Source organism: Prosopis cineraria, unplaced genomic scaffold (genome assembly GCF_029017545.1).
Source record: "Prosopis cineraria cultivar Desert tree isolate PC_DT_omini unplaced genomic scaffold, ASM2901754v1 PC8, whole genome shotgun sequence".
Lineage (NCBI taxonomy): Eukaryota > Viridiplantae > Streptophyta > Magnoliopsida > Fabales > Fabaceae > Prosopis > Prosopis cineraria.
This window is the reverse complement of record NW_026555339.1, coordinates 10,503,451-10,574,081: the sequence shown is the minus strand read 5'-3', so window position 1 is coordinate 10,574,081 and position 70,631 is coordinate 10,503,451. Positions and strand designations below refer to the sequence as shown.

General features: G+C 32.1%; 6 protein-coding genes and 1 long non-coding RNA gene across 12 annotated transcripts; 4 read left to right on the top strand and 3 right to left on the bottom strand.

Annotated features, from left to right (window-relative positions):
• Positions 1-2,633: 2,633 nt before the first annotated feature.
• Positions 2,634-7,990, top strand: LOC129317704 (uncharacterized). Of its 4 annotated transcripts, none has more exons than XR_008595028.1 (8): positions 2,634-2,946; positions 3,884-3,991; positions 4,094-4,738; positions 5,378-5,454; positions 6,235-6,690; positions 6,784-6,861; positions 6,979-7,071; positions 7,642-7,990. XR_008595028.1 is itself a non-coding variant. In XM_054962061.1 (8 exons), exons 3-8 carry the CDS (start codon positions 4,117-4,119, stop codon positions 7,727-7,729), a joined length of 1,407 nt encoding a protein of 468 aa, XP_054818036.1. In that variant the 5' UTR covers positions 2,634-2,946; positions 3,884-3,963; positions 4,094-4,116; the 3' UTR covers positions 7,730-7,990. The 4 variants fall into 4 exon arrangements, 2 of the variants coding, with proteins under 2 accessions (XP_054818036.1, XP_054818035.1); XR_008595027.1 differs by having other exon boundaries at positions 6,964-7,071; XM_054962061.1 differs by having other exon boundaries at positions 3,884-3,963; positions 6,986-7,071.
• Positions 7,991-21,901: 13,911 nt separating this feature from the next.
• LOC129318157 (PH, RCC1 and FYVE domains-containing protein 1-like) lies at positions 21,902-31,973 on the top strand. Of its 2 annotated transcripts, XM_054962771.1 has the most exons (10): positions 21,902-21,984; positions 22,190-22,698; positions 24,388-24,474; positions 25,491-25,580; positions 26,381-26,461; positions 26,599-26,793; positions 26,886-29,012; positions 29,187-29,333; positions 30,323-30,729; positions 31,524-31,973. In XM_054962771.1, the coding sequence occupies exons 2-10, from the start codon at positions 22,630-22,632 to the stop codon at positions 31,645-31,647; spliced, it is 3,327 nt and encodes a 1,108-aa protein (XP_054818746.1). In that variant the 5' UTR covers positions 21,902-21,984; positions 22,190-22,629; the 3' UTR covers positions 31,648-31,973. The 2 variants fall into 2 exon arrangements, with proteins under 2 accessions (XP_054818746.1, XP_054818745.1); XM_054962770.1 differs by lacking the exon at positions 21,902-21,984 and having other exon boundaries at positions 22,055-22,698.
• A 1,161-nt stretch (positions 31,974-33,134) lies between these two features.
• LOC129318791 (protein PATRONUS 2) lies at positions 33,135-35,757 on the bottom strand. The gene is made up of 5 exons (XM_054963744.1): positions 35,586-35,757; positions 34,887-35,006; positions 34,412-34,681; positions 33,960-33,988; positions 33,135-33,651 (listed from the first exon to the last, which is right to left on the bottom strand). Exons 2-5 carry the CDS (start codon positions 34,957-34,959, stop codon positions 33,454-33,456), a joined length of 570 nt encoding a protein of 189 aa, XP_054819719.1. The 5' UTR covers positions 34,960-35,006; positions 35,586-35,757; the 3' UTR covers positions 33,135-33,453.
• On the top strand, positions 34,740-35,689 carry LOC129318792 (uncharacterized). Its single transcript, XR_008595307.1, has 3 exons — positions 34,740-35,042; positions 35,257-35,411; positions 35,551-35,689. It is a non-coding gene; the product is annotated as an uncharacterized LOC129318792 (long non-coding RNA).
• Positions 35,758-41,641: 5,884 nt separating the features above from the next.
• LOC129317980 (uncharacterized) lies at positions 41,642-47,358 on the top strand. The gene is made up of 8 exons (XM_054962437.1): positions 41,642-41,878; positions 42,161-43,022; positions 43,149-43,338; positions 45,127-45,230; positions 45,343-45,445; positions 45,540-45,856; positions 46,252-46,557; positions 46,681-47,358. The coding sequence occupies exons 2-8, from the start codon at positions 42,252-42,254 to the stop codon at positions 47,038-47,040; spliced, it is 2,151 nt and encodes a 716-aa protein (XP_054818412.1). The 5' UTR covers positions 41,642-41,878; positions 42,161-42,251; the 3' UTR covers positions 47,041-47,358.
• A 497-nt stretch (positions 47,359-47,855) lies between these two features.
• Positions 47,856-52,471, bottom strand: LOC129317981 (probable magnesium transporter NIPA6). 2 transcript variants are annotated; one of them, XM_054962440.1, is made up of 9 exons: positions 52,126-52,471; positions 51,968-52,024; positions 51,604-51,694; positions 51,326-51,486; positions 51,118-51,128; positions 50,726-50,863; positions 49,625-49,717; positions 49,396-49,516; positions 47,856-48,497 (listed from the first exon to the last, which is right to left on the bottom strand). In XM_054962440.1, the coding sequence occupies exons 1-9, from the start codon at positions 52,253-52,255 to the stop codon at positions 48,364-48,366; spliced, it is 936 nt and encodes a 311-aa protein (XP_054818415.1). In that variant the 5' UTR covers positions 52,256-52,471; the 3' UTR covers positions 47,856-48,363. The 2 variants fall into 2 exon arrangements, with proteins under 2 accessions (XP_054818415.1, XP_054818414.1); XM_054962439.1 differs by having other exon boundaries at positions 51,118-51,245; positions 52,126-52,469.
• A 4,480-nt stretch (positions 52,472-56,951) lies between these two features.
• On the bottom strand, positions 56,952-63,108 carry LOC129318191 (serine--glyoxylate aminotransferase-like). The gene is made up of 6 exons (XM_054962822.1): positions 62,949-63,108; positions 61,313-61,589; positions 60,591-60,875; positions 59,531-59,897; positions 58,297-58,507; positions 56,952-57,399 (listed from the first exon to the last, which is right to left on the bottom strand). The coding sequence occupies exons 2-6, from the start codon at positions 61,515-61,517 to the stop codon at positions 57,262-57,264; spliced, it is 1,206 nt and encodes a 401-aa protein (XP_054818797.1). The 5' UTR covers positions 61,518-61,589; positions 62,949-63,108; the 3' UTR covers positions 56,952-57,261.
• Between the last annotated feature and the right edge of the window lie 7,523 nt (positions 63,109-70,631).

Genomic DNA, 70,631 nt, shown 5'->3' with positions numbered 1-70,631 from the left:
AGGGATTTGTCCTACCCAACCCTACCCATGCACATGGTAAAAATTATCTATCTCGAGGTGCTAATTAATAAAGGCAAATAATAAGACTTCCAATTAAGTTATTACATAAACATGAGTTGAAATATGAATTCGTAATCACTTGTTTGAGTGACAAAGAACTCATACTTTTCTCATTGATTAAGTTGAGCAAATAAGAATAGATGTTTGTTTTGTTCATATGAATTAGGTGAATTCAACATACCTTACATAAACGTTGAAAATGAATCACATGCTCAAACACTGTGAATGTTGTAATTTATGCTATACATTTCATGTTAATTAACATTGAAATTGATGACATTGATATTAATATTAATGTTTTTAATAATGATAGACTTATTGAAGATTTTTTAAGAAAAAGGGGAATTAATCAGTGTCAAATTTATTAGGATAGTTTTTAAAGAAACGATAAAAATACCACATATATTGATGCTATGTAGTATGAATACTTAAGAAAAGGTGAACGCACTTGTATTAAATAGGTACATGACGCTATATGTCATACTTAATTTTCAAGCTAGTAGAAAACTTTGTTAGTAAATATTTTTATAAGTACTTTTTAAACTGAAAGATATGTCTTAGTCTTAACTACTAGTTGGAATACAACTTGCCCAAACTTTTCATTATAAAACAAAAGAAAAAAGAAAACTTCCATACTTTTTTTATTTTGTTGGATTGTTATGGACATTTTTTAAGATTAACCCAAGTATCCAATATGATGAGAAGGAAATCAAATTCTAAAAGAACTTGAGATAGGATAAGACTGCATAATCAATGATAGAATTCACTAAATCAAAAAATATGAATGAAAGATAAGATATTGTAGATTTAACAAATATATCTTCTAATAGATTACAACCATCCTTTTGCCACACTTTTGAGAAAAAAATATGAAAAATCATTGGATGATTTTTTTCCTTTTTCAATAAAAGAGAATGAATAAATAAAAAAAACACATAGATGGAAGATGGAAGAATAGTTTATATAGAATGAAAGATGGACAAATGAATAGATGAGGATAAATGTGAAGATGGAGTGGTATAGGAGGATACAACTTGTTAGAGGAAAGTAGGCTATGCAAATAACAACACCTGACCATTCCCTGTTAGCAGTGACATTGGATTGGCATTGCAGATAATGATGTGGTTGGATGTGATGGACCAACATGAATGGTGGTAGCATTGGATCGGTATCAAATGACGTCGACAACAACAAACTAGCATCGAGTGGTGGAAGAGGGTAATCCTAATTAACAATAGTGATTCAATCCCAATCAAAGTTGGCTGTATGGTCCCAGTCAAAGCTAATCATCTTGTCTTAGTTGGCGTTGGTAGTCTGGTCTTGGGCATCGCTGGCAATCCAATTCCCATCAATGTTGACCATCAAGTCCCTATCGACAACAGTAGTCTGGTCTTGATGATGTCAGTTGGAGGTAGTGATGTTCAAGTCAAGAGTGTAGCAAAGTCAATGAACTAATGAAATGAAGGGAGAAGCTTCCATAAAAATGTGAAATAATAAAAGTTTATAAATGATTTAAAATTAGAAAAGGATTGAGTTAAGATTTGAATTTAGATTTGAGTCAAATCTAAATTCACGCATTTTTAATTACCTAAATAATAAATTTAGTTCAAATTCAAATCTATTCAAACACAACACGAGTAAATATCCAAATGATTTGGAAAAAAAATATTTGAGTGAAAATATTTTTTAACCTATTTATTGATTACCCTATACTTTAATAATATATCAAAAATAAAAATACATTAAAAATTAAATGAAATCATGTCTATGAGTCTATTTCATGAAGTATAAGCGATTATTTTATAATTTATGAGCAATGCGATTACGAATTTTTACAAGAATGGAAGACATACACACGTATATAAATATATCAATGCTAGGTAGGTTTAAATTTAAAATCTCTTCTTAACAAGAGAGGTGACAATGTCATTAGAATAATTTATCCTTTGACACTACAATGTTGGTTGTATTTTACCTCTCAAGATGCTAAAAATATTTCATTGTTCTTTGACATGGGTGGACCCTTGTATTATGTGAAATTTCAGAAACAATTTTATGATATTTATAATTTGTTTAACGGTACTAAAATTTATTTTTATATTTTACATTGATGATAAGGATATTTCAACACAGTAATCACACAAAATTAGAATTGTAACTTGAATAACCTCCTCTATATTTGCAAAGGATACCAATTTTTCTAATAAAAAAGTAAATTTAAAAGGAAAAAATAATATAAAAAACCAAATTTAATCTCCATGATAAGCCCATGAAATTTTAATTTGAAAGTTCTGAGTTCAAATGACAAGAAATAGCGTTGCAAATTATAATTTTACAATATATATATATATATATAATTAATAATTGATGATACATTGATTGTAAAATTATTAAATTTGGATCTAATCAACTGTACCTATCTAAAATTTAAATCTTTCCTTTTTAAAAGGTCCCGGAATTGAATTTCTCGTCATTATATTCTAAAAATTGATTGTAAGAATAAAAATCAAAATAGGAAAACTCGTAAAGCACAATAAATATAGAGTCAAAATCTGATTCATGTTTTTGGCCCAATCAAACGGAAAAAAAAACAAACAAACAGTGAAAGTTGACTGCTGCAAGCAAAGAGAGAACACAAGAAGCGAATTCTTTCTCCTAATGCCTTTCCACCTTCACCAGAAGTTGCTTCATCTATCTTTTTGAAGGTTTTGGGGTTGAATTGAAGCGTTTGGATCAATATATCGTTGTTTAATGTTGCATTTTGTTTCGCTTCTTGCGTAATGAGTTTCGTTTTTCTGAGAAGCAACCGATAAAATTTTCGCACGTTTGGCCCAAAATCTTGCGCAAAGGAGGTAGATTTTCCAAAATTCCTGTCGCACATGGAAGGTATAGACGTACAGTATTTTCTCCTTTTAACGTTGTTCGTATAGGAGATTTGGGTTTTTCATTTGTTGGTTGATTGTGTCAAATTGCTTCAAATTTTGAATACTGAGTGGCTTGTTTGGGTTTGAGGTAGTGGATTTTTTGCATTCCTTCAGAGTTAGTTGTAATGGTGAATATGGCATCTGGCTTTGAATTGTGGGTATTCGGTTTCTGAGAAAGTGGGTCAAAGTGAAGGAAAATCGGGGTTTATGTCTTAGTCATAATTTTGTATTGTTTTAGTGGTATCAAATTGCACCATTTAGATGATGAAAATGTATTACTTAAGATCTTCAAATCTTTTTCTCTACTACATTTAGCCAATAACTCAAATGCGGAACAAGTTTTGCTGTAAATGACCATAACACTGTTGTCTACGATTGGATCTACTCATTGAGTTGCATCACATGTGTTTTTTTCAAAGGCAAAGAGGATTACTCTCAATTTTTCACCTTTCGGGGTGAAAATTGCCGTTTTGACATTTTTCTTCATACTTCAAGGCTCATTATTTATGAATGAAGGGTGTTTTTCTGAACTTATTTAGGTCATACCTTGTTATGATTTTCTTTGTTCATACTTGCGGGGGAAAAAAACTTTTCCCTCTATTCTATGAAAGGCTGTCTGGGATTGAGCGGGTTATTCTCAGTTTTTGATGTATGAAAGATTGTTATTGAAACCCTTGTGTGTTTGAAGAGTGAATAATCATATCGAAGATAGTGTTTAGTGGATTAGAATATCTTCATCACTGTCATACAGGTTAAATTATGCTGTCATCTTTGTGATTTAATAATATTTGTGGATCAATTCTGGTGGTTTACGAGATATTAGATTTTTCTTGCTTGATGTGATTATTATATCTTTTCTAAGACATGCAACTAACTTTTGCTTTCATATTGATGTTTAGAATCAGACAAATTACAATCAGAAGAGAATAAAATCTCTATGGAGAAACATAAGAAGAGAAAACTCAAAACACCTACTCAGGTTTATGCTTTGGAGAAATTTTATATCGGTAGGACTTTGATGTAGGATTACTTCTATTGTCATATGGTTTTAATGCATCCTTCAAAGTGCTAACTCTTGAGGAACAATTTTTGTTTTTTTTGCTTTTCAGAGCACAAATATCCCACTGAGGAAATGAAATTAGAACTTGCTGAGGAGTTGGGCTTGACAGAAAAACAAGTATCTGGATGGTTTTGCCATCGAAGGCTAAAAGATAAAAGATTGTTGAAAGATGAAGCTTGTGCTAATGGGCGACAAGATATTTTAAGTGGAGTCATCCAAGATCATGTCAGTGGGCTAGGGCAAGATTCATGTGGAAGCACCAAACATGGTGATTATAGGCATCTTGATCCCAAAGAGGTTGAAAGTCATGGCCTTCATGTGGGTCATGACCTTTTAGTTTCAGATGTGGCCTATGAACGTAGAAATCATTATTCAGAAAATGTTTGTGCAGTGGATGACACAGCATCTGAGAGCAGCTCATCTTTGCAAGATCAGGATCCCTATGATGCTGAGCATTCTGGGTATCTAACACCTAAAGGAGCTCTGCCAACTAAAAGTCCCAAGTCTGCCTCAAACATGAGATATAAACCATCAGGCTATCTTAAAGTAAAAGGGGAGATAGAAAACCCTGTCATAACTGCTGTTAAGAAGCAATTAGGAAGAAATTACCAAGAAGATGGTCCGCTACTTGGTATAGACTTTGATCCGCTTCCTCCAGGTGCATTTGAAAGTAAAATCGTGGATCTATTTCATGGTAGGTTGCGCCATACACATTCTGTTGTCACAGTCACTAGACCCTTAATTTTATTGGCTTTGCAATATTAATATGGTGCTTATTTCTGGACCATTGAAGTTTTTCCTTAGGTTGAAGGAAACCACCAAAGCTATGGCTTTGTTGGAAACATATAAATACCTACTTCCACCAAAATCATGGTTTTGGCGATTTCTAATGTGAAACCAAACATGCTCAAAATGTTTCTAACAAAATTGCATCCTAGTCGTATTTCATCTCGAGGAATAAGGTCCCCAAGATAGGATGCATTGAAATTTCTTTGTTTATGCTTCCTAAATAAGAATTCATATTTTCTTCCGTAAAAAATGCCCAAAAAGGAACATTTCTTGCTGAATATGAGGGAGTTGTTGCTTTACTCTGTAATCTTGGGGAACTTATTCCTGGATCTGGATGGTGGATGCAGTGTTTTAAGGTTTCTAACATGTGGCACTGGCAATCTCATGACAATGCATGAATGCTATATGCTTTTTGTATGCTGCTTGCCAGGAAATTTGCTGTTTCTTTCTGGTTTATTTAAATTTAGATCTTATTTTAAACTGCTTCAATAATTGTAAGAATAGATTGTGAATATTATTTCTAATCTTGTGTATTTTATGGCAGAAACATACTACATGGCAAATCGTGGTCTTCACTCTCCTGAAATTTCTGCTGTGAAAAGGCAACCCAGTCTTTCTGCTGTAAGTAGAACTTTCTAATGCATTCCTTTGTTTATTGATATGCCTATGTAAACAGTCTGTTTACGTTATACAATCAAGTGGATTGGTAGATATCTAAACATGCCGTGTGGTTATTCAGAGTGTTTTCATAATCAAAATCACAAGCTTTTTTCTCTCTTCAATGAATCTACCTTAAATTGCATGATTTGGCTTCTCTTTGTTTCCAAACCTAATATCTTGTTAAGGATTCCAGTAGACTAAAATCCCTTTCTCCCTTTTGAGGTTGAGATGACCTATAGTTTCACCTATTTTGACCAACATACCCATCTAACTGTTATTTATATAATATAATACGTACTGAGTATTTTTTTTTTTATTTACCAATATAGAATAATTCAATTTTCTGCATCTTGGAAAGCTAATTCTATAATTTTGAACACAATAAGTAAAATGAATTAAATTAAAAAAGTTTACAAGTTAATTTCCTACGAGACATATTTTTAATAAAAGAAATTGATAATGTTCTTGAGGCTATTTTGGTTAAAATCTAGCTTCAGGCCTTCAGGGGATTTTGTGTGTGTGTGTGTGTGTGTGTGTGTGTGTTATGTGGCTTAGAAGCCTCGATTGTCTTCACAAGTACTTGTAGTAATTTCATACTTGAGCCTTCTTAATCCTGCTGTCTCATCATTTGATTGATGCTGGGCTCCATACAATTGATCTTGCGTTCATTATCATAATTACAGTGATAGAGCAATAATGATATCTCTTGCCTCTTCTTTACTGTTCCTTGTGTATTTGCAGAGATATGATTTGTATAATACCAATTTCAATCCCCAAGATTCACACATGGAAGGAGCAGACCTCTCTGATTTCCAGGATAAGAAATCTCGCCAGCTTTCAAAGCAAAGGCCACCTTTGTACAGTCATACCTTTCGATTTCCTAACAGAAATTCTCTGGATTTGTACGAACGCTCTGTTGGAGAAGCAACTGCATATAATAGCAAAGAGAATCATAGAGTTGGCATCAAGCTTGGCCTTGAAGGGTTGAAATCTGATTCTGCAAGTTACCATAGTGATCACTATGATGGTAAACTTGCAGCAAACCCAAAAGACTCACTGTTGCATGGCTATGATAATGTCAATTCAAAGAATGTACTCAGTGAACATGTAACACTTAAGCCTTCAAGCTTGATCAGGAATCCTTATGTTTCTATGGATACTAAGGATAGAGGAGGCCTATCCAGTAGGATGATAAAGGTATACTTTCATGCCATATGTACACTATGCATTTATTTCTTGAATGTTAGAACAGGGTTATAATTTTTTTTTTTTTAAATTATACATGAGCAGGAAAAGAAGTCTAGTGAAAAAATAAAGGCAAGAAAACAATGTGATAATCCAAATGGACTAAGGATGCTTTCGCATGAGGTTTGTGCATGTTTAAGCCATCCTTTCGTCATGTTTCAATTTTTCCATTGACATCATATGTTCCAATGTTGTTTTGCCTTGCCATTTGACCTTCGTAATTAGTTTTCTTTTATGGAGATCATAGGCTGCAAAACGTCGTGTTGATCCACCTCAACAATACAATGTTAAAGAAGAATTTGTTGCCGAGATGCAACTGCATAAAAGTCAGAGGTCGGTATTTTTTTCTCTTGTAACGCTATTGTTTATATCTGTGTTTCCTCTTTCTTGTGCGCCTTTTTGATTGATAATTTTCTTGGTATATCGGCTAGCACCTAGCAGCATTTATTTTCATGATGGAGCTTGAGCTTGTAATGTTCATGGGGGAAAGAACAAGAACTGTCCATTTGATTTAACTGTTTCCATGTCTTACAATCTGGTTATTATCAAGTTTTATCAATATTTATATGCAGACGGGTTTTTTTGAGGAGTCGATGATGTGATGCTGAGTCATTCAAAATGTTTGTGCCTGTTTGTAAATCAATCAATATCATCATCAATATGTGGATATATTAATATATAGAATTTAAAATACTGAGCAAGTCGCATTGTTTATAAGTCATAATATAGTGCAATTCATTCCTTAAATTTAGTGCAATGCATATAGGAGCCCTACCTAGTGATAACAAATACTTGAAAGAATTTCATCCAAGTTCTGTTCTCGGTTCATTTTCCCTAGAAAAGTTTCATCTGTAATGGTATCAGATGCAACACCTTTCTAACAGTAACAGCTTCACGGTGCAGATCTGCCATGGAGGTGTCATCTAGCTTCAGTGAGGATGAAACTGCCAATCTCAGCTCGTCTCTCGATGAAGCAATCGGTTGCCATTAACCGGTAGATAGGGTTTTTTGAGTGGGAGGTTTTTCTATGTCATGCCATGGATATGTACAGTGAGTGAGCTGAGAAGCACTCTTTGTAGCCAGCGAGAGCAGTCACATTGAAGTATTGTATCTGTGTGATGTTTCTGGTAAGGGCCTGTTTGCCATTGTACAAAAAGAACAAAGCCCGCCCTTATTTAAGTGATGATGTAAATCTCTTAATCTGAAGTTGATTGTGCTAGGAGGTTTTGAAATGCATCTTAGTTTGGTTCCATTTTGATCCTTGATTGAAGCAGCTAGCTCTCTCCATCTTCTGATTTCTTGGTTAAAATAATTCCCCCTCAGGTTGATATTATTCATTGTTTCATGTGAAAAATCATATTTTTAGGGGAGGGAAAAAATGTTGTTTTGGTCTTTGACAAGTAGTTTTCAAGTGACTATTTTACACATATATACCATTCCCATTAAAAATTAACTCATTAAATTTGCTGTGTTAATTAGCATTCTGTCAAATTTACCCCTTTTTTTGGTAGGGAAACAAAAAGAAAGGACAACACCCATTTTAATAATTGAGATTGAATTGAACAAGATAATTGTTGGTTAATTATTATTTGTTAGGATCTTTTAAATTGATCAACTCTATATAAAATTCCTAATTGGTAACATTATTTTAGTAGTCATGAGGACAAATGCTATTCATTATTTTGATTTCATGTGATGCGCAAGGTTCAGATGATAAAAGTGTCTAAATGCATTGATCTAGACAAAGGCTCTTCAAACCATATGAATGGTTTTTGTTCTTTTTAATATTGTACAAAGTTGTAAGTTTTATTATTGATATTCTATGAGAAGAGTGGCTCATTGTAGATTTTCATTTTTATACAACTATCTTATGCATGGCATTACCAGGTCAGATTTAAACACCATTAAATCAAGATAAAAATAACTTCCAATGCAATTTTTTTCCTAACCAAAGTTTTTTATATGACTATCTAATTATGTCATATTCAAGTATTGTTGAGCTCAATTAGGGGTATCTCTGTTAAAAATGTTTTCTGCATTTAATAAGTGCCTCACATGGCACAATGACACTCGTTCGCTTGAATTGAACAATTGTCAAAGATTTTGTTACATAATATTCAAAAACTATTTATCCCTAAATTTTTTTGGAGAGCAACACACATGATAAGTGTTTGGATTGTGATGATTGTTTTGAATTTTTGAAAGAAAATTTATTTTGATAATTTTTAAATATTGATTAAATCCTATAACTATAATTAAGACGCTCATTGAATAAGTAAACTTAGGTCACTTTTTAAATTTAAATTTCAAACTCAATCTCATTCATAAGTGGTCATAGTTTCTTTTACTAGGACCCAACGCTTGCTAGTTTTTCCTAACGAAAGGTAGTCATAGATTTTGTCGTAGAAATTGATGATTAGGGGCATTTGGGCTATAAAGATAGATCAAAATCTCATCTAACACTGTGTAAAGTTTGAGTAGAGTAGAAGGACCACTTGTTTCTGGAGAAATGAGGGAGGGGACCATAATAATACTACATGAGTCAGTGTAGGTTTTGTGGCCAACCCTAATTAGCTTTTATATAAAGTGTCATACCCTGTGGACATTGATGTTGGTCTCCATCACTCACCATCGTTGGAAAGACACACTGCCCTTGTTCAGGGCATCATGCAGCCTACCTTGTGACTTGTCATCATAATCAAAATATCAATTTTATTTTGAATTTATAATATAAACTAATTAAGGGTCAATTATTGAGGCCTTCCTTGAATTTTTATTAAAATTATTTGGACTTGCAGTTTAAATCCAATATATATATATATATATATAGAAACCTCTATTACAAATTAAAAAAATATATTTTCATGAGTTTTCCAAAACTCTATATATATTGTATTTTCAAGGCTTATATAAATATACCCTTAAAATAAAGAAAAAAATTCTATAAATTTGGTCTAAATTTTTCTAAAATTATATATGTATCCCTATATTTTTAAGAGAAATTTACATATATTTTGAAAATAGAGAAAATTAGCAAAAGCATATGTAAGTTCATGTATTGAACAAAACTTAAGAAAACCTTATATACTTTATTTTTTTCCCTAGGAAAGATTTAAATACATTTTAAAAATAGAAAGGAGTTTGTGTAATTTTAGTGGAATTTCAATCAAAAACTTGGAAGTCAAGAGATTCCATGATCAAACTCTCATGTGGTTAAGGCCAAAAAAATAAAACATAAAAAAATTTGCATGTGGGGTGTGTTGTGTGGGGTCCCGTTCTCTGTAAAGAAGGGTTAAATAGGATAGGAAAAAACTTGAAAGGTAGCAAAAATTTGGAGGTAGTATGTGTAATAAATAAATAAATAAATATGTTTGTGGGCGCAGGCACTAGGAATGGACTGCAAAAAATAAATAGGTAAGCACTTGTTTGGTTATCACTTTTGAAGTATTAAAAGTCCTTTTAAAAAGTATTTTCTTCATTTGGATAAGTTTGGTTAACATGTTTTAAAACCAAAACGCATTTGCAAAAGCAAATTTTTCTTCCTTCCCAAAATTAAGTTTTACTTTTGGCAAATTAACTTTTATAACAAAATATCCTTTTAAAAATCAAACAGGTCGTAAAACCAATTATGGTGACAACCAAAATAAGTTGAAAATAGATTTTCTTTTAATTAACAACCCTTCATGTTTAGCTTAAGGTTCTGTCAAAAATTATCTCACGTAGTTTAATCAAAATCATTTTTTATTATTCTTAAATAAACGGCTTCTCTGTTAAAACACTTTTGGTAAGTAGAGGCATTCGCGAGCAAATATTTTTATTGTTAGGCTAAAAATTTAATCCTCTAATTTTATATAAATTTTAAATTTTATATTTTACAGTTTAGTCATTTAACTCTAACATTGTTAGTTTTAACTAATTATTTTTTATGTCAATTATTATTATTTAAAAAAATTAAAATTAATATAACAACGTCTAAGAATATTTTATAAATATTTAAAAATTTAATGTAAAAATTAGTTGAGATAAAATTAATAATATTAAAATTAAATGACTAGAAAGATAATTTATAAAATTAAAAGATAAAAATAAAAATTTATATAAAATTAAAAAACTAAATATATATTTTAACTTTATTGTTAATAACATGAGTGATGTAAGCAATTGAAATAGGTCTTCGTTGGCAACGCCAACCTTTTCACCTCAAATCTGGTTAAGTGTTAAACAGTTTTTATTTCTTTTTTTTTGTGGCATTATTATTTTATTTTTATTAATATATATTTGATTTACTTTCAAAATAATAAAATAATAATAATAAAATCTCACTGAAATATATAAATAATAATTAAATTTTTTAAAATGTCATAATTTATTTAAAATATTTAGGTACTTTTTTGACGTTTATAATTTTAGGTTTAATGATTAAATTACTTTCTATTTAAAATAAAAAAAAGTAACAAGTTTATTTGAGAAGTTGTGATTTCTTATTCATTTCTTACGATTTACAGAATAAAAGTTGTGATTACTTAAACAAAAGTTATAACTAATTATTTTAACAACTTGGATTTCATTGATAAAAGAAATTTCATGTAAAAAATTATAATTTCTTGTTTAATTTTTGCAATTCATATAATAAAAATTGTGATTGATTATTTTCAGAACTTAGGCTTCAATGATAAAAAAAATTTCATGAGAAAAATTATGATTTCTTGTTCAATTTTTATAATTTATAAAATTAAGTTTTGATTACTTAAACAAAAGTGATTGTGATTAGTTATTTTTAAAACTTATTTATTAATCAAAAAATAAATTTCATATAATAAATTGTGAGTTTTTATTCAATTTTTGTGATTCACATAATAAAAATTATAATTATAAAAATAAAGTCAGATCTATTATTTTTATTTTAAATAAAAGTTAACTTAGTCTTTTAATTTAAAATTATTAATGTTAAAAAAGTATATCAAGATTTTAGAATAATTATGATATTTTGAGAAATTTGATTATAATTTACTATATTTAAGTGAGATTTTTTATTATCAATCTTCCAAAAAGAGATCGAGAGAGGTATGAATAGAATATTAGAATTCAGGGGAAAAAGTCAAAAAAGATAGAGGGGAAGGCGACATTTCAGGAGACAGCTTAGAGCGTGTGTTGGGAAATTTTTGCATGCATAAGCCTAAAAATTGATATAATATATTTATACAATTTTTTAATTTATTTATATTTAGGATTTCTATAAAGGTAAAAAATTTTTTTCATAAAAAAAAAGAAAAACGAAAAGAGAAAAAGAAAGCCTCCTTCAATTCACGTGGAAATTAAATTGAGGAGAATAATATTAAAATCTCAAAACTTGAAATTTATTACAGTTAAATTTTTGACAAATTTTTTTAAAAAGTTAGTTCTAAATATTAATTTAAATAATTATAATTCAAAATTTCTAACTATAAATAAAATATTTAAATTTTAAATAAAGCTTTTAATTTGAAATTGTTTAAATGTTATAAATTTCTGTTTGAAATTTCTATTTGCAACTTATTTTTTAGAAAATTTTATTGGGGATTCAAATGTTATAAATTTCAAAATTTGAGACTTTTTTTATCATTCTTCCATTAAATTTGGAGGTGTTAGAGTCACACAAGTAACAACGTATTGAAGCATGTAGTGGGGATGGCTACATTTTTGGGAATTGAGATTCACTTTATTAATGACATGTAGTTTTCTAATGCCATATTTGATACTATCACTTTGGTCTCTCGTACATCAATCTCATGAGATAAGGATGCATCAAAGCACTCCTTGTCACTTTCTTCTATGGAAAATAACCCTTTTGCTTCCTTCCAATTCATCTTGTTCCTGTTGCTGGCTATGATAACACAAAGATCAACATACTGGTCCTACTGATATCATCTAAGTTTAGTGGAAGGTATGTGATATCTCTTTAACAAGCTCAATATTTAAACCTATAAATAAAAAACACGACGCCAAAAGAGCTATATTGCTTTTTAATCTAATAACTAATATTGGATATAAGATAATTGTAAAAAAAATTGATATTAATCATATTTTTGTTATTAGTGTAATTTTTATTATGTATATAATTCATTTATTTTTTATTTTGTTTTGTTTTAATTTATGTCATATTTGATACAAAGAGCACTGATGTGACTTGCTAATTCTTTGAAGACTCAAGTATATAGTTTCGAGATATGTCCGGAGCTTTGCTCTTAGTTCGGTGTTATGATGTCTTGTTTGTTCGGTGTTTGTTTACCCAAAAAAAAAAGACAAATTAAAATAGTATGTCATTATCCTATTGTGAACCTGAATATTTAGTTCCTAGAAGGGGTTGTGTTTAATGTATCAAAAAAAAAAAAAAGGGGTTGTGTTTAAACATTATAGTTGATAGACCTGATAGCATGAATCAATATGTAATCGTGAGTCATAAGTTTGGCAAGGTAAGTTAATATAGCTCGCATTTTTGCCAACCCACACAACTCATAGCGAGTTGACAGGTTAGCGAGTTAACCTGCAAGTAAAAAAGTATTTTTGATAATTTTTTAAAATTTTAAAAATTATAAATTTAATTCTTATTGTTATTCTTATTTTTTTATAGTAAAAAAATCATATATTTTTTCTAAAAATTAATTATCTAAATAATGATAAAAGTCTTCCTAGTTTAGATATGCTTATATTATCACTTAAATATAAACTAATTTAATTTTGTGATCCTTTCATTCTCTAGTCTTTTATATGACTGATCAATATTATACATATATGAATTAACAGAAATGCTTTGTCTATCCCATTTTCTCTTTATCCTATTTTGGCATTTTTGCTATAAAATTGTTGCCCCCAATTTAAAATATCAATTCTAGTTTAAAAAAGAAAATAATGATAATTTAAATTTTCACTAGTAGATTACTACTCATAATATATTCAGTTCATATTACCTAAACATGCTAATATCTCTGTATCTGTTTTTTTCTTTTATATTCAAATTAAGATGATAATATAATATACAGTTGACACTTCATAAATATGTTTAATTTTTTAAATAAAAAGGGCAACTAAACTTTTTTTATTTGCTAGTTTAGGTAGCACTATTTTACAAACATGATAATATAAATAAGTTATTATATGAATGAAGTAGAGTATAATAAAATATTTTATTTAATCTTGTCTTGATTACATTCAAATTATATTTTATCATTATTTAAATATATAAGCAGCGTATTTTCATTATTCTCTACCATAATTTAAACGTTAATTAAATAAATGTAAAATTATTAAGTGCTTAAATTGCAATTCTATGCATACTTGCTTTGAATGCTTTATTTTAAATCCAATCTCATTTATTTATTTTTTATTTTTTAAATATAAGCGAGCTAACTCGCCAACCCACAAGTTCAAGTTATGTGGGGTGGGTTAAAATTGCCCCACATATAATTGAGTCCATTTTGTTAACCCAACCCACTCGCAATTTTTTTTACAAGTTGACAGGTTAAGCTAGCAAGCCCAACCTATATTACTGGCTCTAATAGTTGGGAGCAATAATTAGAAGACTTGAAAACTAATCTAAAAAAAAAAAACAAATCAATTGTGACAACCTGAATACTACCAATCTTGCTAAGAATTTGGTCACACATTTCACAGCTAGACACATAAGCGTTGGGCCTAACTTTTTTTTTTCAGAATATTTTTTTAAAAAAAATTAATTTTTTTAATCCTTCAACTTTTAATTTTTTTGTAACTTAGTTTTTCAACTATGATTCACTGTAATTCAATCCCTCAATTTTTAATTCACTTATAACTTGATCCTTATTTTTTTAAATTTTTTTAAAAAATTATCCTCATAAAATAAAAGGGATAAAAAAATCTTATATTTTACTTTAAAATACTTTCCTCTTACTTTCTGATGTGTGATTTACGTTAACTTAAAAAAAGAGAACAAACAAAAGTATAATTCTCTTCGGAAAAAATAAAACCAAATGTAAAACCAAATGTATTTTAAATTTTGAAAATTGCTTCATCAGTCAATTTTGGTCTTTTCCCCTTCACGATTCTCTATTTTCTCGTCCACCAAGTTCCAGCTGACAAGTGTCAAAGTTAAAAAAATTTAAAGAAGAATCCAAACACTTTTTTATTTTTTTTTTGAGCAAACAAACACTTTTTTATTATACAAAAATAATTTTATATAAAATTAATTCTATTTTATAAAAAATTTTATATGTAATTTTCATATAATGATGATAATTTGAATTAAATTATCATAAACATATAATTTGAATAATGTAACACACCAAAATTTTTTTTTTAAATAATTTAACTCAACCATAGTTGGGTTACAGCCACCCAACACATTTTTTTTATTCTTTTCTCTCTCTTCTTTCTTTCTTTTTTTTATTATTTTATTTTACTGTTCATGCGCGGCAGCCGAAAGTTTCCTTATTTTTCTCCTTTCTTGTTTTTACACCTTTTCTTTTGTTTTTTTTATAATAATAATAATAATTTAATAATATTTTTTATTATTATTTTTTTTATTTATTTTTTTTTAGAATTATATCCTAAGTTAGATTTAATAATCATTTTCTACTAATTTATTTACCTCTAAATATTTTTTAAAATTTCTATTAACCCAAATTAACTATTAAAATTTAAATTGAGATGTTACAATTATCCCCTCCTTTTAAAAATTTTGTCCTCAAAATTTGAAATTAGTAACTATTAACTACTTACTTAATCAAAAAGACGAGGATAATCACGTCGCATACTGTCCTCGGTCTCCCACGTAGCATCACCTGGAGTTGTGCTCTTCCAGATGACTTTAACCAATCTAATGGTTTTATTTCTTAATTGCTTGTCCTTATAATCCATAATCCTTTCTGGTTCAGCTCTGAATGTCAAATTCTCCCTGAGTTCAATTTCCTCGGGTTCAATTATATGGGAAGGATCTGGTTGATACTTTTTCAGTTGTGACACATGGAATACATTGTGTATACCAGCAATTTGGGGTGGTAATGCTACTTGGTACGCTACTGGTCCAACTCGTTTTAAGATCTCAAAAGGCCCCATAAACCTTGGTGTCAATTTCTTAGCCTTAATAGCTCTTCCAACACCAGTTACCGAAGAGATTTTCAAAAATACATGGTCACCTACTTCAAACTCAAGCGATCTTCTCCTCTTATCCGCATAACTCTTTTGTCTACTTTGAGCTGTGAGTAATTTTTGCTTGATTAAAGCAATCTTTTGGGTAGTCTCATCAACAATGTCTGGCCCCAAAACAGTTCTCTCACTTAATTCTGTCCAACACAGTGGCGATCTACATTTTCTTCCATACAATGCCTCATAAGGTGCCATCTGAATGCTAGAATGAAAACTATTATTGTAGGCAAATTCAGCTAATGGCAAGTGACTATCCCAATTACCTCTAAGCTCAATGGCACACGCTCTTAACATGTCTTCAAGAGTTTGTATGGTTCGTTCCGTTTGCCCATCGGTTTGGGGGTGGTAAGCGGTGCTAAAACTCAGACGAGTACCCATGGATTCCTGTAATGACTTCCAAAAGTTTGATGTGAACCTCGAATCACGATCAGATACAATATTTGTCGGCACTCCATGCAATCTCACCACTTCTCTTATGTAGATTTCAGTTAATTTTTCAAGAGAATATTTGATATTAGTAGCAAGAAAATGAGCTGATTTGGTGAGTCGATCTACGATTACCCATATAGTGTCATGACCAGAAGATGTTCTAGGCAATCCTGTAATGAAGTCCATAGAAATACTGTCTTATTTCCACTCTGGAATATCAAGAGACTGTAGCATCCCGGCTGGTTTCTGATGCTCAATTTTGACTTTCTGGCAAGTCAAACAACGAGTTACATGTTCAGTTACATCTCTCTTCATTCTTGGCCACCACCAACCACGTCTTAAGTCATGATACATCTTAGTTGCTCCTGGATGAATGGTATATCTACTTTGATGAGCCTCCTCAAGTAGGATATTTTTCAATCGAGTATCATTAGGCACACACACTCTACCTTTATATCTTACGACATCATCATCGGTCACATCAAAATGTTCAGCCTTTCCAATCCCAATCTCTACCCTAATCTTATTCAAATAATCATCCTTCTGTTGCGCAATTCTGATTTCTTTCCAAAAATTATTCTCAAATTCAGTAATGTGTAGAGCAGCCAAACGATTCTTGACTACTTCTACATTTACTGCATGGAAACTACTCCATAATTCATGTTCTCTGACCATCATGTGAGCAGTATGCACAAGCTTCCTGCTCAAAGCATCGGCAACTACGTTAGCTTTCCCTGGATGATACTTTAACTCAAAGTCATAATCCTTCAAAAACTCAATCCATCTACGCTGTCTCATGTTGAGCTCCTTTTGATCAAACAAGTATTTTAAACTTTTATGATCACAGAAGACCTCAAAAGAAGAACCATAAAGATAGTGCCTCCAAATCTTCAAGGCAAATACCACAGCAGCAAGCTCCAAGTCATGAGTAGGGTAATTTTCCTCATGAGGTCTCAACTGTCGAGAAGCATAAGCCACTACTCGATCCTCCTGCATCAATACACAACCTAAACCTTTCTTAGAAGCATTAGTATACAAGGTATAAGGAGCAGTTGGAACAGGTAAGGTGAGCACCAGTGTGGTGGTCAACCTCTTTTTTAGCTCCTGGAAGGCAACTTCACACTCGTTCGTCCAAATAAATGGAGCATCTTTCTCGGTCAACTTAGTCAAGGGCATTGCAATTTGTGAAAAACCCTTAATGAAACGACGATAGTAGCCTGCAAGACCCAAGAAACTCCTAATCTCTGTCACACTTCGAGGTTGCTCCCATTTCATCACTGCATCTATCTTACTAGGGTCCACCGCTACCCCTTCTTCTGAAACAACATGGCCTAAGAATTTAACTTCTTTAAGCCAAAAATCACATTTGCTCAACTTGGCATAGAGCTTGTGCTCTCTTAATATCTCCAAAACAATTTTAAGATGTTTAGCATGGTCTACCTCATCCCGAGAATAAATAAGTATGTCATCAATAAAGACTACAACAAATTCATCGAGATAAGGCCTGAAGATTCGATTCATATAATCCATGAAGACAGCTGGGGCATTTGTTAACCCAAACGGCATCACTAGAAACTCATAGTGCCCATATTAGTCCTAAAAGCAGTTTTAGGGATATCCTCTGCTCTAACCCTCAATTGATGATACCCTGATCTTAGATCAATCTTAGAAAACACTGCTGAATTGACTAATTGGTCTAACAAATCATCAATTCGAGGTAAGAGGTACTTGTTCTTGATGGTTACCTTATTCAATTGTCTATAATCAATACACAATCTAAGGCTTCCATCTTTCTTTTTCACAAACAGTACCGGTGACCCCCATGGTGATACACTCGGTCTGATAAACCCCTTCTCTAACAACTCTTCAATTTGTCTCTTCAATTCAGCTAACTCCGATGGAGACATCCTATAGGGTGCCTTAGAAATAGGCCCCGTACCAGGTACGAGCTCAATTGAGAACTCAACCTCTCGTTCTGGAGGCAAACCGATCACTTCAGTAGGAAAGACGTTAGGGAATTCTCTCACTACTGGAATCTGATCTACACCTTCTTTAATCTCTACCTTGATTGAGAAGAAAATCATAAAAGCTTGACAGCCCTTTCTTATACACTGTTCTACTTGAGCTGCAGACAACAACATACGACTTTGGGACTCTACAGGGGTTACAGTAAGAACTGAGAGTGACACACTCTTTTTCTGACAATCAAGTACAGCTCCATTTGCAGACAACCAATCCATCCCCACAATAACATCAATCCCAGACAAAGACAAACAAATGAGGTCTATGGTGGTCTTTCGACCCTCATACTCAACCTCTACATTTAGACATGCCTTAGCAGTCCTTACAGTTAAACCAGCATGAGTAGAAATCTTCACATCAAAAGGTAAGGTACACACAGGCAATTTACATCTTTTCATACATTCATCAGACACAAAAGAGTGTGTAGCACCCGAATCAAATAAAGCACAAACATTATTATTAAGGATTCGGATTATACCTCGGATAGCATTAGGGTTGTTAGCAGCCTCTGGCCTAGAGAGGGCATATACTCGTGCTGGTACTATAGGTCTTTGATCATTACCCCTATTCTGATTTTGATAGCAGAATCGGGCAATATGACCAGGCTTCTGGCAGATGTAACAAACCCAACAATCACCAGAATGAAACTTCCCACACTTACTGCATGCTTGATTACTAGCAGCACCGGAAGTAGGAGTAGAGGTTGCTGGGCTCCTGTAGGACCCCTGACTCCCACTCTGATTCCCTCTGTAGCTTTGGCCCTTATGGTAGTAGCCCTTCTTCTTTTGATTTCTAAAGCCTCCAAAGATTTGACTGCTCCTCTTCTCTACTCCACCAATGGGTCTGGTGTGGATAGGGGGTTTCCCATGAGGTTCTTTCCTCCTCTCTCTATCAGCTTCTAATCTAGCCTCTCTCTTCCTCCGAGAAACTATTCGAAGCTTATTGCACATCTCACTGAATGTCTTGATCTCAAAAGGGGCTAACTGTTCCCTTAGATCAGGCCTCGCCTTCTCTAACAATCGTTTAGCCATCCACTCCGTGTCTTCATGTTTTTGGAGGTAAGTGGAGTATTTAGATAATTCTGAGAATTGTTCAATAAATTCATCCTCATCTAGATCACCCTGACGAAATGCATGAAACTCAGCCTCCTTTTCTGCTCTCAGTGCAGTAGGAAAATAATTCTCGAACAATATGGCTTTAAAATCTTCCCAAGTAAGAGAGGAATCATCCTTCGGTCCTGATGTTTCCCACCATTTCTTAGCACTCTTCTGTAGTAGGAATATTGCCAGCTGCACCTTTTGATTAGAAGTGCACACAACCATACGAAAAATACTCTCCAATTGATCTATCCATTCTTCAACCACCGTTAGCTTAAGATTTCCATCGAAAGTAGGAGGATTAAACTTACGAAAAGTATTCCAGATCTTTGTGATCGTGGATGTCTGTTGCTCAGAGTGAAGACTCACATTCTTCGGACTAGTCTCATGGTGAGAATAGGGAGGTGAGCCTTCATCAGCAGATTGGCTCGCATTTAATACCTTGGTATGGCTTCCTTCTTGTTGGCCATTTCCCTCTTAGTTGGAATTCTCCTTATATTGTCTTAAAGCGGCCAACTCTTCTTCTTGTCTCTTCATGCGGTCACTAAGATTATATAGTAAATCCATTATTTGCCTCATAGTTGGCTCATCCTGCCTTAGTTGTGACTGTATAAGCTCGCCCTGCCCGATTTGTTGCTGTGTGGGCTCTGGTTGTGGCAGTGAAGGTATGTCATTTCCTATTGGCTCTATAGAATCACCGGCAATTTCACCACCTCTCCTAGTTTTGGACACCATCTCTCCCCTCCTAAAGGATGGAAGTCACATAATTAAGTTAATACTAATCTCAAGACAAGAAAAAATAATGGAGAAGTATTACGATTTAATAATGTATATTGCCAATAAACTAAGTTAATGTATAACAATTTCATAATTTATAAGAATTGGAACCATGAAGCTCTGATACCAAAAATTGTAACACACCAAATTTTTTTTTTAAATAATTTAACTCAACCATAGTTGGGTTACAGCCACCCAACACATTTTTTTATTCTTTTCTCTCTCTTCTTTCTTTCTTTTTTTTATTATTTTATTTTACTGTTCATGCGCGGCGGCCGAAAGTTTCCTTGTTTTTCTCCTTTCTTGTTTTTACACCTTTTCTTTTGTTTTTTTTATAATAATAATAATAATTTAATAATATTTTATTATTATTATTTTTTTTATTTATTTTTTTTAGAATTATATCCTAAGTTAGATTTAATAATCATTTTCTACTAATTTATTTACCTCTAAATATTTTTCAAAATTTCTATTAACCCAAATTAACTATTAAAATTTAAATTGAGATGTTACAAATAATAATGTTATTGTAAATATGTATTTTTTTATAAATAAGTACTATATAGTAATGATTTAATTTTATGATATATTTATTGTATTTTTAATTGGTTTAACCAATATATCAACACCTATACACACACATGATAAAGAAATCATACTGTGGCCTGTCACAGTTGCACTTGCATAAAATGTTTTAAAAATAGGATTGAATGGTGAACCCAAAAATCAATAGGTTTTTTGTGATTTAATTGATTAGACTAACAATTAAATTGATGATATAATAATTAAATAAAAATATAATATATATATATATATATATATTAAAAATATTGATAATATTATTTTCGATCTAAGTTGTTAAGACATAACTCATAACATTTTAAGTTTTAATTTTCTCATTTTTTATATACATTTTCTTTATTTACCTTGTTTGTCATTTTAAAGCAAATGGGTTTTCAGTTTTCACTACACATTCATTCATATCATGTGAACAAACAAATAATGCATTCAAAACTTTACAATAATAACTTAAAAGTAAGAAGACATTAATATTTTAAAATGAATAAAAAATTTTATTATTAAAATAAGAGTAGTTTAAAACAATCCAACTGTTTTGATTTTGGGTTAATTTTTGTCCTGTTAAAATCGCTTAATTTAAAATTGGTTAACAAGACAAACTAACCTGCAATGATCTAACTATTTGAGATGGTTCAAGTCTTAAAACATTACTCCCTTCATTTATATATATATATATATAAAAAAGGTATCACATAGTTTAAAAAAGTTGACTAAGTATAATAATTATGTTTAAAAATAAAAAAATTAAATTAAAATATTTTATATTAATTAATATGTATATATTAATTGTTTCTCGTTAATGTAAATTGTAAAAGATGATTTAAAGATTTATTGAAATAAATAATTTTATTTGTATAAAAAAATAAATAAAAAGGGATCTTACAAATGAGAACGAGCACTGTAACGTACCTAAGCCACCACCACCTGACGTATGGATCAACAGATGAGGAGGTTGATTTAGTTCAATGAGAGGCATGAGCCCAAGATCTGAAATATCGGGATTTATTTAAAAAAAAAAAGAAAAGAAATAACACTTAACCCGCTCTCGAGATCAAATTTTAAGTAAGAGCTAAGACATGACATAATAGCTGTATGATTCTGTGACTCTGACGATTCTAACAAAGACACATGTTCGTGCAGCAAACTCAATCGCTCGCTTTCTGAATGAACTACACAGGCGAAGGTATTGTTAATAATAATAATAATAACAAATTTTTTTTTATAATTGCTCTTCTAATCTTTTCTCTCTCTTCTTCACCTTCTTCGTCGTCTTCTCTCTCTACATCGCTTTCTCTCTCTCTTCTGCAACTGTTGACAGATCACAGTTTCCTAGATTTTCTCATTAACTCCCCGCACTTTGTTATCTGCAATTTCCTTCTTCGTGACAGACTGACACTGACCTCAGCCCAGTGACATCACTGGAATTTATGGAGTTTTCTCCTCGTTTCTCGATCGGCTGTACTTCATCATCCAGCACTTTGTTTTCTTCGTGCTAATCAGTGTCGAGGTTCACTTGGTTTGGACCACGCTTGGATTCCTTCTGTGCTTGGCAGCATCAAGTTCTGAAACATTGGTTTGGTGTGCTTTGTGCATAATAAAATTGTAATCCAACAAATTGGAAGCCAACGTGAACGATTATCAAGTTGGATTTGAGTGCTAGTGGTGATTTTGAGATGTCGGAATGTGGCAATTTGGGGCTTAGTAGGGGCTGGAAGCAAATTGGGCAATTGATGAATGGCACGGTTCGGTTATTATGAAAATGGTTTAGTGCAAGATTGGTAGTTCGATTTGAGAGTTGTTTCTTAGTAGTGCCTTTTGGTTTCTGGTGATGTCACGGACTGATAGAATGGCTACGGATCTCAACAGAGCTGGTCCCGTGGAAAGAGACATTGAGCAGGTATCTTCAGAAACTTACTCGAATTTTAGCCTGTATATTACGATTTATTATAGTACAGAACTGAGCGACGCAGGAGAGAAACTAAAGAAACAGAGAAATAATAGAAAACTTCTCAGACTGTGGTACTGTCAATGCTGTTTCTCTGTTGGCTGCGAACAAATAGACAAGGATGATTTGGATGTAGTGATTTGGATTATTAAAGCCATACTTTCCCACGCTTTTTTTATATCCCCTTATTTGTTTATTATCATCGTCTGAAGGTTGATCGTATTGGTACGTATGATCTTCGGAAATTTGATTAGCATGAACTTATCGTCCTTCTGATCCTGGGCATTATTTGCAACTCTGGTTATTGTCGTCTATAAAGTGACTGGGGCATAAATTTGTGGATACATGAATCACTGTCTAGTAACAGTAACTTCTCTGCCGCGATCATTAATATCTTAAACTGTCGGCTAGAATTGTTTCAGTTGAAGTTAGTTTCATTTGTCATCTTTTCTTCGACAGGGACTGGTGTTGATATTGTAATTGATCTCCCAAATGCACGGATCTTGGAGGATTCATTGCTCCTAGGTTATAAAATTCATACTCGAGCTTTGTAAAGGCTGATTAAACCTGCATTTTTTTGGAAATTTCCCGTTTAGAGAAGCTGCTTACCAGCTAATCATGATCAAAGTTCACACTTTCCACAAAATTAATGAGCCTATGATTGAAACCACTGTCTTGTACACTTCACTTTAAATTAACTGTAAATGATGTGTTATTTGTGTTCGATAACAAAAACATTGCCAGAAGAGAAAGATATAAGTGCAAGAGCAGAGTATAATAAGATATTCTCCTAATTGGAATTCAAGAGCACACTAACCAGAGCAAATTAGAAACATGTCAAGGAAAAAATGCTACTAAAATTACTGTTAGCCTGTCATCACAAAGAATCTAAGAAGATCATTTTATCCCATTATAGAGGTAATATGAAAATATTATCCTTTAAATTTCCTGTGTCCTTCTCCAACTAAAGGGATAATATAGCAGCTAACGTTGTATGCTTCCAGAGAACCATGCCATCTATAGTTCTCCGAAAACCTCTGTATTGGCATTTTAATTTTGCTCCAAACTCCCTGGACGAGTCCATCATTCACCAAAAAGATCAAAAGTCTGCACCACAAATATCTCCCATTAATTAGGAACACGGTTGTGTATAAATAAGTATGTACATTCACTTAGATTTGTATCATGACTGCTAAATTTTGCATAATCCATTAACGAATAGACACCTTCTTTAGCAGGCTTTCAGCAACTTCACAATGTGGGACATTAAATTATGTCTCAATTTTGTTGTCCAAAAACTTGATCACCCATGGGTCAATATGTTTTAGTATAATTCTCTTTTGTGAGCCATTTAGTTAAGAGAACCAACTTGCTCTCTATAGTCTCATTGTGGTGGATTATGTGATGAAGTTTATTTTTTTCTGCAAGTTATTTTGAATTCAGTTGTTATAGACTTGTAGTTTAATGTGGAAAACTGGTGTTTGGGCTGGATGCTCTCGTGCTTCTACAGTTCTACTCCAGGCATTTTTGTCTGTGAACACATTTTCTTTTCCCTATATTATCTTTGCTGTAAAGTCTAAACTGCTTTCTTCAAATTTGCTAACTTTGCTGACTCAGGTCCTTTATCTATGTTAACTACAGGCCATTACTGCATTGAAAAAGGGGGCTTGCTTGCTGAAGTACGGAAGAAGGGGGAAGCCCAAGTTTTGCCAGATTCGGCTATCCAACGTGAGTTTGGTGCCCCTTTCTTTGTAGATATAACTCCTTCTATTAGTGTATCACGATTTGTTGCTTAAAATATGAGGAAACTTTGGTGGCTATGGTTAGTCAGTTGAAAATTTTCAAGAAAAAATTGGAAATGCAAAAACTTGGTAAGTTTTTACTGCTTTAAGTGCTGTTCCAAAGTTTATATATTATATAAAAATTGAATTTAAGCAATAGATTGTACCCTTGCTTACCATGTACTTTAATGAAGAGATTATAGAATCAACTTGCTATCATTACTTTAAAGCTCTTGAGTTTGCAATTGCCATGATATTGCTTGTGGTTTATCTTGCAGTATGACAGAGTTCCGAGATAATGGGTAATCTAGGAAGATAGATATTCTGAATAAATATTATTTTCAATTTATTTTAAATTTTTTCTATTTAGTAATATTGTTTAGATATGATTTTGGTATTTAGTTATCTAGATTTTATATAGATATTTAGATATTTATTTAGATATCTATATATTTATCCAGATATTTAGTTATTTGGATTTTATTCAGATATTTATTTCTTTAGATTTTATTTAGTATTTTATATAGATATAGATTCTAGGAGATTTTATTCAATTTTCTAGTTATCTAGATTTTATTTATTATTTTAGATTGTATTTAGCATTATAAATATGTTTAGCAATTCAGAAGCATTCATATCATGAATAAAATAGACTTTGAAACTTTTGGCCCTTCAAATATTCTCTTAAGCATGGCTATTGAGAGAAGTATGTTCTATATCATTTTGATAGATTTATTTACTCTATTTACTTCTATCGGTTCTATGTTCTCTTATTAATATTATGAAATAAGATTCTGATTTCATATGTTAATAGAGATTTTTCTTCCTTATTTCTCTTTAATCATCTTGGAACCTATCACATTACCTGCAATACACCGTTTAATACACATTGCAGTATACTTATTTGTCTGTTATTGACTTACAGCCAAAAAATTAACTAATTGATTTAGCTATTGCTTTCAGGATGAATCTGCTTTGATATGGTTCTCAGGGAAAGAGGAGAAACACCTTAAACTAAGTCATATTTCTAGAATTATATCTGGACAACGTACAGTAAGTGTTTTAGAATGAGTGACAGAGGAATCATTCTAAGTTTTTCTTCTGATTTAGCTGAAGGTAGCCATGCTTCAATTAAAATAGATAGTTCTTTTATTACATGATTATTTACCTACTTGGGTGTCTGCTTTGATATAAACGGGCATGTTTTCTAATTAATTTTCCACCTAAAAGTAAGAGGCTTCTTTTCTGATTTTGATTTCCAATGTTTTGCAATATGTTTTGTTCACGGCAGTTTGCCCCCACACATGTACCTAGTTCAGCTAGTGTACTGAAAATTAACATAGTATACAAAGTGCAGAAAAAAAAAAAAAAGGGATCTGCCCTCCGCTTATACCTAGGTCTGCTAGTGATGGCAGGACAAAAAAAATAATAGGAGACTCCATTTGGTGGGATAATAAAAGTCCTTTACCAATGTTTTTTTGTATTCATGGACAATATAGACAATGTAACTCAACTTGTTTTTATTTACTAGATTTATTCTATTAAAGTAGTGATACTTATATTGTAGGATAATGCTGGTTGTGTCTTTCTTTTGAAGTCAATTACTAATGACAATGATTATTCTATATGTTTCCTGGAGATTAGTTAATGCTGATGTAATGCGCTGTCTTGGTTTTCATTTTTAGTGTATTTCATTTATGTAAGGACATTGAACTCTTGTGATTTTATGGCAATCCTGTGTGTGGGTGCGTACTACAAATAATATTCATAGATCCTTCATGCTCTGGACATCTGCAGTACATTCTTTTAAGCTGATAATGATACTGATTTCTTCTATTTAATACATTTTTCAGCCAATCTTCCAAAGATATCCACGGCCTGAGAAAGAATACCAGTCATTTTCTCTTATCTACAATGATAGGTCACTAGACTTGGTATGAATTTCTTACATTGCTATGCTTTTGGCAGCACTTGGCCTCTGGCTTTCATTCTACAGGTATCATTCATATGAAAAGCATATTTTGTCTGTAGAAGCCTAATGTGATCTGGTGCTCTGATTCTTTTCTACTAGATTTGCAAAGATAAAGATGAAGCTGAGGTTTGGTTCAGTGGTTTGAAAGCACTAATATCACGTTGCCATCATCGGAAGTGGAGAACAGAGTCAAGAAGTGATGGTTTTCCATCAGAGGCTAACAGCCCCAGAACATACACTAGAAGAAGTTCCCCATTGAATTCTCCATTTGGTAGCAACGAAAGCTTGCAAAAGGTATCAGTACATAATTTGTGCTTCATTTTCTCCTTCTTTTACTTCATTTCAATTGAAAATACATTGAGAGAATGTTAAATTGCCCTATTCAGGACAGTGGGGATCAGCTTCGCCTTCATAGTCCCTTTGAAAGCCCCCCTAAGAATGGTTTGGACAAAGCTTTGTCTGATGTGATATTGTATTCTGTTCCTCCAAAGGGTTTCTTCCCTCCAGATTCTACTAGTGGTTCAGTCCACTCAGTGTCATCAGGAGGATCAGATAGTATACATGGTCACATGAAAGCAATGGGCATGGATGCTTTTAGAGTAAGTCTATCAAGTGCTGTCAGCTCATCCAGCCAGGGTTCTGGTCATGATGATGGTGATGCCTTGGGGGATGTTTTCATTTGGGGTGAAAGCACTGGTGATGGTGTTTTGGGTGGTGGGACTCACCATCTTGGAGGAAAAATGGATTCTCTATTGCCCAAGGCCTTGGAATCTGCAGTAGTACTTGATGTACAGAATATTGCTTGTGGCGGACAACATGCTGCCTTGGTAACCAAGCAAGGAGAAATTTTCTCTTGGGGGGAGGAATTAGGAGGCAGGCTTGGGCATGGTGTTGACTCTGATGTTCTTCATCCAAAGCTTATAGAATCTTTGAGTAATACCAATATTGAACTTGTAGCTTGTGGGGAGTACCATACATGTGCTGTGACTCTGTCTGGTGATCTTTATACATGGGGTGATGGCACTTACAATTTTGGTCTTTTGGGGCATGGAAATCAAGTAAGCCACTGGGTCCCAAAAAAAGTGAATGGGCCCTTGGATGGCATACATGTTTCTTCTATCTCTTGTGGTCCATGGCACACTGCAGTTGTTACCTCTGCTGGGCAATTATTTACTTTTGGTGATGGCACATTTGGCGTTCTGGGTCACGGGGACAGAAAAGGTGTTACAATACCGAGGGAAGTAGAGTCCCTTAAGGGTCTTCGTACTGTGCGAGCTGCTTGTGGTGTTTGGCATTCTGCGGCAGTTGTAGAAGTCATGGTTGGAAATTCAAGTTCCAGCAACTGCTCTTCAGGGAAGCTGTTTACTTGGGGTGATGGTGACAAAGGTCGACTTGGCCATGGTGACAAGGAAACAAAACTTGTTCCTACCTGTGTTGCAGCTCTTGTTGAACCAAACTTTTGTCAAGTTGTGTGTGGACACAGTCTTACTGTTGCACTTACGACCTCGGGCCATGTCTATACCATGGGCAGTCCTGTCTATGGCCAACTAGGAAATCTCCATACTGACGGGAAATCGCCAAAACGTGTTGAAGGAAAGCTTTCAAAGAGTTTTGTGGAAGAGGTGTCTTGTGGTGCATTTCACGTTGCAGTTTTAACTTCAAGGACTGAAGTTTACACATGGGGCAAGGGTGCAAATGGTCGTCTAGGCCACGGGGACATAGAGGATAGAAATACTCCAACATTAGTGGAAGCTCTGAAAGACAAACAAGTCAAAAGTATTGCTTGCGGTACTAATTTCACTGCTGCTATCTGTCTTCATAAGTGGGCATCTGGTGTCGACCAATCCATGTGTTCTGGCTGCCGTCTCCCTTTTAATTTCAAAAGAAAACGTCATAATTGTTATAATTGTGGACTTGTTTTTTGTCATTCTTGCAGCAGCAAGAAGTCTCTCAAGGCTTCAATGGCACCAAATCCCAACAAACCTTATCGGGTGTGTGATAATTGTTATAATAAACTAAGGAAAACTACTGATGCTGATTCTTCGTCCCATTCTTCTGTGAGCAGAAGAGGAAGTGTCAATCAGGGGCCACTCGAATTTAACGATAACGATGATAAATTTGATTCCAGATCTCGTAATCAGCTTGCTAGGTTTTCTGTAATGCAATCCTCGAAGCAAGTGGAAAGCAGGTCTTCAAAGAAAAACAAGAAATTGGAATTCAATAGTAGTCGTGTCTCACCCATTCCAAATGGAGGTTCCCAGTGGGGGGCATCGAATATTTCTAAATCTGTCAATCCTGTTTTTGGATCATCAAAGAAGTTTTTCTCAGCCTCTGTTCCAGGATCTAGAATTGTTTCTCGAGCAACATCCCCAATATCTAGACATCCTAGTCCACCTCGATCAACAACTCCAACCCCGACACTTGGAGGACTTACCTCCCCAAAGATAGGTGTTGATGATGTTAAGAGGATAAATGATAGCCTTAACCAAGAGATTATTAAATTAAGAGCACAGGTATCTTGTTTTTCCCATTCGTTGACAATATTGCGTTTTCTAGAATATGTTTTAACCGGAAATGGGTCCCAATTTAATTCACATTCACTGATAATACTGCCATTTTTTAAAACCTCTTGGACACTTAACTTGGATGTCTATTGTAGGGGCTTATCACTTCGTTTTTTCTTTCAGGTGGAAAATATGACTCGCAAAACTCAACTTCAAGAAGTTGAGTTGGAAAGAGCAACTAAACAGCTGAAGGAAGCCATAGCATATGCTGGCGAAGAAACTGCCAAATGCAAAGCAGCAAAGGAAGTGATCAAGTCACTTACAAATCAGGTAGCATGGATAATATAATATGAAGTAGTGGGGTGGCACAATAAGAAATTTGTAGGTGCTGTATTTCTTTTCTTTGTTTGTTTGTTTGTTTTTTTTTTTTTTTGGATAACATGGGAGGCGTATGCCTAAATAGGTTTCCAAATTTAATGTACTTCAGCAAATTTATTGACTCTTCACAACCAGAAAAACTCCCTAGAACCCCCCCTCCCTTGGGATCCCTTTTTACCACCCAAGAAACTAGACTCCTGTTAAAGCCTATTTCTCTTCTGCGTTCTGGAAGCAAAAGAAGCTAAGGAATGATTTTTCTTTGTATTGTAATGTGTATACACAGATACTAGCCAATGAATGTAATATTTTCTTTTGTTCTTTTTAATTTTGTTTAAAAACCAGCCACCATCTTAAAGAGCATTCAAGCAATGCTGGTTTAAGTTTTCTTTGGTTTGACAGTAAAATTTCCGAGCACATGGAAATGAATAGACAACATTGGTCCATGAAACTTAGCTCGGACACTATTAGGTGAAAGTTAAAAGGGCATATAACCATTGCCGTCACTGATAAGCATGTTTCTAAGTGTTCACAATCAAGCCGTCCAAATTTGGCCTTTCTCCTTCAGGTTCTGATGGAAGGCAATATCTCACTGGACACATGCACTGCATGGAAAACGTTGACTTGTGTTTAATGTATAAAAGTCTGTTATTATCACCAACGGTGGTTGGTCAAGTAGGAAGAACTCGATCCCCCTCAAGTAATATTGAAGGTTCAAACCTGGTGCATAGGAAAAAAATCATGCTGGGAGAGCTATTTCTAGGGCCTAACAATACTCAAATCTAACTCCACATTACTAGATAAATATCGGATACTTGTACAAAAACAAGGTGTATCACTGTCTCAAATTTGCACCTTTTTTAGACTAGAGAACTGGAAATTTGTTGTGATCTTTACTCATGTCCACCTGATACCACACTTGTTTGTTTTTCTGTTCTGATCAGCTGAAGGACATGTCTGAGAGGCTTCCTGCAGGAGCATCTAGGAACGTGAAATTTCCTTCTGTTGCTTCCTTTGAATCAAGTCCGACTTCTAATGAAGTCATCAATTCTTCTTCTATTGATGGATTAAATATCCAAGCTGCTAGCCTAGAACCAGAGTTGGCGGAATTGAACAGCCAGTCGCTTTCAAATGGCCAGTCACTTTCGAATGGATTAAGCACCTTCAGTAATCGAAGTGCAGGTCACAACAAACACAGCCAATCAGATGCAACGATTAGAAATGGGAGCAGAACAAAGGAAGGTGAGACTCGTGGTGAGGTTGGATGGGTTGAGCAAGATGAGCCTGGAGTATATATTACCTTTATCTCCCTTCCTGGAGGTGTGATAGATCTCAAGAGAGTTCGTTTCAGGTATGAGTGCATTGCTATTACTCTTTCAAATTACAGAATTTTGTATCGTAAATCATCAATATTGTTGAGAAGTTTAAATGGGAAAGAATATCATCCAGGACAAAGATGATGAAAACCTTTTATTAATCTATTCAACAAACGACAGTGAACCCTTCTAAGGGTGATTTATAAAGAAAACAACCTAACCCTCCTTGAAGGGCGGTAAACCAACCCCAAGTTTATGCCTGCAGTCTACCGCGTTGGTAAGGGTACCATGCATGAAAAAAAGACTAATTTTTTTTTTAAAAAAACGGAGCTAATTGTTGGGGGCAGAGCTAGTTGTTTTTTGCAACGAAAAGCTATTACATTTTTGGTTTAGTTGAATGATTAGTCTTGCATGGACCAAAAAAAAAGAGAGAGATTGTACTGTACATGAAAAAACCTGGTGAATTACCATACCTGGAATGGTGAAGCTACTCTTTTCCTCTCTCAATGTCAGTTCAAACACTTGACATGTGGGAGGATCATTATCCTCAACACCAACATGACAGTCAAATATTGACTAAAGGAGGGGAGAACCTGGACGAATAGAAATGGCTGCACTTGTGTTCTGGGACTCCATTGTTTTTGTCATGTTCTTAACAGCTCTAGGAATATTGTTAATCTCCTGCTTCATATTCCTTTTTCCTTGATACAACTCCAGCCCTTAAATAATTCTTCAATGGCCATCTTTCAGAAGCACATCAAATCCTACCAGAAATTTTAGATTTTGCTAGTTTTAGTGACTTTAGTTATGTTCTGACTTGTGAATGCAGTCGAAAGCGGTTTAGTGAGAAGCAAGCAGAACAATGGTGGGCCGAGAATCGGGCAAGAGTGTACGAGCAGTACAATGTGCGAGTGTCTGACAAGTCAACCATTGATGAAACAATCTGTAAATGAGATTGTTCTTTTCTGCATTTTGGTTGGATCTTACAGCAAAATAATGCTGATCAATTACATTTTGCTTCCGTCTCATATTAAAGATTTGAGGGAAGCTATCTAGGTTTGGCTTGATAAGGAGAGAATAGGGATTTGATTGTGTTTTTGTGATTATTTTCTTCTTAGTCTGATTTTACTTTCATTTTTCCCTATATATACGCACGCACCTTGCGTTGGGGGTTGAGGGTGAGGCATGTAAATTCTAAGTAGGTTGTTTGTTGGCTCTTTGGCGGTAAGTAGCAGCAATGTAAATTTTTATAAGCAAAAACTGCAGATTTTTATTTCTCTGCCGTTTGTTGGTTGCCTCTAGCAGAGATGTTTTTATGCTACCTGATATCATGCTTAAGAGAAAACTATCATGCTTTTTTTTAAGAAAAAAAAGAAAAGAAAATGAGGTTTGTGTGACTTTTTAAGAGGGATGTTTTTTTAAAAAAAAAATTAATTGTTTGTTGAATGGCAAAAGTACTAATTTAAAATTCCTTGGTTTGATTATGGACCTTTTTAAAGGGAGAATAACAAGTAAAAATCTTATAAAAAGGTTAATGTTAAATTAAGAATTTCAGTATTAAAATATGAGAAGAGTATTGAATTTAAAAATTTTAGTATTAAAAAAATCTTAATTTAACATTAATTTTCTTCTAGAGTCCTTACTTGTCATTCTCCCCATTTTAAATTGCCAACATGTTTTATTGTGGTCGAACTTTTGAATTAAATGAAATGAAATTAATATTTTTAAATATGTAAAGATAAATTTTATTATTTTTTGTTAATTTCTGATTTATTATATAAGTTTTTAATCGAACTCATTTTAAAAGCATTTTATACTAAATAAGGACTAGATCATCAGACCTTGAGGTTCATGTGAGAACAAACAATAGTTGTTATTATTATTATTATTATTTTGAGTGAAAATAGTTGTCAAATTATTGATTCTGTTGAATATAGTCTTGAAGGGCTCTATTAATAATTTTATGAAAAATTCACAATTATAATATTGAATAAATTTTCTTCTGATATAAATTACATTGAAAATTATTTTTATATGCATTGAAATAGACTGAGGTTTTTTTTTGGGGGGGGGTGTTTAACATGGAGATGTATGAGATATTGATCTGACTAGTTAGTTTTGTTTTAATCATCGTTTTTCTTCTTACCCTTTCTTTTCTTTTTCTTGCCTTCTCCATGCTTGATCATTGCCGCGACATGAAACATGGGGGAGAACCGGAGAAAGCAACACACACACACACACTACAACCTAACTAGTTTATATTGTAGATACAGGCAGAAACCAAGTAGCTGTTAGTCTGGTACACCACATAGCAAGTCAATGAATTTTAATTTAACACCATATCTTAAATCTATTTCAAAAAGAAAGGCCTCACATTTTTTATGTTACTAAAGTCTGACAGTCACCACCAAACAGTTTTTATCTATACACAATCCAATACTTAACAATTAACACTTAACACTTCAATTGATTTTTTCTATCAAATAAGCAAGAAGCTTCAGGAAAGATAGTCTAAGATACAATTCCAATACCTATGAAGTATGAACAGTGCTCAGTGGTGTAAACAAACAGACAAGTTTCACAGCTAAAAGCTGTCAAGTTCTCAAAATCGAAATTGTTACAGAGGAAACTCTTGAAAACATAGAGCAAATTGTAAGCAAAGTCAAATTTAAGCTGTGTTTGAATTCTCGTTTTAGCAGTCGGTTGCTTCGGTCAAAACCACGTTCTAGGGGAGCTAGAACGCAATCTCATATAGGCTCTTAGGCATCGCCTTCTTCCTTCAGAACAAGCTCAAATACTTCATCATCCCATGCAATAGGAGAAGATGGTGCGGAGTCCCATAGTAATGGAGGAGGAGATGGAGGATAGCTCCTCTGTATTGGAGAGTCCAACCAATCAGAAAACTTGGACATTGACAATTCAACTGGTTCTGGGTAGCAACGAGGGGATTGAGGGACCTAATAAAGCCACCAACAAGAAGTTAAGAGTATATGCTGCAACAAAGGGAAGCAAACAACATAAAGAATATAATTTAACAACGAAATGAATATATTTTTACTTTAATTTCTCTGGGTGATTAAATACTTCAATCAAGAAGTAATGTGACAAACTACAGCACAGCAAGTTTTAAATGAAGATTTGACAAAAAAGAAATAGCATGTGCGCAATGTTTTTGTGGGTTCCAAGGTCACCTTCCCTTCAACTATTCATAACCAAAATGAAACTGAAGTAGTCAAGAAAAAGGTATGAAAGGAGGGAATATTACCTTAGTCTGCTCAAGAATAGGCATCGAATCTGCAAGAAAAAAAATGAAATGATGATTCTGGACTCTCGTAGATAAGCTTTCAAGCATATTGTAAAAGTAGTAATACGAAATGGAAACATCCATCTTATTTTTTCCCCCTTCTTTTTCATCCAGATGAAGAGAAAAGAGATAATATTCAAATACATTGCACCCAATCTCACTTTAAACTATTTCTGTAAACTGTAATTCTGTTCTAAACAAATTTTGGTAAACAATTTCTGAAGTAAATTAAGTGTCCAATCACATCCCTTTCTTCATATTCTCCACAGCAACTCTGTCCCCCAAATCATGTTTCATCCTTGAGATTGCTTTGTTATTCTTCAAAGTTTTACTTTATATTAGCAACATGAATCTTACATTCCATGCTAGAGGACTATGAATAACTTGGTGAAGTAAGGGCCAGAAACAAATACCATCTCGTGGAAGAACCATCTCTAGATATGAAGCATTCATTGCTTCTTTTTGGGCCTCGATGCACTTCTTGTGGTCATGCAAGAACATTTCCTCCTTCACATTAGTTTCTTGCTCTTCCTTGGGAGCATTCTTTTTCCTTGATGAGGCTTCAACAAAAACAGATTTGCTTTTGTTTGTAATGTCGTTGAGAGCTTTTCGACCACTAGGCACTAAGCCAACTTTCCTTCCATCCACTTTAAAATTGTTTGTCTTCCCGGTCAAGGCAGCTTCTATTACAAGTCGTAACAAATAAAACAGGAGAAAATCACCATAGTAAGAATGCTTTGTGTATGTGATAATAATATTAATACCATCTTATTAACTGTAAAAATAATTCTCCGTTACTTTATTCTTGAGCACATCTAGTAAACAAAAATCTTCCTGATGTTACACCTCCCTACGCAGGCCAAGTGTGGAAAGAAACAAAAGCCTTACTTTTGGGTTTGCATTGAAGACCCAAATTTTCATCTTGGATCATCAGCTTCCCGGGAGTAGTATACTTGGCCATTATCTTGTTCAATTCAATGCAGAAATAAGAGGCTTGGTTACTGGGTTCTGCAGCAAACACATGAGACAACATGAATTGAAAAGGTTAAAAAAAAAAAAGTTATTGCACACATGGTAAAAGAACTCTTGAAAATGCTCAGTTTTACCGATCTAAAGATACATTCTCTGATTTTCAGTCTGAAAAATACAAAGAACAAACAAAACAAGCCCCAAAGATTTATGTCCTTGATAATTCCACTCTACTATAAACAGTTTAGAGAATTGTCCCAGAAATCTGAGATATAGTGGTCCTTTGCAGATAAATGGGCTACAAGAATCTCGTGGCGCGACTCAAAACTTACAATCTGAACACAAAGTAAAAGATAGGAGAATTGGAGACATCTGCAGCAAGTATAACACGCCTCAGTCTAAAACAGATTCTTAACTCTCAACGAACCCATATTTTCCGATTAAGTAATGAACGGTTCTGTTCTCTTTACTCTTTCATCCTTTGTTCAATTTTCTTCTCTCGATATACACAGACACACACCATTTCACATTTCCCTTTACCCTAATTTTCTACCAACTAAGAACCCCTTTAATCTGTTCGCAGAAAAAGGGAGAAATTGAAGCAGAATCGAATGATACCTGAGAGAACAAAGGCTGTCAAGAAGATGAACGAACCACGATGCCGAAATTCTTCACAGTTTAGTTTGAATTTTGCTTGCCCGCGAGAGGACGATGCTATCGTGAAGAGGGGTTTTGTTTCTGACCGTTACAAATCGAATGATAGCATGAGGGGCTCAAAATGTTTTGAAAATTCAAGGAGGGCCCAACATTCTTAATTGTAATTAACTTCAAAGCTCTCCCATTAAGAATCTATGTGTCTTTATTTTTTATTTTATTTTAAAAAACCACCACTACTGTGCCAGAGCAACTATTAAAGTTTTGAACCCATTACCCTTTGAGGGCTCATTCGTTATGATAGAAATGGATGGTATAAAAATGAAATTGAGAGAAATATTTGTTTTATATTATGGAATTAAAAAATTTATCAATTCCAATCCCACCATTTTCAATTTAAAAATTGGTAGAATTGCCTTTCATAATAAATTCAATTTTCAAATTTCATCTTCTTATTTACAAATTTCAACCTTCCCCTGGTTGGCGAATGTCTTAGCGCAAGCAACTTCTAGCAACTAGTGCCAACAACTTTCAATAACCAATGCTCATAAATGGCCTCAAGAACACACAATTCCTTTAAATGGCAAGAACCAACCAGACCATCAATCCCCCCAAGTTTTGAGTGGCTAACAATCTTAGCATCTCAAATTTCCAGATCTACCTTCTATCTTTCTCCCATTACCAAATCTCTATTCAGACTCCTTTCCTAACTTTCAAATTTCCTTTACAATGGCACTTTTTGTGCAATTTTTTTTTGTTCTATTCTTTTTGCTTTCTTTGTCACTTCACATCATTGTCTTGATATGTTATAGATCTCCCCTAGCCCTTCCTTCTCTTCACCCACCCTCTCCCTATCTTGTCTTCTCTCGATTCCTCCCTTGCTCCTTTCATTAATGCTCTTAACTCTGCTCCTGCTAATTCACCCTTGGGTTTATCACCTCTCACACCTTTTACTAACAAATTCCTATGACGACCTTTCATTTTGAAATTTTCAACTATGAATAGTGGTTCCTTATTATTGGTCTGAGTTATTATGGGTTGCAAGAGGATGGGTTGATTTTTTTGGAGTTGGCTTCCTTTCGCTGAGGGAAGCCTTCTCCACCCCTTCGCTAAGAGAGGGGTAAATCTAGGTCGTTTATATTTAATTTTTTTTAAAATTTTATTTTTAATTTATATATTTTAATTTAGAAAATATATAAATTATAAAAAAATTTAATAAATATGCTTATTAATCTAATAGTCTAAATTTAATATTAAAAATTTAAATTAAATTTTATCTAAATTTAATATTAAAAATTTAAATTAAATTTTTAGATATATTCTGAATAGTGTAGATATATTGTAAATAGAACAGTAAACTTATTAAAAAAATTAATATTAAATTTAGATCACTTATATTAAAATTGGATTATAGATCGATAAACATATTTATTAAATTTTTTTATAATTTTTATATATTTTGGATTTTAAAAATATAAATTAAAAATATTAATTATAGACTCTTCAAATTTGCCCCTCCCTCAACCAAGAGGCAGAGGAGGCTTCCCTCAGTGGAGAGAAGCCAACTCGAAATTTTTTTGGGTATGAGGGTATTTTAATATTTTTATATTTTAAATATCATTTATTAAATAAAAAATAAGTTATCAATTTCATGAACATCCAAACATATTTTTAAATCTCACTTTCATCTCCATTTTCTTTTTCATTAAAATCATTTTCAACATATTAGGTGAGGCATTAGTTTCTCAAAACATACTCCCTCCGTCTTTATATATAAAGTGTTTTTAACCAAATTTCGCATACCAATAAAGGTTTGTTATTTTATTGAACTAACATAAAAATATAATGATTTTTTCAATTTTACTACTAATAATATCATAATTAATATCATGATGGTGGTAGGAAAAACATACAATTAACGATCTATTTCATTTTCCAAGACAAGTATAAAATTGTGTAATTACTCAAAAATATCATTGTCACCCCTTATATTTAAGGACAAAATAAGCTTATAAAAAACACCTTATATATAGAGATGGAGAGAGTAATTATTGAAGCAACTAAACATTTAATATAATATGGGTTAATGAGTAAAATAGACCCTGAAGTATTGCTCAAAAAGTGCCCTGAACTTAAACTCTTAAAATGTACAAAATGGACCTAAACTTTTAAATTTATAGCAAACTAAACCCTGTCATTAACTCACCATTAACGTCATTATTGTTCACTCAATAAGGCCCACTCAAAATGCTGATGTGACAGTCCCTTGCTAATGTATCATTTTTAATCAACACTATAAACTTTAAACTATTATGTAACTAGCATCCTGGACCTTGAACTTTAAATTTCGAAGCAAATTACCCCCAGTTTATGTGTAGAATGTCGATTATTAAGTAAATAAAATTAGTCTCAAGTGTTCCACCATAATGAATGAATGTTAGCCTCGGCGAATGACTCATAATTTTATAAAATGATATTTTTTCCTCCTTTTTTGCAATATTTTCTAAATGATTAATATCTCATGCTTACATATACTCTATAACTCTGATTTAGCCTTATTTTGAATAATATTTATTTATTTAATGGTGAAAATTTAGGATCTTATTTGAAAAAAAGTTTAGGATTTTAATTAACCGGTTAATTTAGATTTGAAATTCATTGATAAAATTGTTAACTTTCACATTCATCATCTGTAAAATCTTCTGATACTTAAACTTTTTTCAAATGGAATCCTAAGTTTTTACCATTAAATAAATAAACATTATTCAAGATAAGACTAAATTAGAGTTATAAAGTATATGAAAGCAAAAGATACCAATTATTTGAAAAACATTACAAAAAAATCATTTCACATAATTATGGGTCATTTGTCACGGCCAACGATGCATTCAACGGGGTGGATCACATTGAGGCTAATTTAATTTACATAATAGTCAGCGTTTTACATATAAACAATGGGAGTAATTTACTTTGAATTTCAAAGTGCAGGGCCTAGATGCTACTAGCTCAATAGTTTAGGGTCTGTGATGCTAATTAAAAACAACACATCAGCATTTTGACTGGGCCCCACTGAGTGAACAGTAATGGTGTTATTGGTTAGTTCATGATGGGGTTTAATTTATTATGAATTTAAAAATTTAGGGTCCATCTTATATATTTTAAAAGTTTAGTGTTTAGGGCGCTTTTTGTACAATGCTTCAAAGCCCATTTTGCTCATTACCCTAGTAACATACATACATACATACATATATATATTATAAGTTTTGTTTTCAAGTATTTTCATGACTCATTAATAATTCTAGACAAATTGTTACTAATATCTAAACAATTACTCCCTTCGATTAAAAATATAAGACATTTTTTGAGATGTTAGATGTTAAAAAATGTAAGGCATTTTTAATCTTTTAAGGTGTAACAATTACTTTTTTTTTCAAAAGTTCCCTATTAATAATGACTTTATATTTATCATAGGATGTTTAATAGAGGTAAATATAAAAGATAGAATTTGTTTGAAAGTAGGTAACTATTTTATTAGAGGGTGAGATTCAGTTAAAAATACCTTTATATTTTAAAATAAAAGGAGTACTTGTTAATATTTAAACATGACTTGTGAAAAACAAGTTGTTAATTTTCAAAAGGCCAATTTATTCTCCTGACAAATTACCAATATTATACTAAATAAAATATATAATGAAAAAAATTATTATCTCCTTTAATTTTTGACTCAATTATATCTCTAAACTTTGACTTATAACTTAGTCTTTATAATTTGAATTTGATTGTAACTTTAACTTTATACATTTAGCCCTTATAATTTTATAAATTTAAAATAATGATTCTTATATTTTAGTAAAAAAAATTATAAATTTTTAAATGTTAATCTTTACAAAGATTAAAAGTTTTAGTAATTTAAAATATTAGCCCATTCATTTCAAAATCCTTTATTTGTGTTCCCGAACACTCTCACGAGCCTGGTATTCACATGGTACACTTCTCTGCCTCGCAACTCGATCATCAACTGGATGAAAATAGAGCAGAAGTTTCATATCCAGTTCTACAAGGTAGAGCCAGAGGTTAGTATAGTAGAACTTTGCAAGCTCACCCAACGGGCTGGAGAGACAATCGACTAATACCTAATAAGGTTCAAACAACTAAGGAGAATGTGCCATGTGTTGCTTTCAAAAATTGAATTCGTCTAGCTGACACAAGCAGGTTTGGATATAGAACTTTGAAAGAAATTTCAAGGGATGCTATTTGAATCAGTTCATTGGCCTTCCAATTCTGAGCTTGGTAAACATGAGTTAACATTACAGTCTCGAACTATTTGAATACATAAAAATTTATGGATATATTTGGCTAAGATTTGATATTCAAATGCATTGAAGTTTTGGAATCCATGTTTTATTATAATTTATTTGTAATGTTAAATTTCCTTACAATATAGTTATTTGAAAGTTCGGTTACTTTGAGCCTCTCATATTGTTCTTGTTTTCAATATTTATGTTACTCTAACCTCTCATCTCATCTCTTGCCCTTGGCTTTTATTAATTGAAAAGTAGAGATAAATTTGTCTTTTTCACTCTTTCATTTTTGTTTCAAATATTAGCTCATTTCTTTTCTACTTTTAAAATTTTGTAGGGCAATTCTCTAAGAAAAAATTTTAATTTAATACTCCTAATGAAAATTGAAAAAGAAAATTTGATTTTATAAACTGTTTACATTTTTATTGTTTTTTATGAAAATTCTATAAGTGTAAAAAATATTTAAACGACAACTTAATTATATAAATTTTAAAATATAAAAATTATGTAATTAATTTTAAAGTCATATAATCATTTAAAAAATATAAAAGTTCTTTTTTTAATTTCAATAATTTTTAATTTTAAAGATAAAAAAATTTAATTAATCAAATTATAATGACTTAGTTAAAATAAAATAAACAGTGAAAGTTTAATTTAAAATTGAAAAAAACTATAACAACTTGAAAATATATTTAAAATCATTTATATATTTTTGTTAAATTTTTAATTAAACCTAATTCAAAGTCTGTACCGTTTCATCAATAAAATTTTTAATCCATTAAAAGCATTGATTTTTTTAAAAAATAAAATTAAGAACTTTTATATTTTTATTAAATGATTATGTAACTTTGAAATTAATTACATAATTTTTATATTTCAAAATTTATATAATTAGGTTATCTTTGAAATATTGTTTATACTTATTGAATTTTCATAAAAAATTAAAAAAATGTCAACAGTGTATAAAATTAATTTCTTTTTCAATTTTGGCTAAGAGTATTAATTTTTTTTTTTTAGTTTTGCATCAACACCCTCTTGGGTAATCATAACCCTTCCTTTCATTTTCAAATCATGGTTTATTTTAAATTAATTTTTTAATATTTTTAATATTATATTTGTGAAAATAAAAATTTTAATATTAAATTTGAACTATTCAGAATATATTTAGATAATTTATTTGTAAAAAATTAGTATTAAATTGGATTGTTGTCTGATTTAATGACCACAATTCTTTTAAAGAATTTTCTTTTTCCTTTTTTTACCTTAAGATTTATAAAAAAAATTATTTAAATTTACTCTTATTTTCTGCTTGACAAAAAACCCTGTTATTATACGGAATATATTTTTGAAACCCATTTTCAATTTTTTTTCTTTTTTTTTTATTACCATTATATTTTCAATTCTAATTTTTATTAAACTAAATGCGGGGCTTTTGCCCCAATCATAATATATGCTTATTGGACTTGAAAAGAGAGCCAAACTTGTTTAAGCCATCATAATAGGAGGGTTAAACTTGCAAATAGAAACTTAAAATGATAAATCATATTTAAACGAGCTGATGAATGGGCTCAAAATTTAAAGGACTTAAATCCTGCTTATATGTATTTTTTAAAAAAATTAATTTACACGACTTCAGTCTCATGAGGAAAATCAATTTAAATTTTAGATCAATTTACATGCTGCTGAGGAGTGAGGAGGGAAGTGGGGCAAAAAAAAAAAAAAAACCCTAAATCCCGTTCACGATTCAATCTTCATCTTTCACTCAATTTCAATCAGACGCTTGCCTCGCTTTCACTCACTCAAATTAACCCTGTAAGCTCGTGCTCGCCGCCTCCGTGCCTCGCCTTTGCTTGCGCTCGTGCAGTCGTACTCGCCGCCGCCGCGCCTCGCCTTCGCTCGTGCTCGTGTTATTGAATAAGGGTCGAATCCTAGGGCTTTGTCTGCGTCCAAAATCCGGTGAGATTGATTTATTCAATCTGTCTTTGAATATGGATTTGAATTTCTTGCCCGCGTCATGTGTTCCTGCGTGGTTGTCGACCATGTGTTGGACAACGTTGCCCCGTTTCCTGGTTTTATTTTTATTTTTTTCATTTTAGTTTGGCTTTGAATCTGGTCGTGTTATCATTTGTTGTAAGAAGCTTTTTAATTCTTTCCACACTGTCCATTATGTCCTTTAATAGTTAATTGAAAAAATTAAAGCTCTGAGTTAATTGAACCTTTTCTTTTTGGTGATCACAGGATACAGGAAGTGATCGGTTCTTAAAATAGCCTTCCTCTGGTCTGTTTCTTCTTTTATTTCGGGAGATTCTTGAAACTGAATTAAATTGGCATGGGTAGAAGGCACAGCAGTGAACCCAGGGAAGAGCATGTGAAGGATGAGAGAGATAGACATCGTTATCACAGCAGACATAGACGAGATAGGACCGATGAACGTAAAAATAGGCATAGAGAGCATGACACTGAGGACAGATACAAAATCAAAGATCGCTATGCATATCATAATTCGGAGGATGAAATTGAGAGGAAATCAGAAAGAGATAGAGAAAAGGAGCACAGAATTACTAAGGATGGTTATGGTGAGAAGTATCGTAGGGATAAGTATGAGAGGAAGCAAGAAGAAGATAATAGGAAGAAAGAGGATGGACAGGGAAGGTTAGATGGGGATTCAAAACCTCAAAGACAATCAACAACTCTGGAGGGGAACCTGAATGGCGATACATCGAATTTGGGTAGGAGCGGAGGAGTTTACATCCCTCCATTTAAGTTGGCTCGCATGATGAAGGAAGTTCAAGACAAAAGTAGTGTTGAGTACCAGCGGTTAACATGGGATGCTCTTAGGAAGAGCATTAATGGACTTGTGAACAAGGTTAATGCTGCTAATATAAAAAATATAATTCCAGAACTATTTGCAGAGAATTTAATAAGAGGAAGAGGCTTGTTTTGCCGGTCTTGTATGAAGTCTCAAATGGCTTCTCCAGGTTTTACTGATGTTTTTGCTGCGCTGGTTGCTGTTGTGAACACCAAATTTCCTGAGGTGGGTGATCTTTTATTGAGAAGAATTGTCTTGCAGCTTAAGAGAGCTTATAAGCGAAATGACAAGGTAGATGTGTTATGTTATCACAGTATTCTTGTGCTAATTTATTGTATGTGTTGTTTTATTCCAAGACCAAAATATTCAACTTGATTTTTTTTCTTATATGTTTGTTTATGTTCCCTTCATGTGTAGCCTCAATTACTAGCCGCAGTCAAGTTTATTGCACATCTTGTAAACCAGCAAGTGGCTCATGAGATTGTTGCTCTAGAGTTGCTCACAGTTTTACTGGAGAAGCCTACTGATGACAGTGTTGAAGTAGCTGTTGGTTTTGTCACAGAGTGTGGGTCAAAATTGCAAGATGTCTCGCCAAGAGGCCTTCACGGTGAGTATTTGCTTGGAGGGCTTTAGTTTATTTTTTGACTACTTTAGCCTTTTCCAACATTATATTCGCCAAGTTTCCTAAGCAGTCTTCATTTACATGAATCCTTTTTTCTGCTTCATTTTACGTAAAACCATGGTACGGGTATAAGGGTTCTATTTGGATTGGATTATCTTCTTTTTATGAGAAAAAGCAAAGTGAAACCAAGGTTTGATGACTCTAGGCTGGTGCTTGGTGTTGGTTAATGAAGGAATTAAAACTTTAAGAGGCTGTATAGAGTCTTAAGATGAAATAATACTAAGAAACGAGCTGGATGAGAGTTTAAGTTGAAGGACTGTGAGGTGATACCATGATAAGTGTTTTACCATCAGATAGTCATGCTTTGAAGAGAGCCTATTTGGTCCTTGGTGTGGAAAAGGAGAAAGACTTTTTCCCCTAACAAGTACTTTAGTTTTTACTTGAATATGGCCAAGACACAAAATTGCTTTTACTGTGATATTCTCACATAAAACCATAAGTTAAGATTATAAATGTTCAAAGTATTTTCTCCATCTAAATTATATTGATGGTGAATAAAATTTGAAATATGCATGTTTTAGTGATTTAACTATACATTATATATATTTTTATATTTTGGAAGATTGGCCAAACAGTGATGGCATGGTAAAAGCCTATATTACATTTCAACTAAACATTAAGAAACCTTTTGAGTAGGAGTAAGATGGAAAATCTATATTGTAATTTTGATAAGAAGTTGGTGAGTAGTAATTTGGAAGTGAAATTGGATGATCAGATTATACCTCAAGTGGAAAAATCTAGACATTTGGTAGTGATTATTCAATATAATATGGAAATTGATGGAAGATATTGCACATATGAAGTAAGATGAGTGGTTTAATTGGAGAAAGGTTAAAAGGAGTTATTTGTAATTGTAAGTTACCTAATAAATTTAAAGGAAAGTTTTATCGAACTGCTATAAGACCAACAATATTATATGACAGTGAATGTTAGGTTTTAATGGGACGGCAAGAGCATAAAGGTGGAGTAGTAGAGATGAAAATGTTGAGATGGATGTGAGGATGTATACGTAAAAACAAAATTCGAAATTAGTGCATACAGGAAAAAGTGGGTGTTACACCTATTGAAAAAAAAATGGTAGAAAATCATTTGAGGTGGTTTAGACACGTGCAAAGAAGACTATTGGAGGCACCTGTGAGGAGAGTGGAACAGATAACTTTGAGCTTTGTTAAGAGAAGTAAAGTCGTAGAGGAAGGGTAAAGAGAACACTTTTAGAAGTTGTTAATTGAGATCTCTTGATTAAAAATATTTCTTAAAGCTTAATAAATGATAGAGTACAATGGTGTTGTATAATTCATATAGTCAACCCCACCTAGTGGGATAAGGCTTATTGTTGTATTATGCGCTTTGCTGAATTTCTAGTGGTGCTTGATTTATAAGACTAATCTGGGTAAAACCTTAGCGTATGTTTAGGCACCATTGGAAGGCTTTGTTAGAAAATATTGGAATGATGTTACATCAATGCCCATTTTTATTTTATTTTGAAATTACTAATCTTTTGTCATATTTGTGTACAAAAAAATTAATAAAAGTTATTGACATTTTGAATGGGTCAAAAGTAATTTTCTTTTGCATTTTGTTATGCACCTCCTTGGGCTTTGCAGAAATACGCACATGGAAGGCATGCATGAATACGTGCAAATAATGCTCAAGCCTTCATGCCAATTTCTGTCTTGGATACTTTTATGAGACTATCGTTTTGTGCTTTTGCAGGTATTTTTGAGCGATTTCGTGGAATTCTTCATGAAGGAGAAATTGACAAACGTGTTCAGTTCTTGATTGAAGGCCTATTTGCAATTCGAAAGGCCCAGTTTCAGGTATTTTTTTTTAAATTTTCAATAGATGTTAGCACAGTAGGATGAAGCGTCAATTTGCACAATAATTTTGAAGATCAGCTCCAAAGTGACAGTCCGATATTTGTTTTTACAGGGCTATCCAGCCATTCGTCCTGAACTAGACCTTGTGGAGGAGGAAGACCAGTTGACGCATGAAGTCTCCTTGGATGAGGAGATAGATCCAGAGATTTCCCTTGGTACTGCTTGAGTTTTAAAATTAATTTCTATGCGTCGTTTGATCCAACTTGTATGTGTGATTGCTCATTTTTCTCATCCACTTTTTTCTATCAGATGTATTCAAGCCAGATCCAAATTTCACGGAGAACGAGAAGCGTTATGAAGAGTTAAGGAAAACAATACTAGGTGATGAATCTGAGGATGAAGAAGGCTCTAATGCTGAGTCAGATGATGATGGAGATGAGGATGAGGATGAAGATGAAGATGAAGATGATGATGAAATGGAAGAGGAACAGATGAAGATTAGAGATGAGACAGAGACAAATCTTATCAATCTTCGAAGAACAATTTACTTAACAATTATGTCCAGTGTAGATTTTGAGGAAGCTGGTCATAAACTTTTGAAAATCAAGCTAGAGCCGGGTCAGGAGGTAGGTTTGGAATCTCTACTGTCAGTTACTGCAATGTTGTTTAAAGTTACCCATCGTTTGCCTTTCCTTGAAATAAATGGCAAATGAACTGAGCAAACGATCTTCATTTAATTTCATTCTCAAGGTCCTACAGAATTTTGAAGATACAAACCCATAATTGTTGGACAAAAAAGATATATATCCTAGCTTAAAAGAGATATGGCTCGTGTTAAAACCCTGCCATAATTCTGCCAGTCCCTCTGAATTGACCTTTTCTCTTTCGTGCATCCTCCTTAATGGAGATCCATCATAATCTTTTTGATGGCTCCTCCACCCCTCCCGCCCTCCTCTTTTGTTTTAAAAGTAGTTTGTTTTAGTTGATAAAATTACTGATTTATCTTGTTGGATTTTGGCAGATGGAACTGTGCATTATGCTTTTGGAATGTTGCAGCCAAGAGAGAACTTACCTCCGGTACTATGGTCTTCTGGGGCAGCGATTCTGCATGATCAACAGAGTCTACCAAGAAAATTTTGACAAGTGTTTTGTACAGCAATACTCAATGATCCACCGGCTTGAAACAAATAAATTGCGCAATGTGGCAAAGTTTTTCGCTCATTTACTGGGCACTGATGCATTACCCTGGCATGTTTTATCATATATACGGTTAACTGAGGAGGACACTACCTCATCTTCCCGTATATTCATTAAGATTCTCTTCCAGGTACGGAGTTGCGAACTTGAACATATCTCTTTTTACTGTGGAACTTGTCTATGTGGTAGATTAACGTTGTATACCTCTCTGGAAGATGCTGATGAGTTCACCTTGTGATTGCTTCTGCTGCAGGAATTGTCTGAACATCTCGGCATCCGCCTTTTAAATGAGCGGCTGAATGATCCAACAATGCAGGATTCTTTTGAATGTATATTTCCAAAAGATAATCCAAAGAACACACGGTTTGCCATTAACTTCTTCACATCCATTGGTCTTGGTGGTCTTACTGAGAACCTCCGAGAGTATTTGAAGAATATGCCACGGCTTATCATGCAACAACAGAAACCAGTTTCCGATTCAGAATCAGATGACGAGTCTGGGAGTTCTGATTCTTCAGATTCAGGATCTGCCAGTTCTGAGTCCGAGTCCAAGTCAGACTCATCTAGTTCTGATGAGAGTGACAAGGGGCGAAGAAAGAGGAGGAGAAGGTGAAGTGGTTTTGTGCTTATTACATAAATGTGAGTAGTACAACCTCTTGTAGATTTTTAATGCTAAATACTGTATCTCCAAATAGGCTTAAAGGAGGTTCATAATGCCCCCACTAATTTTGTTTGTTATTTGCCTTGTGAAAATTCAATGGCATGTGTCCTATTAAAGTGAAGCTCTTGAATTGAGTCTTTGTTAAAAAGTTCCTACTTCATTTTCTTGACATTCATGTAGGCTGTAGTTATTTATGTTGGCAATTTCAACATTTATTTAAGTGTATTGTAATATAAATTATGATAATTATAATTAGAAATGACTTTTATATGCAGTTTGTCATTTGATGACCGTAGCTTTTGTAAAATTTTCGCTTGCAACAAACGAAAGTACGTAAACTCAACAAGCAAATATTATGATTTTTGTAATTTCAAAATGGAATGAATGGAGAAAACATGTTTAACTATTGTCTATTTGCTGTTAAAAATCTTGAATAATCAACACTTAAAAATTCAAAACCATATTGTTGAAGCATTAAAAAAAAAGAGCACTTCTTGACCCTCTAAAATCAATTTTTTTTTTTTTGGATGATAGTTAAACCGGACTAGGCGAACACTGCTATATGTAATTAACTTTCGTTCAATTTCAATAGCCATGCTTTTCATTTTAAAGCAGATCAAAAAATGCAATCAATCCTCGCTTAGTGTGATAATGTAAGAACAACTTTCACATTACTTAATCTCATGATATATGTACATATGTTTTGTCGGGATCCAATTTTGAAACCAATGAAAAAAATTTTCTCGTTCAAATTGGGAAAACTACAATGCTGAAGAACAACTGCTTTGCTCCATTTGCATCTCCATGCTTACAAGCAACAAAAATTTAGCATTCTAAGCCAAAAAAAAAAAATCACATTGAAGATGTCTTGAGCAAGGTTACCTTCAATAAAAGGATATCTGCATGTAATTAAAAAAAAATCACATTGAAGATGACTGAGTTCTCGCAAGCAAATCTTCAATCCTTGCTGTTGCTGTGCAGAGAGGTTCACACACTGTTTAAGTGGGTAAACTATTTCTCAGAGACCAGCTATTCTGCAAGGCATCGGATCAGTTCTTGAATCATCTTCCAACTAGATGAACCTCCATGACAAAAATCCTGAGATTCTCATATGAACATAATGGCTCCAAAACCCCCTTCTATGGTTTCATTACATGAAAAAATGTACAATATCCTCTGATGGGCATGCCTGTGCTCTGCAGAATCCAAGCTTTTTGCCTTCCCCAGATTCAACAATTGAATCAGGAACTTTTGTGGTCTCAGATAAAAAACAATCTAGTATAATTCTTGTCTTTTTAAACACATGCTATCAGATGGTGGCATATTTTCCTCATCATGTTTCAAGAATTCCGCATTTCCGTTACAAAGTCTCACTGATAATGAAGGCGAAAAAGGTGTGCTGTTTCCTTCTGCAATTATTTCAACACAAATGTATGGAGAAAATTATCATGAGGTTCCACATTCTAATATGTCTTGTAAATGGCACCAGAATTAAATATGTCATCAAATGTTTCAAGTCAAAAAGTTCAAATAATTAAGTGAAAAGCCATATATACTTTCATTACAATGCCTAACAAGTCGCCTAACTGAAGTCCTTAAGGTTTGGTGCTTGTATAAAGAAACCATATCTTTTATTGGGGTCAAGTGTGAATAAAGAATAAATTCCATACTGATAGAATTGAGATGAAGGAGAATATACAACTATACAAGTAGAAAAAAACTACAGACTTCTGTCATATGGTTTTGGGTCAAAAGATAGTGTTAAATTCAATTTATATACTCTTTTCCGGTTCTTATTATAGGACATTTTTAATTGTTTCACACATATTAAGAAAAGTTAATTTTTTTCTTAATATCATAAAAAAGTGTGAGATACTTTTATTTTTACTCTTGGCTTTAAATAATAATACAACCACATTAAATACCTTCACGCTAATAAAAAAGGGTAAAATTGGGAAAAGTGGTTTAATTATTACAAAGTGTCATATATTTTAAATCAAAAATCAGTTCTAGAATGTCTTATAAATAGGATCAGAAGGAGTATTTCTTTTAAAAATTCTACCAAGAAGACGACCCAATGAATCTCTTTTGAGCCCAACACTCATGCTAAAACTTAATTTTTAATCAAGCTATGGGAAGACATAAATATAGACTGCTTGGTCGTGGATGGCTTGGCATAGCATCCCGAACTACTTCAACTCAAGATTAAGCCTTTTTTTTTTTTTCCCTTCAAGGGGAAAAGATTATGACATTGCCATGTGTTCTATGATAATCTCAGAGAAAATGTTGTAAGCATATTTCACACACCTCTATAAGAAGGGCTTTTCTCATAGTCCCTGGTTGCTTGTAATAATATTGTGCCAGAGAGCACAATAATAAAGCCACATATACCTGACACAATGGTCCCACCACTTTGACCATCCCAATCCTGTGAGCATAAATGTGAAATGTAATCAGGCTCATTTTGTCACACTCAAAAGCAATAGAACCTTCCCATGTGTCCTAAATTAGATGCCAAAACTAGTTGTGCTAATACCTTAAACATTATTACACTGGCAAGGATTGTAAGTGTTGTAAACATGACATAATATATTGGAGAGACAACTGCAGTGTTGAAGGTGTCAAGAGCCTGAAATGTTAGAAACATGTTAAAGAATGTGTTGATTCATAACATCAGAAGACAATTTACAGCACTGATCTAACTTGAAGCTTTTTTTTTTTTTTTTTCTCTGTACGTTCAATAAAAGCAGATACAGTTTTAATAAAATAAGACCAAAATAACACACAACATAATAGATCAATCAGAAGACACAAACTATTAAAATACATGTTAGTGTATGTGAAAGATTATACATCACTGAGAGGTGGTATGCATCAGAAATTTTGCAATATCAACTCCTTTTAAAAAAAAATTAATGGAACATTTAATCAATTTTAAACTTGTGAAAGATCATTTAATTGATTACATCCAATGATAGACTATAGGGCAATGGATCAAAAGGAAACAGAATAAAGAAAACAAAAGTAGAGTAGTTAGTTAGGCTGAACAGTTGCTATTTTCTGCAAGTATGCCCATCTCTTTCAGACAACCATTGGTAAAACAACAAAGACTAAGCCCAGATAAGAATATTACATATTGCGAAATCTAAGACGAGAAGTATGAAGTTATGAACTAGCGTACTCAGAAGAATGCAGTGCTCTCATATTATCATATTGAAATCCAGTTTTTCTTGAAGAAGCACTCAAGCATGACAAGATACAGAACAACTTATCAATTCTGTAATTCTTAGAAGAACAAGTATACTGCGAAATCTTTTATTTAATTGCTTTGGCACTCCTTTTCTTTTCCTTTACTATTTAAGCTTCTTCATTCTTCAATTGCATTGTAATCTAGCTGTGCCAAGACGAAGGTACTAGAAAAAAAAGCCCTTCTCTACTACGTGGTAGCACCAAATATCATATAGTTATATCAAAAAATTTGGTCAAATGATGAAACTACTGCAAATATGTCAATGGAAAGGGAAATAAAACTAAATTTGTTTTAGAGGAGAAAGGGCATTCTTCCAAGTCCAGAAAACTTTCAAAATGTAATATGCTTATGCCACCAGGCTAATGTCAAGGCACGTTCAGTACAAACCTTGTTGAGATAATTCATTTGAGTGATGACACATGTAGCCACAACCAACATAAAAAACCAAGTCTCTGGGTAGATTAACTGATTGTTGCCTTCAAAAGTTAATTTTAATGAAGTTCCAAGGGCTTTAACGCTCATGACCTGAAAAATCAAAATAATTTCACATAGATAGGCAAATAAGGGATTAAATCCACAATTCAATTTTCCAGATTTAGAAACAAGAGAGATATGAAGGATAAAAGATACAGAAAAACATTTTGACAGTCTATATAATCATAATCATTACTATATGTAAAGTAACATAGAAAGAGTAACATAGAAAGCAATTTGAGAGCAAACTTTACCAGTTCAGACTAGTCAGAAGATTGATGAGCGATAGCTATTAAATCACTTACCGAGAGGGACCCTGCCAATGAACAAATTCCGGTGTAAACTAGCACATTGGTATGCCCACAGCTTGGTACAAAATGGAAGACAAGAATGAAAACCAAAACTACAACTGAGCACACATATACCAGAAAGGCTGCATAGAACGGGCAATCATTTGTTATTTAGGGAACTATAGCAAAACACATATAAAATGCTATGGTGAAGTATTCTTACCTGGTTGAGTAGCCATAGTCCATATTTCCTTAACAGAGTCAATAGGATGCTCCTTGGGTGCATGAATAACAACAATGACAGAACCAACAATGCACATTACACAGCCCATGATCCCAAGCGGGTGTAGCTTCTCCTTCAGAATAATGTCAGCCAAAATAGCACTAGAGGATACACATTCATAAATCATGAAGAAGGAATTATGTTACCTGCCAATATTTGTAGGAAAAAAAAAAAAATACTGTCTCAATTCATGTTAAAGATTGAAATTAGACAAATACCTCACAATTATACTTAATGCTCCAAGAGGGGTAACTAGAACTGCTGGGGCGAATGCATATGCAACAAAGTTTGCAACCTCTCCAACAATCACTAAATCAAAAACCACACAACAACAAGGATTCTTCTTGAGAACAGATACAAATAAAAAAGCCAATGATAAATCACAATACGCTAGTTCTACTTAATCATGAAGGGAAGTATAACTAGAGATGAATGACTCTTGCTCGAGAAAACATGTGTGGCCGTAGCCAAGGGAAAAAAACAACAATAAATCCAGACGCTCATTTCACAATGATTGGGGTCAAAAAAACAATACCAGTTATTGAGACAATGCTCAATTAAGTAGGATTAATATGAGCTTACTTGTGATCATCCCCAACCACCAGAGTGGCTCCAAGAGATAATAATACCCACCAACACCTACAAAATAAGAAATTAAGAAGCGTTTGTCACCAAAATAACCAATATATGGATTCCAAGAAGAAATAGAACAAAAAATAATAGAGAGAATAGCTATTCACCAGCCCTGACACCCGAAGCTGCAGCTGCTCTTTTGAGGCCCTTCTTCTTGATGATAAAGCTTGCCCCAATGAACCCACTTGAAAGCAATGCTAGAATAACACCTTTCAGATTCTCATCGGAGATACCCATATCGAAAATTCGTCACTATTATTGTCTGATTTCAACCTCTTTCTTCTTCTCTTCATCGATAAGCTCCAACACGAGCAGAATTTGTCTTCCTTTCCTCAGATCATCCTTGCCCAATTCGTGATTTTCTTGTGACTTGTTGCCTTTGGCGATGAAAAGCTGAAAAAGAGACGATGCATATCCACTGTACAGCCCAATTATTCGACGAACAAAATTTAATTTATAGATTTAAGGGTTTGCTAAGGTGCGGGATTCCCCACCAAAGTTGTACGCTTTTTCATAAATAATTTGTTATGAAATTTTGACATGAACTGCAAACAGTTTTTTGGGTGATAACTTCTAACTGTTATATGTAAAAATTTTCTGTAAGAAATACAAGTGTGAGAATTGGTAATATGTCACATAAATCATTAATATCAATCATTATCAGCAATAAATAATATGAAAAATACGGTTTATTTCTCACTTTTCATATAAGTAACTAAAAAACACGTTTAATTTTAATTATATCAAAAGACAAAAAAAATTTGCTTTGAGATCTAATTAATTCAGTTGTTTTTAGTTTATTGTTAAAAACAAGAAATATGTATTATTAGCAATACATTATTAAAAACAAGAAAGATATATTATTAGCAATTCTTGCACGATTGTTTATTTAAAATATCGTAAGGCTTTTATTTCGGAGCAAATTCTTCTCAACAAGAGTTACTTTGTTTTTTGCTCAAAAAAAAAAAAAAGAGTTACTTTGTTAGAAAAATATATATTTTTTTAGGGGGAAAAACCCACCAACAGGCAATAATCCAACACCAAACATGTTTACAGTTTTTGAGAAATATTTAATATATTTAAAATTTAAAAAGGAGATAGCAGTTAGAAGAATTAGTTCTCCTTTCTTGTTATTAAATTAAAAAAGAGGTTAATAATTTCATATTTTAAAATTAATTTAATCAATCATTTACATCATAAAAAATTATTATACTTCAAAATACTCCCTCCATTTCTAGATATAAGAGAAAAAAAGGTATTGCACAGTTTAAAAAAGTTGATTAACCATAATAATTATATTTGAAAATAAAAAAATATCCCTATGTTAATCAACATAAGTATGTATTAATTATTTTCGTTAATGTAAATTATGAAGGGTAATTTAAAAAATGTATAATAAATGCCTATTAAAATATGTGATTTTGATTATAAAAAATAAGTAAAAAATGATAGTTTTTCTTACAAATAAAAATGAAGTAATATTATAATTTAAAGTTTATGTATGATAGGACTTTCTATCTTTTCTTGTTTGAAATACATTTTGAAATTAATATATATATATATATATATATAATATCAAATCCATAAAGAGTTGTAACATACAGGGTTGTATTATTCATGAACTATGAACAACAATTTTTTTTTTTGTGGTAGCATCATGCAATCTTTTTTTTTTTTTTGCAATTTTAATCCATACTGAGTTCCATGCAATATCGTTTTTATTTGTAAATATTTCTTTACATATTTTAATAAATTTAAATGTGATAAATAAAAATATTTTTTAAAAAATTATAAATTATCTTATTTCTTTCCGAACAAAAATATGATTGGCTTTAATTGAAAAAAGATAATCAAACGCAGCTATCAAGAGAATAAACGGTGATCAAAGTGGTAGTGCACGGGAAGCTATCCTGAGGATTACCACAGTAAAGTGAGCGACAAGGACACGTGTTGCGTTGTCGTGGACCATAAATGAAGAAGACTAGGCAAAAAGAGAAAGGGATCACGAAGCCCCATAAGCACGTAACTACTTTAACTGTATAGTGGGCCCACTACACTCACAATAATGCGGGATCAGGGTCTTTTTTTTTTTTTTTCCTTTCCCTCCATTTTTCTCAACCATCACATTTTTAGTAAATAATTTTTAAATAAAAACAATTAATGAATGGTGGAGAAGTAGAGGGAATGGAGAAAAAAAATGAAGAAATCCCACTTCTCAATAAGTGTGAACGCGTGTTCAAAGTTGATGGGTGATTAGGTTTCCCCCCATTTACATCAAAGTCAACTTTTTAATCTTTTTAAGTTCATTCATTGAATGAATAATGTGTGTAAGCATATATAAATAAATATTATTTCTTCTATTTAAATATAGATATTTTTAATTTGTAAAATAAATTATTATCTTTTTTTAAAATGTCTCTATAGTGACTTTATATTTTTATAAAGTTTAATAGGGGTAATATAAAAGATAGGATTAGTTTGAAAATAGGTAATTACTTTATTGAGGGTGAGATCGGTTAAAAATATCTTATATTTTTAACGGAGGGAGTAATTTATTTTATGGTCATTTTCTTTAAGTTTTGTTAATTTTCAACATTTGAAAAAGAATACTCCCTCCGTTAAAAAATGAAAGGCATTTCTAACCGAATTTCACTCCCAATAAAGTAGTTATTTACTTTTAACTAACCTATTTTTTATATTTATTCCTATTAAATACTCTACAATAAGTATAAAATTATTATTAATAGAGGCACTTTTAGGAATGATTACATCTCAAAAAATTAAAAATATCTTATATTTTTAACGGAGGGAGTATAAAATATAAATAACGATGTGACACTAATGGGCTTGGATTGTTGTTATTAACTTATTAGAAAATTGCCTTATTCCTTTTTATTCAATATTATAAGAAATTTTTAATTGAATTACATCTCTAATGAATTAATTAATTATTTATATGTAATTTTATATTTACTTTCATTTAATATGATTGTTTCAATTAAAAAAATATTATTAATTACACCGCTAATTAAGGATACTTTTTTCAAAACCTTATTAATTACATCTTAAAATATATAAAATACTTTATATTTTTTAACATGCTACTTTAAAAAATATATTATAATATTACCTAATAAAGCTGAGAAAAGAAAATGATAAGTGGGCCTAAGTTTTTGAAAAAGAATTATGACCATGAGTTTCATAAAAAAAAATCTTGAATTACTAATGAAGGTTGGGTCTAGAGAAAGGGGTTAGTCCCTCACAACTTAACAAATCAAAGTTTGAACTACTATTAGAAAAGATGTCTACATTTGGCACCTAATCATGTCTCGAAATATGTGAGTATTAAAAAAAGATATTGAATTTTACTGTGCCAAAATGTTTTAATCAGTATCAATGTTAATCATTAGTCAATGTGAAATATAAAAGTTATCCCTGAATATGAAAATGTTCTTTATTATGTTACACTGTTTTTTGAATCAAGAAAAATATTTTGGAGTATGGTCGAATATTAACAGGCGTGGCAAACTAAGAACGCTTGAAGAGGATTCTTGGATGAGAAGATATAAGTTTAGGGCAAGACTTAGGTAATTGGTGTTACATACTAAATGTACTTTATCCAATTAAATCAAAATGAATTTTTCTGTGTTAATAATATTAATAACAATAATTTATTATAAAATTAAAAAAATATATAAATGATACAAGTATCTTGATTTAATTGGAGATAAGTATTTTAAGTATATAAGGCCAATTATATAGGTTTTTTTCATATATTCATGGCATCTTTTAAAACTAAATATAATATATTACCTTTTATTTGAAAAATTATTTTTTATTATATTTTATCAATGTGTGGAACGATCCAACAAATTTTATCTTCATTCATGAATTCAGATTTTTTTTTTCCAATCAGAAAGTTGAAATTGGACTTTGCATACTTTTTTGGATAGAATGGTAAACCCAAACCCAATATACCAAAAAAAAAACCAATAATTTAAAACATATAAACATATTTAAAATCAGTTTCATTTCTATGTAATTTTAATTTATTTGGCATGGATTTGTCTCACTATTTAAAAAATTTATTGTGAAGATTTGCTTGGAAAGTTTAAGTTTAGCCATTGGAAATTTGAGTTTCTCTCCTCCTGCCCCTTTTTTCGGGAAAAAGAAGGCTATGGAAAACAGTGCAAATTATAATAAGGAAGAATGACAAATAAAAACCTTATAAGAACATTAATGTTAAATTAGAATTTTTTAACACTGACATTTTAAAATTTCAATGCTCATTCTACCATGTTTAAGTATTAAAGTTCTTAATTTGACATTAATGATCTTATAAGGTCTTTACTTGTCATTCTTCCTTACAATAATCAAATCATGTCAAAGCTTAATAGGCAGCAATACAGACTTCTACAACCTAATGGTAAATCAACAAAAATCATCGAGTCTAAATTTTCTTCTGAAGCTTGATAGGCAAGCCAATTAGCACATTGTTTGCTTTTTTATAGGCATGATTGAAAGTTATCATCCAGTCTCTCATGGTAAGACTCCTAATCTCGTTGATAGCATATGAGAGAAGATAATTTTTAGTGAAATCATGTTGAATAATAAGCGAGAGTTTGGAGGAAGTTCAAGTAGATATTGACTTTAATAAATTTATATTTTTTTAATACAAGGCTATGGAAAACAGTGCAAAACTAAGTCAAGTCATATAAGAGCATGATATTCTAGCGGAGGGTCATAAAAAATTAAGATGTCATTATTGTCATTCGATACTTGATGAGCAAGCCAGTCTTCAATAAATTTATTGTACCCAACAAAGAATAAGCCTTCTAGGATAGCCAAACCTGCTTCTATCTTAACTTTCTAAAGGTGAAAAACTCTAAAGAGTTCAAACTTTCCATACCAACATTCTTTGATATCCTCCACATAAAAACAAGCCCATCACTATATATGTCTTCTAAAAGTCGCACTATTCATGAAGTCATAAATAGTACAGCTTCCGACCTTACACGGAGTCAGAGTCGAGCCCGAGATCTTAACTAGAATTAAAAGTAGTGACTGATGTACAGGGCAAAGAAAGGAGCAGAGTTATTAGAATTAACAAGCAAATGAAAAGTTCCGCTTGAAGAGAGGACAATAAAGGAGATATAACATGTATATTTTACAGAATAGCTTGAAAAGAACAGTACAGGAATAACTAGTTACAAGGATGGCTGATCTGATCCGATCTGATATGATCAGATTCTTGAAGGAATCATAGGAGTGGTGTTCAGCAAGTATGCACTTGCTGCACCAACTCCACTTCCAAGCTTCACTGGGTATCCCACATCTTTCAGAATCATCTCCACACCAGCAAGACAACCCAACAGTTGTAACTGAAAAACATTTTCTTAATGGTTAATCACTACGATTTGGCTTTTGTAACTTGTAATGGTAGGTTAAGTGTATCACTAATCCTTAAAATTGAACTGGTCTATGAAAAATATGCAATCAAGTCAATAAATTATTCAAAAATCTCCTAAACTGAGCTATATGCAAGTAATTTCCCTTGTCTTCAACTCTTAATAAAGAGACCCTCTAAACTTCTAGGTTTATATAGAGAAACCTCTTAATTAATCTGTTATTTGATTATTATAACATGGCATAATATGTCATTGATACATATATCCCCTCAAACTTTGAGTTATACTCCTCCGGTAAAAAATATCTTTAAACTAATTACATCTCCAATAAATTAGTTCACTGTCTTTAAACTAATATCATCATTCCATGTTTGTCCTTATTTAAAAGGTGTCTTACTTAAAAGTGAAAGTTTGAGTGATTTATTTATTAAAGGTATTTTTGAAAAAAAAAATAATTACATATTAAATGCCTTATATTTTTTATTATCTAATCTTAGAAAAAATATCTTATATTTTTGAACGGAAAGAGTATGTAGAAAATCCTTTTAAACTTTAATAAGTCATGTATAGATTAGCACTATCATGTTACATTCTATAATTGAAATGATGGACAAATTGATGTTAACTCAAAAAGTTACGGGGTTATATATAATTTGGCCATAATTATATAAGCATGTTAGGGTGAATCTCATCAAGAAGTGTTCATGACATGCTACATGTATATGTTATAGAAAGCAAAAAAAGATTACCAGCACCAGCAGGGTAAATGTAGATATGAAATGGGATAATATAGAAGATCAGCCAAAGAAGATAGTTCATCATAATGATGTGCTGAAAAATGCAGAAGAGCAGGAAACAAAGTAACATTACCTCGTTCAAATTTCCAAGATGACCTATTCTGAAAACCTTTCCAGCAACTTTGTTTAGTCCCAGACCTAAGCTTAGGTTGTATCTCTTCCATCCTCTTCTAACTATTTCAGAACTATCAATGTAAGGAGGAACGAGGACAGCTGTCACGGTGTCACTGAACCACTCTTCCTTCTGGGTGCAGTTCTTCAAACCCCATGCCTCAACTGCAAGCCTGCATTTAGTATTATGATCAGCACATATCATATTCACTCCCTCAAAATTTAACATTGTATTTTAATTCAAATCCATATTAGACGAAATTATTTGACCACATTCTTTCATTCTTTCTTTTTGTTTTTTGGTGGAATTGGTGGAAGTGCCATTGATTTTCAAGAAGAGAGAGGATGGAATGTTTGAATTTTAACATTTTCATCAGATTGTGGATATGGATGAATCTGATCCCTTGAAGTAGAGTATGTTAAATTTGATGAAGAATTCATTTTACAATTGAATTGCTTGGACAATGAAGAACATGTCAATGTACACTATTGTTGTTGTTATTTTGTGTCTTGGTCGTATGGCATGATCTGAACTATCCCAACAAATCCAATGGCTAAAAAATAATTACTTCAAGAAACTTCACAAAATCTCCCTACTTCAAGGAATCTGATGGAGACTTGGTTGCATGGGATATAAAGTTCCACATTCAGTAGCATGAGATGTTCAAGCTCAATGGGGTATCTATTGGGTTAGTTCTCCCACCTCAACAGTTAACTTTTGGGGTAGGCTTTTCCCACCTCACTAGGTACCACATCAATTGGTATTAGAGCCTTGCTGTTAGCAGTTCCAAAGAGGGCTATTTATAAAGGGTTTTGACTGGTGGGAGGTTGAGTTAAGTGCCAAAAAGTGTAGCCGTCGAGACGTTGGCTTTCCATGGGGGGCCAATTGATGGAGACTTTGTAGTAGGATACCAAACTCCACATTGAGTAGTATAGGATGCTCAATGTGATATTTAAATAGGTTGTTTCTCCCACCTCAATAGCTAGCTTTTGAGATAGTGTTTTCCATTTCACTTAGGTACCCATTATCATCCATTTAAGGAATTGGATAAAAAAAAAATGGGGTGGAAAAATCTACAATTAAACAGACAAAAACAAATTATTAGATTGGAAAGGGAATAGACAGACTAAAAAAACAGTGTGTCCTCAAGTTTCTAACATGGTAAAGTCCATAATGTTGATCTAGAGTGCCTCACCTGGTTGCTTTACCTAAACGTTTGTGCCTTTCAATGACATTGTCAAGTCCTTCCTCAAAAATGAGATCAAGAGCAGCTCTCAGACCATACAGCAACTGAATGGAAGGAGTGTATGGCCAATAAGTTCCCAACTTGTAGAACTTCAAGTAGTCACTCCAGTCAAAGAAAACTCTGAGTGATCTAGCAGTTTTTGAAGCCTCAATGGCCTTGGGGCTTGCACACACAATACCCATCCCTGTGGGAAGGGAAAGAGCTTTCTGAGACCCAGTTAGGGCCACGTCAACTCCCCATTCATCCATTCGGAAATCGAGAGCACAGATTGAAGAGACTCCATCCACAAGGAAGAGGGCTGGATGCCGGTATTCATCTGAGCATCACATGCAAACTTTCAGAATTATTTTGTGCAGAACATATAAAATTTGACAGAAGGTTAAAACTTACTTAAGTACATGCTTTAAGGTGGATTGTTATCAGATTCTCATATAATTCATAATGAGTGGGTTTTTTACACCACATGAGTTATTAGAACAAAGCAAAACAAAAGTAGCTCACCATCTATGCAATGAAATAGGCCACAATTTCACAATTTAGAGGAAACAGAAAAGGTCAAGAACATAACTTTGATTGCTATCGAAAAAACCAAAAACAGAACTTTGATAATATCTATTTTCTGCCATTTCCCTCACAGTACTATTTCCCCAAAGATCCTTTGCAGATAACTCTTCCTTTTTTTTTTATTTTTTTAAATGAAAATAGTGATGGATGCTTTTCTCAGATAGCATACAAACAATTATAGAGACAGCAACACCAACATTTAGAGTTACAATGCTTTAACAAGAAGGTTAAAAAAAAAAAAGGACTCTAAAAGAACAAAGTTACTGCACAAGATAATGTTTCTAGAATTGGAATATCAAGAATTAATTTAGAAAGCAGTGCCCTTTTTCTTAGTGCCGGGAATCCAAGCAAAAGAAATTCAGAGGTGCTTTAACATTCTGTCATCTAGAAATCTGCAGAGGAAGAAGGGTAGCTACCATTGAAGACCATTATATGATATGCTCACCAAGAATTTGTCTCACTTTAGCCAAGTTGTTAGTGACTCCAGTTGCTGTCTCATTGTGAACAATGCAAATTGCCTTTATAGAATGTGAGGTGTCTGAAGCAATCTTTGAAGCCAGAATGTCCAGGTTGGCACCCTGGCCCCAATCACTTTCTACAACATCAACATTGAATTTGAGGCGCTGCTGTTGGTCGATCCAAAGCAAGCTGAACTGTCCTATCAGGAAAGACACGATACGATCCCCAGGAGACAATGTATTTGTTAGCGCACTCTCCCATGCACCAGTACCTTAAGCCAAAGTAGGTGGTTTAGTGAACAAGAAGAGGATAGCAACATAGGCATTTAAAGCAAATGAGTATTCCTTTTGTCCAAATATTAGCATCTGGGTATTTTTCCAAGGTTTCCATTCTTCAGATCAAAGTCCTAACAGCGTAACAAAATTTAGTAAGAAAAAGATAAAACATCCCATGTGGTTGAAATGAAATCGAACTTTTTACAAAGGTGACAAAGAGTCTTTGGGAGCTAAGAATATGTTAGAGTTCCAGCCAAGAATTGAACAAGACAATCTGAGCATGAATTATTGGGGAGATGTCAATGTGAGAAAAGTAACTATTCTAGTTAAAGGATCATCTCTATGATGAGTAAGGCATGGCAATGTAATAACTTTATTCAGTAAACAGTACAAATAAAACATGAACAATTTAACCTGTCAGTATATACAGTACCAGTTGTAGGGAAAAGAAATGGAGTTCCAGTAGTAGTCTTGAAAATCTTCTTGACATCTTCAAGCAGGGTTTTTGTCAATGCTGGGATTGCTGGAGACCTGTAGTCCTCATTGTTTCGGTTCATTGCCCGAATGACTTGGTCGGGGATGTTAACCGGCCCTGGAACAAAGAGATGGTTCCTTCCTGGCCCATAAACATAATCCATCTTTCCCTGCTTGAAATCTCAATCAATTTGAATTCAAGCAGTTCTTGGTTTCTCCCAGCAGTGAGCAGTCACCTGCATATAAAATTCACCGCACAGTCAATCTTAACAACCTCTGGAATTGTTGATCATGAATCTTATCTTATGCATATAATACACACAACTATGCCAATGAAAAAGTGGGAATGGAAATATAAGCTCATTATGACTATTAAATACCTGAACTTACGAATTATTACAGCATTAAAATTTGAAATATCCCGTGTAAATGCCATTAAACAAAAACTTTGAGAAAGAGGGAAATTTTATTTCCAAGTTAAGGAGCGAAAATAGTTTAAGTTGAACATTCTGAGATTAAATAACATATTTTGACGTTCTTGATTACAACAACCTGAACAGAGAAAGTAGACATAAAAGTAAGGACCCTTGCAATCATTTGCTTTATTTTTATTTTATTTTTAAAACCATTAGATTTTCATAGAGTGATATGCTTGCTCTTGTCTGCTTTTGCAGATTTATAGAAACAGTTAAGTACAGAATGGTAAATCAAGTAATAAAACTTGTACTTGCACTGTTAAATTGTAAAATCTGAACTGTTACACAACTGAGTTTTCTTCTTTTATATTGTAATATTATACCACTGGGACGGATTATTTATCAGCATGACAAAAAAAGGAAATCAAAGAAAAGGATTCAATCATTTTTTCCAGATTAAGTTACCACTCTATGATTTTCAGAATAATTATGATTTAAGTGAAGATTCTCAAGGTAGTCGTTATTTACCAGATTCTTTAGTAAAAACATAATACATAAATACTTTAAAAATTTAGCAACACATTTCAAAACATTGCTCTTCATGTCATAATTCTGTTGAATAACTTGACATCTAAGAGTCATATCTAAGATTTTTCTATCCTGTTGATGTAAGAAACTGATCACCTTAGCCGACATTAAAACATTAAAATCATGCATGGGAAGCAAAAGAAGACCATATATGACCACAGTATCGTGATAGACCAGCGCATATGAGCCTTCATCAAACTAAAACATTTGCTTTAAGACAATTTATTTTCAATAAACTCAAGCAAGAAGGTTGGAGCAGCCTCCTCCACGGCTTGCTCGTCTGAGATTGTCACTCATTTCTTGATGTCACTCATCGAGTAACAAGAACAAGAGGAAATTACTGTTTTATCCAATTAATCTCCCTGTTCTACTGTATCATTTTCAACTTTGTTTCCTTGTAAAAGGAAAAGGATTCAAGAAGAAGAATCAAGATAACAATTCTGAGACCAAAAACAGAACAGAAAATTCTTGAAATCATTTAAAACTTCAACCAAAGCACAAAAAGCAAGAAACTCGGAACACAGAGACAAACAATGATGAAAATCAAAGTACATGCGAAGTTTAGTTGAAGAGAACAAGAAAAGGGTTTACCTGGGAGAGAGAAAGAGAGAATCTTCTATGGGATTTCTGGTAGAAAATATGAAGAGAAGAACCTTGCCTTCTTCCTGGCTATACTCTGATACAAGCTTGTGTGAATATATAACGAAATAGGGAGAACCAACCAATGGGGGAGGTGGGACCCAATACTATGACGCGTGGCAGATAAGAGGGAGGCATAACTGAGCACCTTGCGGCTGAGGATGGCTGAAGACGAAATAAAGAACTCAGCTTTCGTTTGCTATGCTATAAAATGACGCATTAGATTATATGTTAGTAGTATCTTCCCATAAGGCTTATCCACTGTCTGAACATTCCCCACCTCAAACACTTGCTAATTTATTTATTTTATTTTTTTTGGCTAATAAAGTTGTAATCTTGATATGATTTAAGTTTATAACTAAACACAAAGCTCAGAGACATGCAGAGAGTTCATGACAGTTAACTGCAGTTAAACTGCAGCTTACTATTATGTGATACTTATATATTAATTAATTTTTAAATAATATGACTTACTATAATGAGTTTCATTGTTTGTAAACCATATAAGATTTGTTATAAATTTTATATTTTATATTGTTAGTTGATACTGATTATGCAAAGCCAAATCATAATTAAGTGAAGAGACAAAGATTAATAGAAAAATATGTAAGGAGAGAGTTTATCAAAAACAAAAATTCACCTGTGACTGCAAGAACAAATAGTAACAAAATTGAATGAATGAAAGACATTCAATATCTTTTAAAGTTATATTTGACATCTTTTAAGTAAAATCTTATGTTGGGTCTAATTGACCGTAGCCGAAATTAATCCATTGTATAATTAACACTGAATGATTCTAAATAATTTTACATACAGATTAAGTATTAGTTAATCTTATCAAGTAAAAAATTACTCCCTCCCATCCTAATCATAGAATAAACTTAATCAACTTCATGGTTTTTGTTATTGAGAAATGATAGTTAATAACCTTGAACTTATAAAAATGTTTGACTTTTTAATTTTGTCCTTCATAAAACTAATTACCACAATAAAGTTTGTCCGAGAATCACATTTGATGCAATTAAGGAAGGGTCATATTGAAGGAAATCAACTACATATCTTTACCTTATATTTAAAATCAAATAGGGATTAGGATAAGAGGGGACAGTTATTAGTGGAAACTTCTAACATCAAGAGGGTCCAAATTTCAATATTATTTGAGACAAGAATGACTGATATTACTTTAGACTGATGGATTTACTCATCAATCTAAAGTGTTCCTTCCTTGTTTGTTCTTTCATTAGAGTTTGTATAGGTGGGTAAGAGCGGAATTTAGAATGTTGGGAATACAAAATGGGAAAGCGAAAAGTATGAGGCTGAGAAAGCAATGGGGGAAGATAAAGAGATAATAATAGTGTGTCACTGTGAACCACACTTGATTGTGTGACAAATGAAAACCACTGACCCATCTTGTTTGGAGTTATATTATGTGGATTCTCTTTCCTATGTTTGGCTTCTTCCTCCGAATTTGGACTTTGCTTGTGGAGGTTCCACCTGTGATCTGTAAGCATTCTTCCCACAGTTTTTTCACCTGTTAATTTGATTGTTTTTGTTTGGAAAAATTACATTCAAGGATCTCTAAAGACTCTTAATTACAAAGAGAAACATAACATTATGAAACTCCTATGAAGTCCCTGGCGTAACATCTGACAAAAAAAGTGATGAGAAAAACAAAAATAACTCTTCCAAATTTCATCCAGAAATATTGTTTTAACAAGCATGTATTTGAGAAATGATATAACTATAGCAGTTTAACGAATATGAATTTGAGAAATATCAAGTAAAATGTTGTAACAATTGTAGTAGTAAAATGACAAGTATGGTGGTGGAAAATGATAAGTGAGGGTATTGTTTTTACAAGCAAGTATGCATATGAAAAATAACAAGTAACAAAAACAGTTTAACAAGCACAAATATGAGAAATAACAAGCATGATAGTAGAAATTGACAAACAAGGTTACTTTGATCTTTTTCTATACAATCTTTTTGTTAGATGTTATGTCAAGACTTCAAAACAATTCTAGAATATTTTACTCCTTTTTGGTAACTAAGGGTCTTCATAGGTACTTGAATATGATTTCTCCTTTTTGTCTTGGCAAGGGGACATTGACACGTGAACACTCAATTGAAACTGATCCCACACTTTAAGTTTAAGGATATAGACTCTTGAGACTTGCGAAGCACCTTCTACTAATAAAAAGCTTTCAATTACACGTTGTTGCTCCACATTTTTTATGTAAAGTTTTTAACTTTTGTATTCCCATTTTAGATGTAGATATACTTCACATATCTTGTACGTATGATCCTTGTCTTGTGCTTATAATTTGGGTGCTGCATGTGTATTGCTGTGCTGTAGTTATACGTAGGATTTTGGGAGGTCCAGGGAATTTCTTCCAAATTTTCAACAAAAACTAGACATTTATTTATTTGAATTTATTTTTAAAAATTGGGTCTTCTATATTTTAAAAGATCTTATAAAAGTAAATGAGTGTCATGATTTTATTTTATATGGAGTATCCCGTATCTTTAATTTACTCAATGTCAAGTTGAGAAGACTTTAACAAATATTTAAATTAATTTAAATTAAACCAGATGAGAGCCTTTTAATTTCCGCAACATTGCCACATTTTCAAAGATCAAACTCAAAAAATGTGAACCTTCATGGAGTAATAAAAGACTTAACACCTCTTAAAAAAATGTTTCAAGTTCGAGTTTTAGAGCCAGTTTGGTTTTTGTCTTCAAAAACAATTTTTTTATTTTTTTAAAAAATTAAAAAATTGTTTAAAAAATGTTTTAAATCCAATTGTTTTTAAAGCTATTCTCAATTTAACAAAATAGACAACATCTTAAAATTTTTTTATTTCATTTTTTGTTTTTAAAATACATTACATTTTATTATTAAAAACTATAGTGTGTGTTTGGATAGGGAAAAAAAATCAATTTTTCCCTCCCAAAATCAATTTTTCCGGTAAATTAGCCAAACGGTTAGAAAAGGACGAAAATTGATTCTAAGCTCAATAAAAGTTTGTCAAAAATATTGAGGAAAGTTATAAAGACAAGCTCAAGAAAAAATTACAAAGAAAGCACATAATTTAATAAGAATAAAATTAAACTCTCTTCTTTTTTCTTTTTTTTCTTTAATAAAATTTAAACTTTGTATATTTAAAAAATTAATATTTGATATTTAAAAATTAAATTATATAATAATTTATATAGCTAAAAATTAATTTTGATTAAATTATCCAAATATCTTCAACTCTGTTAAAATTAATTTTAGAAAAACAGTATCCAAACAGATTGCGTTATAACATAATCAATTATAATTAAAATCTACAATTTAATTAATTATTTTCATAATTTATTATACCCAACTGAAATCCAAACGGATCCATAATTACCTTAATCAATAATTATCATAAGTTACTTCTATTAACTGCTAATGATCATTGTTATAGATCAATTTTTTAATTCTAAAATTGTTGTTAAATTAACACAACTAAACAAATATTATTTTATTTTATTTTAAAAAATAATTTTAAAATTATATTATAAAATATTTTTTAAAAATAAAAAATGAGAATAGAAATCAAACAGACCTACCTCCCATTTTATATTTGGTTTGCAATTGATGCTCCACACGCTACATTCTAATACCTTCTTATACTCCCTCCATCTCAAATTATAAGAAACTTTTAGACTAATTCTTACATATAATTAAAACTCATTAAATATACCTTACAACCTTACTTTTTTAAAATAAAAATATAAAATTTTAAAAATACCCTTCATTTAATACTCCATTAATGAAATAATATTGAAGAGAGAGAATATATGAGAAGAATAATATTGAAAAAAATATCATTAATAAAATTTTATTTTTATCAAAGTGTTTTATATTTTGATATACTAAATATTTTATAAAAGTGTCTTATAATTTGGGATAGAGGGAGTATTTATTATTAACAATGGTGAAGCTCATTTATTAAATTTTATATGATGTGCCAAAAATAAAACATGTCTAGTTTATATATTTAGTTTTTTTTGCCAATATTTTTTTGACGTGATTTTGGCAAAATAGTTTATACTTTTTTATTGTATTCTTACTCAAGCACAAAAGGCGAGAAAAAGAAATAGCAACCCATACTCCATCCATACCTTAAAAAAAATAAAATGTGAAACGTCTTTTGTTCTTTTATGTAAGAACCAATTAAAATTCATATAATTAATTTTTTAAATAATGATAATGGAACTACAAACTATTTCATAACTAATTCGTTCATTACTCATTATTACCACGTCATTGTCCATGGTGGGCCCACATTCCTACCAACCTCACCATGGACAGACAGTACTTGGGCTCATTAAATTAGGCCTAATAAGTTCAAAACCTATTTAAAAAAAAAAATCCACCAAAAATAAAAACAGAGAGGTATTTTGAAATACCTCATGATTTGTTATATTCTCTTTGTTCTGCTTCCTTCTCTGCCAATTCGAGCTTCCGACGTTTCAGTTGAATGCATAACGCACCAACCAAATCGCCAGAAGTCACATTGGCGTCTCATTGTTTCATCCTTATCTAATTAACTAGAAGATAATATTCCATTTGCCTTTTTATGGTTAAGCATTCCTATCATCCAGAGGCTGCGATCATTTTAATTTTAAGGGATAGTAAAATTTTTAATTCTCTAAATTTGCTTCAATTATTAAGTTGATATCTTAAATTTAATTCAATTATGGATATGAACATTTGGTTCTTATTGTTTAAAATTGAGTTAACATTGTTAAAATCTGCTGGTTTAAATAACAAAATATTGATGGCAACCATGTAAATAAATAAAAACTATATAATTATTTATGCACAAAAAACAGCTTTAAAAATAAAATGTAGTGTAAAATATTATATTCACTAAAAATTAGATTAAGTTGATTTGAAAGCCCATGATCATGGGTATTTGTTATTATATCTAATTGCCCTCTAGTCAAGACATCAACAGATGATTATAAGAAACAAAAAATTAATCATTTAATTTTATACTTTTGACTCAATTATATGCTTAAATTTTACTCTCCATACAATGTAATCTCTATAAATTAATTTAGTTGTAACTCAATTTTTGAACTTTAATTTAGGGCAACTTAGGTCTTATAATTTTAGTCTTTTAAATATTAATTCTTATAATTTAATAATAAATTTATTATTTATAATTTTATTTTTTTAAAAATATAAAGACCAGAATTTTAAATAAATAACATTTTAGGGACCAAATGGTAAGAGATAGGGTTTAGAGACGGTGTTTTAACTAAATCAAAACTATAAAAATTAAATGGTTAATTATATGCTAAGTTTTGTCCTTAAAAAAAATTTAAAAAATTAAGATTAAGAAGAATGACTTGCCTGACTAATCTAGATACATATAGTTTCTTCTTCTTCTTCTTCTTGTTGCTTTTTTTTTTTTTTGGGAAAGAAAAAAGAAGGGTATTTTGAAACACCTCATTATTGTTAGATCGACGAAAGAGAATTTGGATTGGAAGTTGGTGCGCGTGAGTGCCGAACCGAACTCATAAATTAACCAATGAATGCTTAATAATCTCATCAGCAAGGCATGAGGCCAATTGGCAAGATAAGCCATTTTGAATTTTATTACATTGTGGCGTGAATTTCAATCACTTCCTTTCTTTATATTTTAATTTAATCTCCTCATAAAATATACACATTGATTAATTTCAATTCTTTCGTTTATAAATTATAAACTGAAAATGTCATGAGTAATATGTTTTTTTTGGTCTGCAAAAAGAGTAATAATTTTTTTAAAAAAATTAGTATAAAATTAAGTCCATGCATGCCACTCCCTCTATTTTTATTTATAAAAGAAACTATTACTTTTAACTTGTATTTTATATAAACAAAATCACATTTTTTAATAAGCATTTATTGTAAACTTCCTAAATTACCCCTCACAATTTTATCATTTATTATAGTCATAAAAGACAATTAATGAAGGCTTGATTAATACAATGAATGAAGGATATTGTAGTCCAATTTTTTTATTTACAGACATAATTAATATAGTTAATTAATTTTTTTAAATTGTATGATATAATTTTTTTTCCTACAAATATAAAAGTACAAATATAAACGGAGAGAGTATATCCTATATGATCCACTGAACTGATAGTTGGCTGAAGAGATGGTAGTTTTGGGCATTTTTGTCAAAAATGTAATAACTGAATTATTACTTTTTTGTTGCTATTTACCTTTTTCTTCGACCAAGTTCTATGTGAGAATGGGTTTATATGCATCAAAATTATTGGTTATGAAACTAAATATGTATGAAAAAAATAAACAGATATGAGTTTAACCCCTCATTTAGATGGGGAGAAAAATAGAGAGAATGGCAAATAATTAAGAAGAAAAAATCTTAAAAATAGTAAAAAAAGAATTATTATTTTTCAAAAAACATTATAATTTTCTCTCCTTACTATTTTTTTTTTCACTTTTCTTTCCATTCAAGCCAAGCCAAAATTCGTTTGCTGAATGTATCATGAAGGAAAATATTTACGCCTCTTATAACTTTTTTGTCTGTTTTTTTCCCACTTTTGGCAATAGGCCTATTTTTCTTTAAAAAATGTGTTGTCCTATCTACCTTTTTTAGCTAAGGAGCCCTCCATTTTCTTGAATCGTCTTCGGATTTGGTTTTGGGTATAATTTTTGGATCTTTGTCTATTTTCTTGAAATTAGAGAGCTGCTCAAGTCATTTTAATCGTTGTTCAATGAGACGTAGTAATCAATTTTTTTTTTTATAAAAAAATGCAAGCATGGATTTATACTAAATGAGTTATTTGTATACCTAACAAACTTAAATAAAAATTTCATCGAATTGTTATATAAGACCAGTTATATCACATGACAGTGAATATTAGGCTTTAAATGAACAATAAAAACATAAAGTTGAAGTAACTAAGATGAAAATATTAAAATCAATGTATGAGCATGTGCAAAAAGATAAAATTTAAAATAAGCATATACGATAAAAAAGTGGATGTGGCATTTATTAAAAAGAAAATCATTTAAAATGATTTAAATATGTATAAAAAAAATCGTTTGAAATGGTGCAAGTAAATAGACTTAAGAGTGCGGGTAGATAGCCATGAAATCCCAACCCTGTCTATTGTCATCTGAAGCCTATCTACTTGCGTCCTGGTTCTTTTGTTCGCCAGCACAATTTTGATTTAAAAAAGGGATTTGCTAGCAATTTTTTCAAAACTCAATCCCAATATTGACTTTTTTTTTATAGTAAAAATTTAAGTGAGTTGAGTCCCAAAAATCTACTAAAGTCATGACATATTTATAAGTTCAAAGAATATTTATAAAGATATTTATAAATCACTCATTAACAAGATTCTCACATCAAGAGATTTGAACATATGACCTTATGGATTATGGGCTAAATTTTTATTAAGTGAACCAATCTTTATTGTTTTCCAAATATTGGCTATGCTAAAACTCGATCATTAAATTATAATTTGATGCAACTCAATATTTATAATTTTAATCATTTAGAATATTAATTCTTCATTTTTTAAAGATAAAACTTTAAGAAATAAATTGATTTCTTAAACATTAGAGACTGATAT

Excerpts from the sequence above, each read along its gene's own strand:
- LOC129318191 (XM_054962822.1), bottom strand. The coding sequence starts at position 61,517 with ATGGATTATGTTTATGGGCCAGGAAGGAACCATCTCTTTGTTCCAGGG. Across the intron at positions 58,508-59,530 it reads CGTTTAGGTAAAGCAACCAG|GCTTGCAGTTGAGGCATGGG; the intron begins GTGAGGCACTCT and ends TACTAAATGCAG. Across the intron at positions 57,400-58,296 it reads ATCTTGGAAATTTGAACGAG|TTACAACTGTTGGGTTGTCT; the intron begins GTAATGTTACTT and ends AATGTTTTTCAG.
- LOC129317981 (XM_054962439.1), bottom strand. The coding sequence starts at position 52,255 with ATGGGTATCTCCGATGAGAATCTGAAAGGTGTTATTCTAGCATTGCTT. Across the intron at positions 52,025-52,125 it reads AGCTTCGGGTGTCAGGGCTG|GTGTTGGTGGGTATTATTAT; the intron begins GTGAATAGCTAT and ends CTTATTTTGTAG. Across the intron at positions 51,487-51,603 it reads GCATTAAGTATAATTGTGAG|TGCTATTTTGGCTGACATTA; the intron begins GTATTTGTCTAA and ends TGTATCCTCTAG.
- LOC129318157 (XM_054962771.1), top strand. The coding sequence starts at position 22,630 with ATGTCACGGACTGATAGAATGGCTACGGATCTCAACAGAGCTGGTCCC. Across the intron at positions 26,462-26,598 it reads ATGATAGGTCACTAGACTTG|ATTTGCAAAGATAAAGATGA; the intron begins GTATGAATTTCT and ends CTTTTCTACTAG. Across the intron at positions 29,013-29,186 it reads TTATTAAATTAAGAGCACAG|GTGGAAAATATGACTCGCAA; the intron begins GTATCTTGTTTT and ends TTTTTCTTTCAG.
- LOC129318791 (XM_054963744.1), bottom strand. The coding sequence starts at position 34,959 with ATGGCCAAGTATACTACTCCCGGGAAGCTGATGATCCAAGATGAAAAT. Across the intron at positions 34,682-34,886 it reads TCTTCAATGCAAACCCAAAA|AAGCTGCCTTGACCGGGAAG; the intron begins GTAAGGCTTTTG and ends GACTTGTAATAG. Across the intron at positions 33,652-33,959 it reads CTATTCTTGAGCAGACTAAG|GTCCCTCAATCCCCTCGTTG; the intron begins GTAATATTCCCT and ends TGGCTTTATTAG.
- LOC129317980 (XM_054962437.1), top strand. The coding sequence starts at position 42,252 with ATGGGTAGAAGGCACAGCAGTGAACCCAGGGAAGAGCATGTGAAGGAT. Across the intron at positions 43,023-43,148 it reads CTTATAAGCGAAATGACAAG|CCTCAATTACTAGCCGCAGT; the intron begins GTAGATGTGTTA and ends CTTCATGTGTAG. Across the intron at positions 45,446-45,539 it reads AGATCCAGAGATTTCCCTTG|ATGTATTCAAGCCAGATCCA; the intron begins GTACTGCTTGAG and ends TTTTTCTATCAG.
- LOC129317704 (XM_054962060.1), top strand. Across the intron at positions 3,992-4,093 it reads TTTGGAGAAATTTTATATCG|AGCACAAATATCCCACTGAG; the intron begins GTAGGACTTTGA and ends TTTGCTTTTCAG. Across the intron at positions 4,739-5,377 it reads AATCGTGGATCTATTTCATG|AAACATACTACATGGCAAAT; the intron begins GTAGGTTGCGCC and ends ATTTTATGGCAG.